General features: G+C 39.6%; 2 protein-coding genes across 5 annotated transcripts; one reads left to right on the top strand and one right to left on the bottom strand.

Moving 5' to 3' along the window:
- Window positions 1-27,862: 27,862 nt before the first annotated feature.
- LOC311303299 (ladderlectin-like) lies at window positions 27,863-30,517 on the bottom strand. 2 transcript variants are annotated; one of them, XM_084429719.1, is made up of 6 exons: window positions 30,441-30,517; window positions 30,239-30,306; window positions 29,931-30,037; window positions 29,363-29,485; window positions 29,078-29,189; window positions 27,863-28,056 (listed from the first exon to the last, which is right to left on the bottom strand). In XM_084429719.1, the coding sequence occupies exons 2-6, from the start codon at window positions 30,297-30,299 to the stop codon at window positions 27,971-27,973; spliced, it is 489 nt and encodes a 162-aa protein (XP_084285845.1). In that variant the 5' UTR covers window positions 30,300-30,306; window positions 30,441-30,517; the 3' UTR covers window positions 27,863-27,970. The 2 variants fall into 2 exon arrangements, with proteins under 2 accessions (XP_084285845.1, XP_084285844.1); XM_084429718.1 differs by having other exon boundaries at window positions 30,239-30,317.
- Window positions 30,518-34,596: 4,079 nt separating this feature from the next.
- reep2 (receptor accessory protein 2) lies at window positions 34,597-49,268 on the top strand. 3 transcript variants are annotated; one of them, XM_084430238.1, is made up of 8 exons: window positions 34,597-34,810; window positions 37,158-37,230; window positions 38,754-38,830; window positions 39,030-39,150; window positions 39,296-39,409; window positions 40,356-40,503; window positions 42,988-43,154; window positions 46,792-49,268. In XM_084430238.1, exons 1-8 carry the CDS (start codon window positions 34,779-34,781, stop codon window positions 46,867-46,869), a joined length of 810 nt encoding a protein of 269 aa, XP_084286364.1. In that variant the 5' UTR covers window positions 34,597-34,778; the 3' UTR covers window positions 46,870-49,268. The 3 variants fall into 3 exon arrangements, with proteins under 3 accessions (XP_084286364.1, XP_084286365.1, XP_084286366.1); XM_084430239.1 differs by having other exon boundaries at window positions 46,795-49,268; XM_084430240.1 differs by lacking the exon at window positions 34,597-34,810 and adding an exon at window positions 36,951-37,079.
- The last annotated feature ends 22,821 nt before the right edge of the window (window positions 49,269-72,089 follow it).

A 72,089-nucleotide genomic window follows, 5' to 3' on the forward strand; every position in this document is an offset into this window, starting at 1 on the left:
TACGCAGTTGTCTCCCCATTAGAAGTTGTGCTGGAGAGTACCCGTTCTCCAGAGGGGTAGAGCGATATATCAGCAAAGCTTTTGTTTTCTCATCTCCCCCTTTCCAGAGTCCTTTTACTGTAGCCACTGCACGCTCTGCCTACCCGTTTGCTTGCGGGTATCCCGGGCTGCTGGTGATGTGTGTGAACCCGTATTCACTGGGAAAGTTCTTAAAGAGTGCACAGCTGTATTGTGGTCCATTATCAGACATAACAGTCTCTGGAATTCCATGGCGACTAAACACATCCCTTAAAGCGGCAATGGCAGTGCTGGCCGTGGCTACATTGAGGCGTGCTACTTCAATGTAACGTGAAAAGTAGTCTACAACCAGAAGGTATGTATTTTTCTCCCAGAAAAATAAGTCTGTGCCCACCCGCTGCCAAGGTCTCTCCGGCACTGAAGTGGTTAACAGAGGCTCTCTATGCTCAGCCCTGTGCTGTGAGCATGTGCTGCAGTTTTCCACGAGCTGATTGATGTGCACAGACAGTCCCGGCCACCAGATGGCCTGGCGAGCTCTAGCTCGACACTTGACTATACCCTGGTGACCCTCGTGTATACTGTGGAGGATTTCTTGCCTCATGCTGCGAGGAATCACAATTCTTTGTCCCCGTAAGAGCAGCTCTCCAGCTACGGTAAGATTTTCTCTTTCAGGTCAGTATGGTCCCAGCTCTGGTGGAAGACCATATTTCTCCGGCCACCCAGTCTCACAGTATTGGATAAGTTTAGCGCAGATGGGATCGTCTTTCTGGTTCTTGATTATCGTCCTCAACCTTGTCTCTGTGGCTGGGAGGGTTTGTATTACAGAATCCACAAACACCTTAACATCACTCTCATTCTCCTTCTCTACCTCTGTGAATGTGTGTTTCACTGGAGCTCTTGATAATATGTCAGCGGTTATCAATTGCTTTCCTGGCACATGAACTATATCAAAAGTGAACTTCATCAACCTCAAACGGAACCGCAGTATTCGTGGTGGGAGTTCCTCTAGCGCTTTGGAGCTTAGCAGCGAGAGCAATGGTTTGTGATCTGTCTCCAGTCGAAACCTCAGGCCCAGGAGGTAAGATGACAGCCGTTCACATGCCCACGTGGCTGCTAAGGCCTCCTTTTCAATCTGGGCATAATGTTTTTCCGCCTCAGACAGGCTCCGTGAGATGAACACAACCGGTTTCCATGTTCCATCTGCCTGCTTTTGATTCAGTACGCCCCCCAACCCAAAGGAAGAGGCGTCAGCAGAAACACATGTCTCAAATTTTGGGGAGTATGATGCCAACACGTGCTGAGAACTCAGTTCTGACTTTAATTTTCCAAAAGCCTCTCGTTGTATTGATCCCCAGCACCATTCATTTTTCTCACTGAGAAGATCTTTGAGTGGGCGGGTGTAAGATGCAAGATGGGGTAAAAACTTACCCAGATAATTAGCTATTCCCATCACTCTCCTTACTCCATCCACTCCCGTTGGTTCCGGCATCTCCAAGATCGCCCTGACTTTGTCTGGATCTGGTGCCACACCATCTGCTCCGATTCTGTGCCCCAGAAACATCATTTTGTCCGTTGCAAACACACATTTCTCGTTAAGCGTCAAGCCTTCATCTCTCAGTCTCTTAAGGACCCGATGCAGTCGCTCATTGTGTTGCTGCATGTCCTCACCATAAACTAATATGTCATCTGCATGACACACAACTCCTTCACAATCTTCCAGCATTTGCGACATACGACGAAAATGGCTGAAAATGCTCTGGGGCCGACGAGATCCCAAATGGTAGACGGTTGAATGCATATCTGCCAAATGGGGTGATAAATGTGGTTAAAAGTGAACTCTCGTTGGACAATGGAATTTGCCAAAAGCCGGACGTAGCATCCAGCTTTGTAAATACTTTGGCCCCAGCAAGCATTGCAAGTGTCTGGTCAACGGCAGGGAGGATGTGACGTTCTCTCCGCACCCATTTATTTAGGTGCGTCAAATCCACACACAGTCGTATCTTCCCTTGGGCCTTGGGCACAACCACCATGCCCGCACACCATGGAGTGGGCTGAGACACTTTCGAAATCACTCCCATATCCTCCATGCGTTTTAATTCTGCATGCACTTTATCTCTCATTGGCAGGGGCACCCGGCGTGGAGAAGACAGAGCATATGGGACAGCAGCTGGCTCCAACTCAATTTTGTATGGCTCCTTTAATTTGCCTAAGCCAGAGAACACTGAGGGGTATTCGGCTATAATGTCCTCCTTTCGCTCTTGTACTGTGTGGAGACGCTGTATTAGAGTGAGGGCTTCAATTGCAGGGAGCCCTAATAAGGGCTTGGACAGTCCTACGACTACATAAACATCCTGTTCTGTAGTTTTCTCTTTTATGCTTAATCGCCCTTTAAACCGTCCCTTCACATCCAGCCTTTGATTTCCTGGCCCAAACAGCACTTTTTCCGGTGGGTGTAAAACCCCATATTTCTCCGTGGAGAAACTACTGCTTGGAATTGCTGTAACTGCTGCTCCTGTGTCTAATTTGAAAACCGTGTTTTCTCCATTCAGTACAATCAGTTCATTCCATCCATCAGTTTCTTGTTTATACACCTCACCAAGGAAAGCAAAATCCCCCTCCTCCTTACACTCTGACTGCCCCTCTGTTATGTTATGAACTCCTCCCGCTGACTTACATTTTTTTGCAAAATGTCCCTTGCGGTGACATCTCCTGCAGTCTGCATCTCTAGCTGGGCAGTCTTTCCAGAGGTGATTTTTAATGTTTCCACATCTACCACATCCACGTGAGTTTTCTACTTTCATTTTAGGTGGCTTTTGAGATCTCCTTTCCTTTTTATGTATTGCTTCAACGTGTCCAATCGGCTGCTCTGCTCCGCGCAGTATTGGCTGTTGTTTTTTCACCGCCGCACTTTGTCTCACCCTCGTTATCGCTTTCTCTAACGTCAAATCCGCGTCCAACTGCAAGCTTTCTGACAGTTTGGCATCACGTATGCCGACCACGATACGATCCCGTATCAGATCTTCTTTTAGAGCGCCGAAATCACATTGCTCCGCGAGTGAATGAACAGCTGTGATAAACGACTCAACGCTCTCTCCCGGCTCTTGATTTCGCTTGTTGAATCGCGCGCGTTCAAAGATAACATTCCTCTTGCTAACGCAGTGCTTGTTAAAAGCCTCTGTAACGGCAGCATACGATCTCTTCTGAGCATCAGACAATGGTAACACATACAGTATATCTTCGGCATCATCTCCCGCCGCATACATGAAAGTGTTCACCTGATATTCCTCTGTCTGTTTATCCAAACCGGATGCGATTCTGTAGCGCTCGAAACGCTTCGTCCATCGTGGCCATTCGCTTGTATTAGTAAAGTCGAACTTGCCGGGCATTGCTAGCTGTGAGGCTAACATCGGTGGGGCTGGCGCTTCTCCATCCATTTTCCCCTTATGTCACCGGTATTTCTCCCTTTTTAGGTTCAGTTCGCTTCTGACACCATGTTGTGTTAGATATTCACAATAACAGACCAGGACTCCACGTGATGCTCAGTATAACTCTTTACTCCAGAACTCACATCATAACCGTGTCCCCACTTATATGTCCCGGTACTACAACAGTTCCTTTAACTATTGTTCCCATTACAGAACAGTTACCGAATGAAACTTTACCATTATCGATATGCTAGCTTGATAGTGAGTACTAAAAGAAATCTTATTTGTTTGTATTCATAGTGATAAAGTTAGGTATTTTATTACATGTGATTCTGACATGATGTCACTGTATGTACTGCGCTCCTTCCTCTCCACTCGTCTCAGGTAATAAATGCGTCTTCCAGCTGAGCCTGAGCGTTTGGCGTCGCGCGTTCATGTGTTTTGGGGGCGTGGCTTTGGAAGGAGCTCAGAAGGGAGGGGGTGGGAGTGAATGGAAATAATGAACTGTGTTTATTGCAGATTAAAAGGTCTACAGTCACTCGATTTTTATATTTTCTTTTTCAGAGAAATAAAACAGTATAAAGACAGTTTAAACAAATTTGGAATGTTTTTTTTTTAGAAAACTTTAAGCTTTCTTAAAGTTACAGTCAATCATTGTTTGATCATGTCACAGTGCATTAACTAATGTTAAAGGTCCCGTATTATGCCCCTTTTCACAAGATGTAAAATAAGTCTCTGATGTCCCCAGAGTGTGTATGTGAAGTTTGAGCTCAAAATACCCAACAGATCATTTTTTACAGCATGTTTAAATTGACATTTTTTGGGGCTCAGAAAAACGAGCTGTTTCAGTGTGTGCCCTTTAAATGCAAATGAGCTGCTGCTGGACGACCCAGGGGGTGGAGCTTCATGAGCTCGCGCTCAGTCTGTCAGGACAATTTCATCTCACGGAATGATGATAATATCAGAAACTCTCAGTAACGGCGTTCATTTCGAGTCGGACAATAATGCCTACAGAGTCAGAGTGCTGTATAGAGATGAAACAGGTATGGTTTAGTAGTTTAATTACGGTTATTATAACGTATTTGTCATCTGCTTGTATGTATCCATTATTTATTAACAGCCTACAAGTCTGCTGTTTCGGACCAGGTCCGAATGATGGTCAAACATGTACTGATGAGTTTAATAAAGTTTATTGTACATCACACAAAAGATGAAGCGTCAGTTTTACTTCAGAAAATCACCATAAGAGCTGAGTTAACACAGTAGCCTAAGTTATAAGAAGTGCGCAAGTAGCCAGTAGAGTTGAGGGAGCATTCCTGTGGGCGGAGGTTAGTCTAAACACGGTTCTGGTGATGTCACTAATGAAGGAAGTAGAGGGGTGTAGTCCAATCGAGCCGTTTTATGTAGTCAACTTCTGTTAAATAAAATATCTCGCTTGGCATTGAACTTTGAGCTTTATAATTTTACAGATATTATTTATACTCTAACAACAACATTACACACTAACTAAAGTTTGAAACATGGGATCACGTAGAACGGGACCTTTAACAAATACAACTTTTGATTTTAGTAATGCATTAGTAAGCAGAACAATTAGCATTAATTACGATTAATAAATACTAGGGGTGAAACAGTACACAGAAGTCATGGTTCGGTTCATGCCTCGGTTCGGACATCACGGTTCGGTACGAGTTCTGTACAATGCAGGGAAAAGCAAAACAATTTTATTTTTTTTCTTGTGCATGTATGTAGGCTGTACCACCAAAGGAAAAAAAATGTCTTAAAGGAGAACTCCGGTCAATTTTAACATTGAGCTAATTTTTTAGTAAATTTGGAGTGCTGTCAGTACAGAGAACAACGACAAAAATCGGTGTTGCCTACACCGTGTTATCCTTTTTTGATTGTCGAATTCTTGATCACGCGCGTGAACTCGACAATCGACTACTGTAGACTTCGACCGAAAACAGGAAGTAAATACAGGTATGTGCGCTGGCTGAATTAACATCACTTTTATTCATATCTTTCACATCTACTGCTGTCAGATTCACCGTGTTCACTCTGAAGGAATCACTCACAGTAGAGGCTAAAAGCAGGTTTAAAACTTGCCCCATTGAAGTCAACAGGGTGCAATTTTTAAAGAGGATAACACGGTGTAGGCAACACCGATTTTTGTCGTTGTTCTCTGTACTGACAGCACTCCAAATTTACTAAAAAATTTGCTCAATGTTAAAATTGACCGGAGTTCTCCTTTAAGCCTTGTATTTTTACAAAAAGTTGTATTAATAAAGTAAAGGCATAGAACCAGTTTATTTGTAGTGCATTGACAATAGTTTTATATAATTAGTTTATTAATTAAATTAATAAAAATACAAAAAGACCTTGAGATGTGTTTTGTAATTGTACCTGAATGAATTTAAAATAAATTTTAATTAACACTAACTTTATTCTCATGTTAATTATACATAAAATAATACTACCATTAAAAACACATTTGATTTTCTTTTTTAATCAATGTAGAATGTGTAACTTAAAAATAAACAGATTAGTGCTCTGTTAATTTTTAGGACAAGAAATTAAAACCAATGCAATATGATGAATGTCCAAAAGATGGCACCCACAGACTGTTTTTAAATGGGGTTGGATAAATAGTTTTTGCTTTTAATAAACAGTGTGTGTGTGTGTGTGTGTGTGTGTGTGAGAGAGAGAGAGAGAGAGAGAGAGAGAGAGAGATTTTGGTTGGGTGACAGTAATAGGTTACAGTTTGACAAGAGTTGTCAAATTGTGTTTTATTGCGAGTGTACACAGAGTTTCCACTGTTCGATCGCGCCCGCGCCTCGATCTCTCTCTCACACACACACGCACACAACATATTCCAGCATTGCAATCTTGACATCGCAGCCTGTTCATTATAGCCACAGAGCTTCAGAGCTAAGGCGGGGCTACAGATTAGGTGTCCCTAAAGAACCTGCGTATTTAAAGCTGCATTATGCAGCTTTGCCGATTTCTTCGCTGTTTTCTCGCTTTTTGCTCGCGGGTTTCTCTATAGAGCTCCCCCTACAGCTTCGGAATAGATATTTGACAACACTGTCGTCAAAACTTGTTGGCTCGTCCCATCTTCTCCCGCTGGTCATGTGCATTTGTTTTCAAAGAACCCGGCGAACGCACGGAGCCATGTCCACTGAGGTATGTATAATACACAGAAGGCTAGCATATAAATGTTTAGATAGTGTGATATGTGTGCAGTTAGATATGTGTGCAGTGCCGTAAAGCAGTTTGTTACATTGCGAGACCTGATATCACACGATACTTCCTGATGCTGCGGCCGGCGGCCCGCCAGCCCAAAGTTGCAAGGGTGGTTTTTCGTCTCACAGGCGCTCGAGGGGTGCGAGAAGACCACCATTCAACCCGAAAACAGTCATATAACCATTCCAATGACTCCGAAGCTGTTCGATTAAGATAAAAAAGTTACTTAGTTCACCTTTAACAGTAGTTCCGCATTACATTAATTAATTTACACGCAAGTTTTATTTATTTTTACACCATGTATTCGCACCGAACCATGACGCCCGTACCGTTTCGGTTCAATACGAATACATGTACCGTTCCACCCCTAATACATACTGTAGAAGAATTGTTCATGCCACATGTTAACTAAAGTAGTTAACTAATGTTAACTTGTAAAGTGTTACAAATGGCTAGGCTACACCTTGCAGCCAATCAGAATAAAGTATTCAGACAGACCATGGTATTATACACATCTAGCAAAAACACAATGTAACTGACTTACTGGTGTCTTGGACCCTCCTCCGTTTCTCCTTCTCTTCTCCCTCCGTCTCGGTCACTTGCAAGATGAAGCCATTTTTTAATAAATGATTCGATCTCTTGATCGGTGGCCGCAGCTGTCAGTCTGTTGTTTCTGACAGTTCCTAAAAAAATATAACATTGTAAATGCAAGGATGGACTACACAACTTTTAAAATCTTAGGACCCAATTAGGTAACACAAGCATTAGCGCATAGTTAATGCATAGTTAGCCAGCGCCAATTTAAAGAACATTTTGGCCATGGCCAAGGACACTCTTTGCTTCCAGATGCCCAAAAGATGGACTGCGTCAAAAAATGGAAATCACATTATGAAATAAATGTTTATCTCCAAAACACATTGGCCACAATTATTGGCACTCTAGATTTTGTTTACGAGTAAAATATCTATAGAAGTATATTCCCATTAATATTGATATTTTTTAGCACACCAGGGTGACTAGGAACATGAAATTGTCCAGCTATGACTTCTTGTTTCACAGGAGTTTAAATATGAGGAAACACAAAGGCCAAATTCCCTGAATCATCCATCACAATGAGTAAAACCAAAGAATATAGTTCTAATGTGCAGCAAACGATTGTTGAACATCACAAAATAGAAAGTGCCTCAAAGAAAATAGCTAAAGAATTGAAAATCCCCATTTTGACCATCAGGGCAATAATTAAGAAGTTATAATCAACTAATGATGTTACGAATCTGCCTGGAAGAGGACGTGTGTCTATATTGTCTTAATGGACGGTGAGGAGGAGAGTTTGAGTGGCCAAAGACTCTCCAAGGATCACAGATGGAGAATTACAGAGTCTTGGGGTCAGAAAGCCTAAAAAAAAAAAAAAAAAATCAAACAACCCCTACATCCCCACATGTTGTTTGGGAGGGTTTCAAGAAAAATCCTCCTCGCTCCGCTAAAATTAAACTCCAGCATATTCAGTTGTCAGACACGACTGGAACTTCAAAAGGGACCAGATTCTATGGTCAGATGAAACAAAAAAAAAAGGGGCTTTTTGGCAGCAAACGCACTAGATGTGTTTAAAACTGTAGGCTATTTTATTCCCACCAGCAGTTTTCTGTAGCAAATCACATTGACACATGTTATTAAGGTGAAAACATCCTGACTCAAAAAAAAAAAAAAAGCAGGCCAACTAACTTTAATTTTATAATTACTAGGGTATAATAAAAAATTGAAATACATAGAGGAATAGCCTAATACCTGACCCAACTTTTAAATAGTCTACCTGAACCCAAAACATCTATTATTGTTACTTTGTAATCATCTCATAAAAGCTTTTATTGTAAGAAAAAGCATGTTTTTTTTTTTTTTGTGCATTATTCCTAGGTTGAAACATTGCTGTCACAAAGTAATACAACTAGTGCAGTATTATGTCCAATGTATATAAACATGAATGTCAAATTACACTATATTATATATTTATTTTTTCATTGTTGTGCCAAAATAAGACAGGAGTTAAATACTTTAACCGTGCAGAACTGACTAAAGGTTGGGAGAGTGATAGGGAGCAACATGAGCAAATCTAAATGTAACGTTAATGGCGCGCCGAGCAATTGATACTTGTTCATTTCGCATTCGTGACAACCATAATAGAGCTTAGAGTTGAACTGCCAAAATAATGTAACTTCGAATAGAAATTATTCCATCGACTCTATATAACACAACATGCAGACTCCAACTTCATATAACGAAGCAATCGCTAACAAAAAGAAACATTTATCGATTATGTCTTACCTTGACTTTTTGCAGTACCGGTAACCGTCCTCCGTCCTCCTGACAATTCTCTGATGGTTTGGTTTTGAGCGCCTTTTTCGCGCTTTCCGGTGTGGTGACCACTTTTGGCTCAAATCCAGATGAGCCAGTGCTCACTGAGCCACATCTTTGCCCAAACTGGCCCAGATATGTTTTAAGATAACTGGGCCACATTTGGATCATCATATGTGGGCCACTTTTGGCTCACATCCAGATGAGCCAGTGCTCACTGAGCCATATCATTGCCAAAACTGGCCCAGATGTGTTTTAAGATAACTGGGCCACATTTGGATCATCATATGTGGGCCACTTTTGGCTCACACCCAGATGAGCAAGTGCTCACTGAGCCATATCTTTGCCAAAACTGGCCCAGATGTGATTTAAGATAACTGGGCCACATTTGGATCATCATATGTGGGCCACTTTTGGCTCACACCCAGATGAGCCACTGCTCACTGAGCCATATCTTTGCCAAAACTGGCCCAGATATGTTTTAAGATAACTGGGCCACATTTGCAGCATCATATGTGGGCCACTTTTGATTCACACCCAGAGCAGCCAGAGCTCACTGAACCATATCATTGCCAAAACTGGCCCAGATGTGTTTTAAGATAACTGGACCACATTTGCAGCATTATATGTGGGCCACTTTTGGCTCACATCCAGATGAGACAGTGCCACTGAGCCATATCTTTGCCAAAACTGGCCCAGATGTGTTTTAAGATAACTGGGCCACATTTGCAGCATTATATGTGGGCCACTTTTGGCTCACATCCAGATGAGACAGTGCCACTGAGCCATATCATTGCCAAAACTGGCCCAGATGTGTTTTAAGATAACTGGGCCACATTTGCAGCATTATATGTGGGCCACTTTTGGCTCACATCCAGATGAGCCAGTGCTCACTGAGCCATATCTTTGCCAAAACTGGCCCAGATGTGTTTTAAGATAACTGGGCCACATTTGCAGCATTATATGTGGGCCACTTTTGGCTCACACCCAGATGAGCCAGTGCTCACTGAGCCGTATCTTTGCCCAAACTGGCCCAGATGTGTTTTAAGATAACTGGGCCACATTTGGAGCATCAAATGTGGGCCACTTTTGGCTCACACCCAGATGAGCCAGTGCTCACTAAGCCATATCAATGCCAAAACTGGCCCAGATATGGTTTAAGATAACTGGGCCACATTTGAAGCATCATATGTGGGCCACTTTTGGCTCACATCCAGATGAGACACTGCCACTGTGCCATATCTTTGCCAAAACTGGCCCAGATATGTTTTAAGAAAACTGGGCCACATTTGCTGAAACATATGTGGGCCATTTTTGGTTTACATCCAGATTAGTCATTGTCGATTGTGCCACGTTTTTGCCATAGGTGGCCCACATTTGGTTTGTGATATTTGGGCCATATTCATTATTTATCATATGGGCCACTTTAGGCTCACATTCAGATTACACATTGCCATGAGTGCCGCATCTTTGCCTAAAAAGGCCCACATGTGATTTAAAATATTTGGGCCATATTTGCATTTTACATGTGGGCCACTTCAGGCTCAGACACATTTGGTCCGGACCATAAGTACGCCTGAAGTGCTGCATCATTGCCTGAAGTGGCCCACATCTGTCTGCTATTTGGGAGAGAGGATGGGCCAAGAGCAGTACAAACTCTTTGTTACAGAGATGCAGGGCACGAAACCCATCACCACCCCTTTGAAAAGGAACAATCTCTCTCTTATTAAAACAGCTCCAATAAGAGGACAGTCCAAGACAAAACTCACTGAAAAATGACTGTTTTCCACACTCTACATCACCTGTCAGACCCGTGATGGGAACCTAGAAAACTTCTTCAACCTCAAAAATCAGGCCTACCTTCCATCACTCTCTCATGGTGGACTACGCTCTGGAAACAAGGCTGATCTGTTAAGTTGCCTAGAAAACAGTATAAGCAGTGCCTAGGGCTCCAGACAGGGCCTAGGGCTTTTTTTTAAAGTGTCCCTATTATGGTTTTTCAAATATTTTTTTCCCCTTCATGCAGTGTGTAATATAGCTGTTTGTGAATGTAAACATTCTGCAAAGTTGTAAAGTCGAAAGTGCACGATAAATAAAGTTATTGTCTCCCAAAAGAAAGAATCGACTCTGAACCGACTAAACAAGTTGTTTGTATTTCGACTCCTACTGCTTTACGGTTCTACTGTACGTCACTAGAAAAAACATTTGCATAATTACCATTGCATAATAGAATTGCATTCTATGTTGTATGTCGTCCGCCCACGAACAACTTGACCAGCCCTCAAACTTCATTTTACTGAATTCAACGTGGGATTTGCAAAACGCTTGCTCTTGAAATATGGGTCAGTACCAAGTTTATTTGGACCAGCTTGCTCTTCAGAATCACAACCTGTAAGTATGAATAATTATTGATGTATATATTTTCTACCAGATGTTCAAAATACGTAGTTTAGTGTTTTACATTGTGTAAGTTTCTGGCTAACCGGCTAACTCACGTTATTACTGTCTTACTGAAATGCTTCTGCTAATCAGTCGTGATTAGGTATCACAATTACCTAAAACTGTGTTTATTAAAGGGCACCCATTAATTACTCTTTTCACAAGATGTAAAATAAATCTCTGATGTCCCCAGAGTATGTATGTGAAGTTTTAGCTCAAAATACCCAACAGATCATTTTTTACAGCATGTTTAAATTGTCATTTTTGGGGGGCTCAGAAAAACGCACTGTTTTAGTGTGTGCCCTTTAAATGCAAATTAACTGCTGCTGCACGGCCCAGGGGGCGGAGCCTCACGAGCTCGCGCTTCAGTCAGGACAATTTAATCTGATCATATCAAAACAGAAACTCTCAGTTGCGGTGTTCATTTCGACTCGGAGTCTGACAATAATGCCCACAGAGCCAGAGAATATATGCTGTATGAGATAGAACTGGTATAGTGTAGTTTAATTATGGTTATAACTTATTTGTCATCTGCTTTTATCCACTATTAGCCTGCTGTAGCAAACCCCGTCCAAATGATGACCAAAATAACATTATACTGATGAGTTCAGTGAAGTTTATTGTACATCACACAAAAGATGAGCGTTAGTTTTACTCCAGAGAATCACAGTAAGAGCTGAATAAACACAGTATAAGAAGTGCGTATTAAAGTCTTATCCATAAACTCTCGCTCTCTCTCCCTTTCATTATCAACAACATACACAGCGAAGTACACAAAACACTCGTTACAACTAACAGTAAACAAATATATACACACCTTTTCAGTGGGTGCTAAATAAACTGGTAAACCTTATATCCGTAAAATGACTCGATGAGCTGTCATAAAGTGCGCGCTCTCACTTTCATTTCTGCCGTGGTCAGTAACGTTAGTCCTGTCGCTCTGGAGACTGTAAGCTGGATCACAAACAGTACAGATCCATCCTCGAGTAACAACGAGAGTAAATGAAGACTGCTATGTTCATTCTTACATCCAACAACAGCACACCTCAATCGCTTAGGAGACATTCTTGTCTACAGCTGCTCCAGATTCGAACAATGGCAGACTCTGTGTCCAGCTCACTCAGGGCGGGTCTAGGCTCAAACAGCAGTGTCAATCAAGGAGTCGTGGGTGGGGCTTACGCAATTCTACGTCACATTGCACCGAATCTGAGAACAGCTCATTCTGAGACAGCGCTTATGATTTATTGAGATTGTAAAAAAACCACTGGGTGGATTTTTATCATTCTAGGGTGGTTTTGCTCACACACTGCCAACACACATTTATGTTCAAACACCATGTAAAAGTGAATTTTGCATAATAGGTGCCCTTTAATGCAGATTGTCTGTCGTTCTTACTTCTCTGAGTAAAGATGGAGCAAGATTCACATTAGTGCTGGGCACCGTTATTGATACAGTTCCCGCATATGCACTGCAATAAATTAGAAATATATACATGGGTTTGTTGATGGACATACACTTGTTAATGCTGATGGTGAGGAATTACAGCTGCAACATCTCATAATGTTCCATAACTGAGCAGCGTATCACTGAGAAACGTCCTGCTCAAGTTGTCCTTGCAATGGAGGTTCGGGTTGAATAACTCGTTCCTCCAATGTATCATCATCGGACTTGCGCTCGGACTGATATGGTAAAATTGACGTCATCTCTATGGTCTTTATAGTGTGTACAATCGCTGAGCTTTAGGAAGCCTTTGGGCGGAGCTATAATCCAGCTATGGCAATGGGCATTTAGCTTCCGACACACGCTGTAAGCAGTAGACCAATCACCACAGACTGAGCCATCTGGCCAATCAGAGCAGAGTAAGCTCATGGAAACGAGGGATTAAGAGAGACTGATTAATCTGATGAGTCGTTTGGGAATCATTGAAAAATGTGGGGATGTGCAATGAATATTTTGAGAAAATTCAAGTGTTTTCTGACCTTTGATTCGTGTAAACCTGTTGTAGGAGACTAAGACAAAATGAGGAGATACGCTACAAATAATGTGAAGTTCAGGCAATAACAGAAAACAGCAAAGATTAAAAGATTGAGAATAAGAATCCAAATCAGTATCACTTAAGAACGAGAATTGTTAACAATTATTTCACGTCCACACAGCTGACATATTTACCTGTTGTAGTTTATCCACGTTGTGTACACGAAATAGACACTGCCTTCCTGCACTTTTACAGTACTTGCATGTTCATTCATTGACACGTCTCCGTTGTTTTCTATCTTTCTCATGCTGGCACAGCCGTCAGCGTAGTTGATAGAGATGAGGTGCTTTGAAAAAGCCTTTGACGTGTTTCTGACGCGGAAAGCTGATCCTCGCTGTCCCTGTGCATATTTTGGCGCTCGAACTGAGTGAGGTTTTTTTCCACTATAACTTTTCTGCGTGTTGTCACATTTTATTATCGTCAACACAACAAAAGATTTGATGGGCTACTCATCACAGAACATGCAGGTAAAAAAGGCACGGAATTTTTAATCATAACATGTAAATTTATATTGTTGCCAGTGGAGATCTCAGCAAAAATATCACTCGCAAATTAATATTTTTGGTTGCAAATGTGACCGGTTTAGTCGACGTCTGGAGCCCTGGTGCCTCACGAAACAGTGCCCCAGACAGTGAGTTCCAAATACTAGATGGGTCAGCGGTCATCAACATGCTGAAACAAGGCGTAGCTAAAACTTTCAATGACTTTTCCAGCAAGAACTTCATAAATAATATCGATTACCCCTTTTCCACCAAAAAAGAACTGGTTCGGAACTGGTGCTGGTTCAAAGTTGGTTCAACTTGCGGTTGATGCTACTCCATGTGGCGGATGCTGCAAAAAAAAAAGGATTTAAAAAGATTACCCTGCGCACTGTGGACACAGATGTTGGGCGTCCTAGCCATTGCAAATGTGTCAGAGCTGGACGATACCTGGCCATGAGATTGCCAAGTCTCTGGGTCCTGACAAATCAAAGGCCCTTCCTGTGTTCGATACCTTCACTGGCTGTGACACAGTATCTGCATTTGCAACCAGGGGCAGGAAAACAGCATGGGATACCTGGAATCCAGATGACATGGCAACAGTGTGGAGCTTCACAATTCTCCTCTACGATCACACCAGCAGCCAACTCAACACTGATCAAGCTCATCTTGAATTGTTCATAAAGAAAGAAAGAGGAACTAAGGACTCACTGGTGCAGCACCTCAAAAGAGCAGTGTACCAAGGAGGACACCGTTGGGGACAAGCACTTGAGGTGGCACCAAATATGCCATCTCCAACAGACTGGGGTTGGATGGACCCAAGCTATTGGAGACCATTATGGTCAACTCTTTCACAGACAAGCCAGTCCATCCTTGAACTCTGACGTTGTGGCTGCAAGAAAGGCTGCCGAGGGCATTGCAAATGCAAATGCAAAAAAAAAGCCTCCTTAAGCATCCACAGCTGTGTCAATGTGGAGGAGACTGTGAAGGAGACAGTAAAGAATAGGTTCAACAACAACAACAAAATAGTTTTTTTTTTTAAGTAAATATTTGTGTTTGACACATTCTTTTGAAGCTATGTTGCTAGGTCATATTGAATATTCTACTCTTTACAGTCACTGTATTGACAGGGTTAATGAACAAATGTATTAAGATTTTTAAACTCTACACAACATGACTTTTTTGCTGAAGGTTAAACGTATAACTGACCATTTACTAATGAATTAATATCTGACAATTATGCCTAATGTGTGTCTGTGTTTATTCATATACAGTAGCAGCCTAGTCATAACTCATAAACTCCTATTCAGCTATATATGATTTATATTAATGGTACCTTTAAACTTAAATCTGTATTTTTTAAAACTGAATATTTGCAGTCTAAGAATTCAGAACAAAAAAATTGCTGTTTGAAAATACATGTCTATAAAATTCAGCCATGAAAACATTTCAATTCGTTAAATTTCAAATGTTCAATATTCGTTTAAAGAAATCAAATTCAGAACTATTTAAAATACCACATAAAATTCAATTTTGTTAGATTACACTTGTAAATAATTCAAATTTACACAATTTAAATTCAAATCATATTGTCATATTATAAGCTCCATAGATAAGTCAGACACAAGTATTTGTTATAGTTTAACAAATAATAATGAACAAATGAAATGAACAAAAGAACTCACTCTGGGATCTGTGGCCCCATCCCCCCAAACAGGACAAGAAGGTCTTATTTACCATGACCACAATCAGATAAGTTGGTTTTATGACTCTTAGCAATGTGAACAGGGCCCTGCTACAAAACCTACAGATATTAGAACAGACTCTCCTGCATTAATTTATCGATGAACTGATTAACATGAAATTAACATGCATTCCAGAACATTTTGTGAATGATTTACTGTCTTGTGTTGTGTCTTTTAATACTATTATCTGTTGATACTATTATCTCTTTGATACTATGTATTTTATTATAGAACCAACAGTCAACGTAACCTCACGCATACCATGCTTGGTCTCTATAAATTGGTACTTTGAAGATCGAAATGATTGTATACATGATATGGCGATAGCTGTGCAACATATTAGTATTACGAGAATCTTTCTTAGTTACGTCATCGGACACCAATCCACCGTGCCATTGCAAATGAGCACGCTTAGAACAAAGACTCATGAATCCTCCCCGCAGAGGAAACTCCCGCTCAGAAATTTCCCCTTTCTTATTGGTTGAGCCAGCCCTGCAAGGTGTGACCTTTGTCAAGCTTTAAAAGGCCTCTTCGCTAGCCCTAACCTCTCTTCTCTTCTGGCCTCAACTGCTGCTCCTTCAAGTTGATACTGTGGGGGGCCCCAGCAGGCCGTGAGCACTGCCTGCCATGCTTTCACGCTCTCAAAGGGAGTCAGACTGCTATTTTCTTCAATCCAGAAAACTGCAACCTTACCATCACTGAATGGGCAACGATCAACTCTTGGCCTTCTCGATACGTTCGGGACGCCGGGCTGTCCAGCGTGGCCTCAGCAGGCCCCCGGGCTGCAGGCTTTGACTCACAACAGCCATGTGCTCACTCAGGAGAAAACTCTCTCAACCACAACAGCGTCGAAACCACCATGCAAGTTCATCATATCTTCTCCATCCAGCAGAGAAGAAAACGATTACAACTTGTACAGTGACATTTGACACTCACAGACCCATCAACGAACTCAATTTTCAACCACTTCAAGAATTGTCCCACTGCACAGACCATGCAAGTATCAATTTAATGAGGTGCTCTGAAAATGATAAGCTGATGGTTCTTTTCATAGTTAAATAGATCTTTTCCATAGTTCCATTTCCTGCTTCCGGTTCTATATCACTCACCATTTTACCTATGCATGTATGTATGTATGTATGAATGTATGTATGTTTGTTTGTTTAGTTTAGTTATGTTTGTGATTTAGTTAATAAAACCTGTGCACAACATGTATTTGGTTCTGATTCTCTGCTTGCAGCAAAGTCCCTTTTACGATCTTGATCTTGTTACATGCTCTAAGCGCTGTACATGCTAGGAAATAATTATCTTTCGGTGGCCATGAAAGATACGCTTTTCTTAGAATAAATGAATAATCAAAAGAGTTCGTTGGAACAGATTAATTGATTGTAATATTAATTTAGCTACGCTCATCACTGCGTCACGGGCGGATCTACAGGGGGGCAAGGGGGGCAAGGGGAAGATCTATTTGGATCTTTGATGATCCAAAAACTGTACTTGTAAAAACAACCCGCCACTATGTCCACAAGCTTCTCAAAACAGTGAACTAAACAATACATTTACCAAAAGTGAACAATTTAATTTTTTTTTTTAGATGTATTATTAGCCCCTCCCCCCTGCCCCTCAAATACTTAGCTACCTCCCCTGATTCAAACGTGCAGAGCGGCGTTCGCTCAGTCTGGCTCACACACAGCGAGTCTGCTGCGGTGCGGTGGCCCTGCAACCTGACTGGAGAGACTGAGCTGCCCCAGAGCCTCTGAAGGTGAAGTCAGTTTCCCCAGGTGTAGTTTAAACACACGTTTAACTTAAAGTTACATTTGTAATGAATGTATTGTATGCTAAAGACGATTCTATGGAGCGAATTATGTGCCATAATTTAACAAACAAATCCAGCATTTTGCAAACAAACTCAATCTACTTCGCAAAGGAAAACTCGACTCGCAAACAAACTCAATCTACTTCGCAAAGGAAAACTCGACTCGCAAACAAACTCGATCCGCTTTGCAAAGGAAATCTCGACTCGCAAACAAAAAGAAACCAATGTGCAAGCACAAAGGTCACAAATGCGTCCAGGCAGATTTTCTCACAAATGCGTGCAGGCAGATTTTCTCACAAATGCGTGCAGGCAGATTTTCTCACAAATGTGTCCTGGCAGATTTTCTCACAAATGCGTCCAGGCAGATTTTCTCACAAATGCAGTTGAGCAACTTCCTCTTCTAAAACAGTAGATGGCGCTAAACTATAGGCTAATTTAGTGCTAGTCTCCCAGGAGAAGCACTGATTTGAAACTTGCCTTTGCCTACAGCTGAGGAAAATGACCGCTGAACGGGTGTGTTTCTGTCTTATTTGATCTATAATTAACCTTTTTGAGGTTTTCTCTTGCCAAACGTTTATTGCATATCTAGACAGAAATCCACATTAGCACTTAGTAGCACTTCACTCTAGGATCGGGGAATCTATAAGCTGAAAGCTCTGCCATCTTGTTGCTTTTTGTCATTTTTTTCTGCATCGGACTCATGCGAAATTACTAAATTAGTGATTATGTCTACACTTGAATGAATCTATTTCTTTCGTTCTCCATAAATTAATGAGAACATTTAATTTAATTGAAAGGAGGCTCCCACTTATTTATTTATTTAGCCTAGTTGGAATTCAGTCAGCTTAACAATTAATGTAATAAAATAATTAATGCAAAAAAAAAAAAAAAAAAAAAAAAAACAATATACAATTGTTTCTTATCTTGCCTGTGACGTAGCCTATGCAGTGCCCAAATTATTATTTTGGACACACAAATGAAACCCGCCGCTCAATTAAATGAAATGTTCTCATTCATTTATGGAGAACGAAAGAAATAGATTCGTTCAAGTGTAGACATAATCACTAATTTATGGTGCTAATGTGGATTTCTGTCTAGATATGCAATAAACGTTTGGCAAGAGAAAACCTCAAAAAGGTTAATTATAGATCAAATAAGACAGAAACACACCCGTTCACCGGTCATTTTCCTCAGCTGTAGGCAAAGGCAAGTTTCAAATCAGTGCTTCTCCTGGGAGACTAGCGCTAAATTAGCCTATAGTTTAGCGCCATCTACTGTTTTAGAGGAGGAAGTTGCTCAACTGCATTTATGAGAAAATCTGCCTGGACGCATTTGTGAGAAAATCTGCCAGGACGCATTTGTGAGAAAATCTGCCTGCACGCATTTGTGAGAAAATCTGCCTGCACGCATTTGTGAGAAAATCTGCCTGCACGCATTTGTGACCTTTGTGCTTGCACATTGCTTTCTGTTTGTTTGCGATGATTTCCTTTGCAAAGCGGATCGAGTTTGTTTGCGAGTCGAGTTTTCCTTTGCGAAGTAGATTGAGTTTGTTTGCGAGTCTAGTTTTCCTTTGCAAAGTAGATTGAGTTTGTTTGCAAAATGCTGGATTTGTTTGTTAAATTATGGCACATATTTCGCTCCATACGATTCAGCATCAGCAAAAACAGCGAGTCTATTACGTTAGCCAAAATCAGCGGTCAAATCGCTCCCTCGTGATTTGATTGTTGGAAAATGTAGTCTATGCTGTTGCTAAACTGCGGGACGCGTTTGATAATAAAAGGCTATTAAAAGTACCAAAGTTGACGCAATAGAAGCTGTTCCAAATGCGGCGCGCGAGACACACCGCAACGAGACAAGCAACGTATATTTTGGGCTTCGTGTGCACATCTAAACGGTTAGATTCACTTAAATACAGTTTATGTCTTAAATGGGCGTTAACAGTTGGGAGAAAATATGATGCGTAATAATGATTAGATCTGCATTTGGTCTTAAAGAGGCAGCAGTCTAATAAACCTGCTGACAATTGCTCCATTAATGTGAATCAAACAACAAAGGCAAAGAGAAAATCAGTCACAGCCCTTGAATGAATAATTTTGGCTTTTATAAGCTTTAACCTATCTATGGTTAAATCTTTAAATCTTACTTTATTAGATGTCTTTTTAGCCCATATTACTCCTGAACAGTAATGTCAGACATTACTGAAATTAAAGCACTGGGTCTATATTTTGTAAATTTGTTTAATTGTATACTTTTTTTGTTTGACCATGTGTTTGTACTTTGTTTTTGGTGTCCTATGTCTTCTGTATATAAAACACAAAAGCCTGCACCCTTCTGCATAACATAGCCTACATGTTTTATTTGTGTTGTTAAAGCCTTGCTTTTTATTTTGCTATAGAAATTTATTTTATAAAGCAATATTAATTTTGTTCTAAATCATTTTTTCCCATTTTTTTAATATAACAAAAAGAACCGATAAGAATACCGTTAAAGTACCGGATCGATAAGGAGTATCGGTAAGAGTAGTAATACGTAATACCCTTAAAGGGATAGTTCACCCAAAAATGAAAATGCTGTCCTCATTTACTCACCCTCATGTTGTTCCAAACCTGTATGACTTTCTTTCTTCTGCTGAACACACAAAAAAATATATTTTGAAGAAAGTCGGTAACCAAACGACTGATGGACCCCATTGACTTCCATAGTAGGAAAAAAAAAAATACTAATACTAATAAGTCAATGGGGACCAGCAACTGTTTAATTACCAACCTTCTTTAAAATATCTTCTTTTGTGTTCAGCAGAAGAAAGGAAATCATACAGGTTTGGAACAACATGAGGGTGAGTAAATGAGGACAGCATTTTCATTTTTGGGTGAACTATCCCTTTAACGACACCCATCCCTATTGGCAGCAACGAATTAAAAGTTATGGCCAATTTAACTGTGATTAAATTCAGTATATATACGTCTGCCATATGTTGCCACCCCTCAAAAATTCCTGCCCCCCTCTCGCCACCCCATAAATATTTTTCTAGATCCTCCCCTGCACTCCGTCATCCTAGGTCTCTAGGGTCAGATCACTCAATGGGACACCACCTGCCAAAACCGCTGTCTATCCAGAGTCGCTCGTGTTTCCTCTCAAAATCCGGATACCCCCACGTCAGACCCAGAAGAACCGAAAATACTACCCGATTATGCAGACCTCATCGAAGCCTCCAGTAAGAAAAAAGCCAACTCCCTAAACATCGCCCAAGTGACTGTGCCATAGACCTCCTTCCCGGTGCTTCTCCTCAGGGCCGGAGTGGGGCCACTTTTCAGCCCGGGAGTTTCAAGACCGGCCCACTTTTTCCATGGTGGAATTCCAAATTATCACTTTTTCCAAATTGGATAAATGAAGCAACAGTTCAGCTCTTACTATTGTGTAGTTTGTATTAATACCATGGTTCAACAAATAATGTAAAGGTTAAATAATAATTCACTTAGACTTTATAAGCAGCAATTGCGACTTTATTTCATGCAATTCTGACTTTATATCTCGCAATTCTGAGAAATAAAGTCAGAATTGTGAGATGTAAACTCGCAATTGTGAGATAAAAAGTCGCAATTATCTTTTAAAATGTTTTATTCTGTGGCAGAAACAAGCTTCCATATCTCCTGGCCTCTTCCTCCCATCCAGCCTCCCTGACGCGTACCATTTACAGTAGGGCCGGCCCAGCTATCGGTAGGCGGTGCCGCGGTAGCCTACCTGAGAAAACGTTTTGGAATAGACGGGCTATGGACCCAACCAACTCTATAGGAGGGGAGGTGAGAACTCCCTCACATGGTACAACCCATGCAGAGGCTGCGTGCTGCGGTGTCAGGATGCGGAACGTGTGTAGCCTAATGTAACTAACGTGACAAATGTGAAAAAAAAGAAAGAAAAACAAATCCTCGACCGGCCCAAAAGTGAAGCAGCCCACCGGGAATTCTCCCGATTCTCCCGATTACCAACCCCGGGCCTGCTTCTCCTCCTCGGGGAAGGATATTTCTTCTGTCCTGGCCTCAATCCGAAGCCATGAAACGCTACATTGACGAGGAGCTAGCCAAAGGTTTCATCAGACCCACAACCTGAAGTGCCTCAACCTCACCGGCAGCCGCCGGATTCTTCTTCGTGAAGAAGAAGAACGGGGGGTTACGACCCTGTATCGACTACCGAGGGTTGAACGACAACACCGTGAAGTTCAGGTATCCCTTGCCTCTTGTTCCTCCCGCCCTAGAACAGCTCCGCCAAGCCAAGTATTTTACCAAGCTAGATCTGCGCAACGCTTATAATCTGATTCGCATCCGTGAGGGGGATTGAGTGGAAGACTGCCTTCTCCACCACTAGTGGGCACTATGAGTACTTGGTCATGCCATTCGGTCTGTCAAACAGTCCTTCAGTGTTCCAGTCTTTCATGAACGACATCTTTTGGGACATGCTGGATAAATGGGTGATTGTATACATCGATGACATCCTAATTTACTCAAACTCTATGGAGGAGCACATCCAACAGGTCAGGTTGGTCTTGGAACGTCTGATTTAATACCAACTCAACGCCAAAGCTGAAAAATGCGAGTTTCATCAAACAAGCACATCATTTCTAGGATACATCATCAGCCAGGAGGGTGTAGCCATGGATGAGAAGAAGGTCAAGGGGGTTCTGGATTGGCCCTTACCCCAAACCGTCAAGGAACTTCAACGGTTCTTGGGCTTCGCCAACTTCTACATGAGGTTTATAAGACATTTCAGCATTACTGCCGCTCCATTAACCGCTATGACCAAGCGTCACACTGCTCGTCTGAATTGGTCAACAGAAGCACATCAAACTGAAGACTCGTTTCACGTCCGCACCAATTCTCCGTCATCCAGATCCAGAACGTCCATTCATGAGAAAGTAGATGCCTCCAACACAGGGGTCGGGCAGTATTATCTCAACGACAAGGCAATCCAGCAAAAATGTACCCTTGTGCTTACTTCTCCCGCAAACTCACCCCGGCCGAACGTAACTACGATGTGGGTAATCGTGAATTGCTAGCCATGAAGTTAGCACTGGAGGAATGGCGCCACTGGCTGGAGGGAGCAGGTCAACCCTTCATAATTCTCACTCGAATATCTCCGCTCAGCCAAACGTCTGAATCCCCGGCAAGCTAGGTGGGCCCTATTCTTCACCAGATTTCATTTCACTGTGACGTATCGACCTGGCACCAAGAACACCAAAGCCGATGCTCTCTCACGTCAAACAGAAGAGACAGTTCAAACCCCTACTCACGAGAATATCATTCACGCTAACCTGCTAGTAGCCCCAGTTCAATGGAATATTATCACGGAGATCCGACAAGCCAACCTTCAATTAAGACCACCTCCTGAATGCCCAGCTAATCTCCTCTTCGTTCCAGATTCTCTTCGACCTCGAATCCTCGATCAAGTTCACTCCACACCAAGTTCTGGTCACCCTGGGATCACCGCTACCACCCACTTGCTCCAAAATGAAGAGATGTCTTATCGATCACAAGTTCAGTATGGCGTACCACAAGGCTCAGTACTAGGACCGTTGCTGTTCACTCTGTACATGCTACCATTAGGAGATATCATTAGGAAGCATGGCATTAGTTTTCACTGCTATGCTGATGATACTCAGCTCTATATTTCTTCACGCCCCGACGAAACTTACCAATTCACAAAATTAATGGGAATGCATAGCTGATATAAAAAAACTGGATGACTAGTAATTTCCTACTACTAAATTCTGAAAAAACATAGATTATAATTATTGGACAAAAAACTTCCACACGTAATAATCTAGAATACTGTCTATAAGTCTTCGTCGTCCGTTAGGAACCTGGGTGTGCTCTTTGATACCAATCTTTCTTTATTTGAAAGTCACGTGTCTAGAATCTGTAAAACCGCATTTTTCTATCTTAAAAATATATCTAAATTACGCCATATGCTCTCAATGACAAATGCGGAACAATTAGTTAATGCGTTCATGACCTCAAGGCTAGATTATTGTAATGCTGTACTGGGTGGTTGCCCTGCACGCTTAATAAACAAACTACAGCTGGTTCAAAACGCAGCAGCTCGAGTTCTTACCAGAACCAGGAAGTATGACCATATTAGCCCGGCTCTGTCAACACTGCATTGGCTCCCTATTAAACATCGCATAAATTTTAAAATATTGCTGATTACTTACAAAGCACTAAATGGTTTAGCTCCGCAGTACTTGAGCGAGGTCTTAACGCATTAAAGTCCTTCATGTCTATTGCGATCTCAAAATTCCGGCCAGTTAATAATACCTAGAATATCAAAATCGACTGCTGGCGGTAGATCCTTCTCCTGCTTAGCACCAAAACTTTGGAACAGTCTTCCTACCATTGTCTGGGAAGCAGACACACTCTGTCAGTTCAAAGCTAGACTAAAAACACATCTCTTTGACCTAGCATGCACATAACACATTATAGACTTCTATAATTCCATATTAGGCTGCATAGATTAGGTCAGCCGGAACCGGGAACACTTCCCATAAATCCTGATGTACTCGTTACATTATAAGAAGAATGGCATCTACGCTAATTTTAGTGTCTTTGTTTATCCCGAGGTTTTCCCGCAGCCTGCCGGATCCAGGCCGTATCCAGATCTGACGAAGGACCTTCGCCTGGACCCGATGTCAACGCAGTGCTGAAGTGCCAACTAGTCTCTCCCTATGGAGGATCCCTTTACCACTCTACAGATAAAGCGTTGTCGGGAAAATTCGTTTCGCGTTCCTACCCCGAAGTGACAAAATTAAATTAAATTCTGTATCAAAATTTATAAGGAAAGACCAGTACTTTGTTTAGGCTTGGTTTGTAGGGAATTCCAAACCTGCGCACATATATTCAAACGCACATAACTATAGAACCAATTCTTAATGCGCATGTGAACGCCATCAGCGTTTATCACAGGTTCGCGTTTAAAGTCTATGTAGAGAGAATGGTGTCGTCTTAGCGGCCCCTAATTTAATAACAAATGATCGTTGCGATGGAAGCTAGTCAATCAAAACTAACTTTAGCTGGAAAATAACTTTATTAAAGAACCACTATAAAGCCAAAACAATCTCTATTACCTTAAATTATACGTTTGTCTCTGTAAAGCTGCTTTGAAACAATCTACATTGTTAAAAGCGCTATATAAATGAGGATGACTTGACTTGACTTGACTCTGCGAAGGAGTTCCCATTTCCTCAATCACGTCAAACAATTTTTGGCCTATTCATGATGTCTGTTTTCAGAGAAACTCCATGGCATTTTCAAACTCATCAATTAGACGAGACACTTCTGGTCCAGCACAGTCTAGCAACAGAGGGAATCCTGCTCTTGCATCAGACCAACTGCTCCTCAATCTCCCTTCATTGTAGCACTGTTTTGCTCATGCGCTTGTGATTGTTAATTAAGAGTACATGAAAAGTGCATAATTTCATTCTGTATCTTCTCAGATACTGTGATTTCATTGTAATCCTTCTCACAATGTCACTGAATTAACCAGTAACTATTCACCTGAACGGTTTATGATGCTGTATATGGTATCATTGTAATCATTCACCATCAAAACATAGGGGTAGACATCACATTTTACATGTTATCATGTTTGAATCGGGAGATATGATACAAAATACTAAATTTGGTCAAGGCGTAAAGTAAAATGGCCGCCACAACACGTTTTTGTGATGGCTCCATTTGTGAAAATGCTCAGGGCCACAAACTGTACAAGTGTACCAAGATTCATGCTTTTATGAAAAAGTGAACATCATTTTCACATATCACCTGGACTAAAATACAAATGTACCATTTTGAGCTGATATAGGCTATTTATTAAAAAGTGTGGTTGTAGTTTTACTTCTAAAAACATTGAACATCTATCTATAAATTACAGAAACGTCTGTGTCTGTCTGTCTGTCTGTCTGTGTGTCTGTTATTCACATATCTCTCGAACCGTTAGTCCGATGGATTTCAAACTTGACAGGTGTCTTGCTACGGGCACGAGTAAGTGCAGTGCCAAGTTTGACATTGTTTGGATGAGAAATGCAAAAGATATCGTTAAAAATACCAGTAAAAGAAGCACTTAGAAGGTTGTGGTTTAAAAATAAACATTCTGATAAACACTGTCAGCTACACTGTTTACTTCTGAATATTATATTCACGGCCATCATTTGTAGTAACCTGTTCACAAACTGTTTGCTCAAGCGTAGCATTTTTTCGGAGTTCACTGTGTAGCCTGCTCCCTGAAATCTGTAAGTCACCTACGCCGTTTACTTCTGTATATTATATCTATCTATAAATTACGGGAACGTTTTTCTGTCTGTGTGTGTGTTATTCGCATATCTCTCGAACCGTTAGTCCGATGTATTTCAAACTTGACAGGTGTCTTGCTACGGGCATGAGTAAGTGCAGTGCCAAGTTTGACATTGTTTGGATTAGAAATGCAAAAAATTTCGGTAAATATATATCGGTAAAAGAAGCACACACTGGCTTTTGCCGCTCTAGCCGCTCTTTCTACCATGCACAAATAAAAATGTCACTGAACTTTTGCTGTGCAATTGTAACAATGAGTATTTTGCACTAGTTAGTTTAAACAACAGTTAAATTTGTATTTTCAATACTGTCTTGTTTTTAAGACAGTTTTTTATATCCTTTGCTGTAGTGTCAGTAGGAAATATCAGTTTACATTCATCAAGTCCATCTGGGATTACATGAAGAAACAGAAAAAAACTACTAAGTCCAGAAGAACTGTGGCAACGTCTCCAAGACGCTTGAAACTTTCCTACAAAGCTACATGAAAAGCGATGTGCAACATGTGACCTGGACAACAGCTGTTTTAAACGCAAAGGGTGGTCACACCAAATATTGATTTGATTCAGTTAATAGAAGCTAATTGATAAATCAAATCTATTTATGACATTATTTTGGAAAGCATCCTTACTTTACAGCATTTTTACACAAGTGCCTAAAATGTCTCACAGTGCTTTAGCTTTGCAGGAAGGTTTCTTCAAGCATCTTGGAGACATTGCTGTAGTTCTTCTGGATTTAGTTGGTCTCAGTTTTTTTTCTGTTTCTTGATGTCAATGATGGTGAGATCAGATCATACCGGCTCTTGTCACTCCTTGAGCATACAAAAATCTCACTGGATTATTACAATTAAATGGCAAAATGAATGTTTGGAACGTAAGCTGACACACTACAGCAAGATATATAAATAACTGGCTTAAAACTTTTTGGGGGTGAAAAATACTAAAGTGCCTTAGACTTTTGCACAGTAGTGTATAAATACAGACTTTTTCATGCCCTCGAGAAACTTCACATACACACAGGAATTTTTTTGCATGCTTACAATTTACAACTACGATTTACAATTTCTAGTTTTATATACTATAATCTATGTCCTTTGTGCATCCCTGCCAGCTTACTAAGAAGAAAAAGTATGCAAATAAGCACATTAATTAATAGAAATCTAGGCCCATTTGCTCAAATTTGGGCTTTCCTTAGGGTAGTACCTCTAATATCAAGGCCTAATGTCCAATTTAATGTATCCTCTGTGGCGGAGGAGAAACCATGGCACAATATGGTTGTGCATTGTCTTATTTGCCAAATTTAAGGGTCTATCAAAAGACTGTTTTAACAGACTCTATGGCAGCCAAGAAACCACACCATGAAATGGGCTCAGTGTGCATTGTCTATGCTAAGTTTAATGTTTTCTCATGTGCATTTTTATTTTGCAAAGATCCTTTTAGTGGCTCTGTAATACAGTGCAAAGAATATAAGAAACCCATGCATTTCATTTTTGCATAATGAAAAAGTGCACCTTGAATTCTCATTTTATAATTTTCTATAGAACACTAAATAGGGACAATAGTCTAGAAATGTAAATATTTTTCTATACCTAAAAATTACTCAAATCCCATACTTTTCTAAAGTGCGTAGGAACCCTGTAGATTGCAACCAATATTTTCTTTCCAAGAAGATTCACATATGCCTACATTTACATTATACACACGTGACATTCGACAAATCAAAGAGTAACATGGTATTACCATGGGGTTTTGGACTTGAGCCAGAATACTACGTGAAGATCATGATGCATATTTTAAGACAAAACAAAGAATTACTTACAATCCATTGTAGAAAACAAATGTCTTCTAGTGTTTGTCAATGAAGCCACTGTGTACGCTTGCTTAAACCCCTTCCCTGATATCATTAAATGCCATACTAACCATATCCTCAAACCTTGCTATACAATATACACATTTATTTGATTGTCCACAATTCACATGCCTTGATTCAATGCTTTATTAATTTGAGGAGTGTTTCAGAGAAAATTTGAGATTGAATTTCAGAACACTTTTGTAAAGATAAGATCAGAAAATGTAGTACAAACAGTCAATATGGATCAGGACGACGGAATGGGATCTCACAAATATAGGTCTTTGAGATTGAACAGGATGCATCGTTCCAGCAACGGTTAGCTGTATGGTGGAATTAAATCAGTTGATCATTACAGTGGTGTTCAACTTAAGGCATAGTGAAATCCAAACGAGTCATTTAATGTTACTGTATGATATGAAGTTATAGGATTGCAAATTAGTTAAAGGACAAGTTAGGTATTTTACACTTAAAGCCCTGGTTTCAGATCGTTTCTGATGAAATAGAACGGTTAAGATTGAAATTTGGACATGCTGCTGGGCCGAGAATTTTCGGTTTCTGTGGTAGCACCCCCCCACCTCCACAATGGCTGCATAGGTGCACTGGAACAATCCTTCCTAAAACGCATTAAACTTCTGTTTACAAAGACGTGAAACTCACCGAGTGGTCAGGGGTGTTCACTGATATGCTCACACAAAAAAAAAGCTGCAAAAGATGCTTTCCAACAGGTTTTATCGTAGTTTTTGTCCAACTCCATTGACTTGTATTGGATATGCTGTGAGGTACGGTATTACTCCGCCGGAAACGGAAATGGGGTTGTTTGTATTCTTTCTGTAGTCTTATGCAGTCGCGGTATCATAGGCTACGCTATCCAAACATTAAGACAGCAATCTTCTGCTTCTGTGTATTCAATGAAATGCCAGTGGTTTGCTTGCAATTGGCAAAGGTGCATTATCGCCACCAACTGGGCTGGAGTGTCAATTCAAGCTCTCAACGGAAGAATGTACAGGTCTGAGGCGTTTGGAAAACAATAGGTCCACAGTTTTACAAGGAATGGTAAGACACCTGTTGGAAAGCATCTTTTGCAGCGATTTTTGTGTGAGCATATCAGTGAACACCCCTGGCCACTCGGTGAGTTTCACGTCTTTGTAAACGAAAGTTTAATACGTTTTAGGAAGGATCGTTCCAGTGCACCTATACAGCCATTGTGGAGGTGCTACCACAGAAACAGAAAATTCTCATGCCAGCAGCATGTGTCCAAATTTCAATCTTAACCATTCTATTTCATCAGAAACAATCTGAAAACAGGGCTTTAAGTGTAAAATGCCAAAAAAGTGCACTCACAGGTCCAGTTGATCTCCAAACAGTTCTCAGGACCACCTGCATTGTTAGGTTCTCCAGAGCACCAGTTGGTATAGTCATACACAGTTCCATCACTCCACAACCACTCTCCGTCCTAATAAGTGAAGAGAATGAATACAAAAAGTGCACTACTGTAGTCAGACGCAAGCCAATTAAGTTCAGCTTTGAAGTCAAACCATCTTCATTAGAAACTTTGCCTTTGATTAAAATAGAAATTTCAGTTTAGACAAACAGATAGGTTTCTTTAGGGCACACAATTTAACTTACTTGTACACCATCATGAGCACCAACCCAAGTTTTTCTGGAAGAAGGCAACAGACTCAGTAGGAAATTATTCTCTGGTTGATCATGCACAGATGCGAGATTCGCACCAAAAGATTGACAGTTTCTCTGAAAAGACAGATTTGTCATTACAAAATCTTATCTTTTTAGTAGAAAGCAGAAATGACTTTAAACATTTTAGTAATTTGCAAACAAAGAAACATTCCCACTTATATTAAGAGTATTTAATCTGTACTAACATTTAAATTAATCATTAGATTCAGTAAACTTACATTGTACTTCCAATTATTTTTTTTTATTTTTTTTTTTTTTAAATGCAAGCAATTAATACAGCTGTAATTAGATCTACTGTAGGATTACTCTGACCCAGTGTTAACCCACCCTTAAACCTAACCATACCATCAAACCTGTCCTTAACCTTACCCATATCCCAACTCAGTAGCAGCAAGTGTGTTTTACATCAACACAATACATTGTACCAAACTATTTAGATGTAGTTAAAGACACCTAATATAAGGTGTTGTCTAGATAACTTTGTTGTATAATACACTACCTCTGCTGTGATCCAGGGAACCGATTGAGAGAAGTACTTGTAGCACCGGCGTCCAAAATTTCTCCATCCACGTGGACATCTTCCTAAATCACGTGTGGATTCACTACCTAAAATGGGGATTTTGTAATATTTAGCATTTTATTTTTTGTTAATTTCAAGTTTGTGTGATTCCGCCCCAAAAAAAAAATAGTGTACTTAAACACTGAAAATCCTTCATTAATCATGCAAATATCAGTAAATGGAATCTTCTACATTCCCATAATGCACTTAAACTGGCAAGGGTTTTTACAGTTAAATGTTTTGGTTACCATCTGCATTCCCCATGGAGAAAACAACAAAAAGAAGCAGAAGACTACTCAGCATTGCCATGATGAACCTGAAATTAAACTAAAAATGAATAAAGCAGGTAAAGTTAAATGTCTGCACTCAAATGCTGCACACTGTGGAATTTCAATGTATTTTAAAGACAAAGCAAATGTTATTCAGTAGGTTTCAGTTCCAAAAACTCACCTTGCTTTTCAGATTGTTGCCTTCAGAATCTCAGAGAAAGTGTTTAAGTTCCAGAAAGAGCCCTGCTTTTATAGCCTACTTTACTAATTGGGACTCATTTATCAATCTAACGTAGATCCGAGCGCAGAAATCATCTTAAGACAGGGTTCAGGTGTGATTCATGAAACACTCGAATACAGCCAATCGAATGATCGGACGTTGATAAATGTGGCGCTGAAAACGTCATTTGAATATCACGGCCCTAACGCCCGTTTCACACATACTCCGTTTGCAGTGCGTATGCGGTGCGTATTTTTTTCCGTACCCATGTTAACAGGTTACGCCCGTTTCACACATACTCCGTTTGCAGTGCGTATGCGGTGCGTATTTTTTTCCGTACCCATGTTAACAGGTTAGAGCTTTCACACTGCACGCGGTTGCAGTCCGTCGATCCGTTCCAGTTGCGGTGCGTATACAGCAGTGCAGAGATCGTTTCCGCACCGAGTCTATTTTTGCTGTGCTGCAAACGCTGAATTAAAGTGACAGCACATGGTTCGTGGTCAAAATGAACACAGATTGACCTGAAAATGTAGAAATTTCACCATAAATGCGATTAATGAAATAAAATGTAGTAATCTCACCATAAATGTATTTAATTAAATACTACTTTTTCCACAAGACCGGGGTAAAGCAAAGGAAAGCTACAATTTACCTCAACAAGGCGACATACAACACTTGTCTCATTCGTGGAGGTAAAAAAAAAACAAGTTCTTTGTGACATGCAAGATTTATTGTATTAAAATTTAAATGAAAAAGAAAAGGCATGCAAGTGGGCTGTTTTTGTCAATTTTAAGTTTTAATTTAAAATGTTTGCGATTTAATATGTAGGCTACATGGTTAAATTTTATCACTTGCTTGAGCAACTTAATATAAGTAGAAGTAGGCTATGCATTGAATAATAGGCTGCCGTTGTTTAAATTGTGTTTAAACGTGCATACGTCTATTAAAGAGTGTATGTACAAAGAGAATCGCAATGCTGAGACGTTAAGACCGGGGTAAATCAATGGAAAATACAATTTACCTCAACAAGGCGACATAATGAACAACACTCGTCTCATTCGTGGAGGTGGAAAAGTTCTTTGTGACATGCAAGATTTATTATATAAAGATTTAAATTATGCAAGGAAAGGGTATGAGTCTGCTGTTTTTGTCAATTTTACGTTTTAATTTAAAATGTAGGCTTTGCGATTTCAAGTAGGCTACATGGTAAAATATTTTACCACTTGCTTGAGCAACTTAATATATAATTATATAGAAGTAATGCATTTAATATGTTGTTTAAATTGTGTTTAAACGTGAATACGTCTATTAAAGAGTGTAGGCTATATGTGTACAAAGAGAATCGCAATGCTGACAAAAAAAAAAACATTTTTTAAATAAAAGTTGCTGATAACTTCTTGATTTGAAATACAAGAGAGAGTAGCCTATGTATTTGTGGTATAGCCAGCAGCGGATCAGTTACGCACTGCAAACGCAGCATATGTGAAAGCACTATTGCGCGTGCTGCTCCTGCACTGCATACGCACTGCAACACGCACCGCACACGCACTGCACACGGAGTATGTGTGAAACGGGCGTAAAAATTCACGGTTTAGAAACCCTAGCTTCCTCATTATCTTCACCTGGGATGTTCCCATGACAACTCAGCACGGTGTCCATCAGCTGTTCTTAAAACAGAAATGTCTTAACACAACTGTTGCAAATAAATATAGCCATTATTTTATATATATATGCGTTATATATGTGTGTGTGTTTGTGTTTGTGTGTGTGTGAGAAACTAGACTTCTTAGTAATTCTGAAGATATTACTAGATTACAGCAACACTTTCCCCTTTTCCTTTCAGGTGAGGCTTATAACAGTAATCTTTTTTCTTGTAATTCTGTCAAACACAGCACATTAGGTTCTAATCTGTAATCATATCATTAACAATAAGTGCTTTTGAAGTAAGGGATTGAATATTCAGCAACCCAGTCATTTGTTCATCTGTATTATATCTATTTTTTATTTGTTGAACATCAATTACATTTTTACCCTTAAATGGGTTTTGGGAGTTCTGTGATAGTTCGGGGAACAGACACAGATGATATCTAGGTGAAAGATCTGACCTCTGTGACGTGAGACAGCTAGCAGACGGTCGGTTTAGCCATAGCAATAAACACAGACACACATTAGGCATAATTGTCAGATATTAATTAATTAGAAAATTGTCAGTTTAACCTTCAGCAAAAAAGTTATTTGTACTTAATAAAATGTTTGAAGTGGTTCTTTAAAAATGGTTATTTAGAAAAATATTATTAATACAGGGGTCCAAGCAGCACCGAAGGTCTTGGATTTTGCAGGCTTTACCAACCAACATCATCTTGTTTTTGTATAAGCCTACACCAGAAAGTAGTCATGTACAATTTAACAAATACAAATATACCATTTTGAGCTGATGATATAGGCTATTTATTAAAAAGTGTGGTTAGTTTCACTTCTAAAAACATTGATCATTAGTTTAAACACACCAGTTCATGCAAATGCTTGATTTACTTATATTAAGTAGGGTGAATACTGGTAAAGTGGGACACTTTCTGATAATTTACCTTCTGCATAATGTTTTATTATGATCCAAATGTCTTAGCCCCTCATATGATACTATTCTAAATAGCTTAAGTGCTCTACTATACAGAATAAAAAAGAAAGAAACATTAAACACAGGATGGATGACTCTTCCTCAAACACACATGGACCCCAAACCACATTTTTCCAGGCGCTACTGTCAAACTGGGACACCTTTATTGGCAAACTGGGACACTTCAAAAACATTAAATTGTTATTCAAATGTAGTCCCAATGAATTAAATACACAATAACAATATAAACAACTACAACAAAAATAATCAAAATCACTTTTTTTTTAAGGAGGGGTGCAGGTACAGCAGATTCTTTCCACCCCTCCCTCCCTCACCTGTCCACAATATTGGGTTTAGTTTATTTCATATAAATTAAAAAAATAGAAATCTTCATAAACATTTCTTCTTATAGGCTAATATTATTCCACACAGGCTAAGTTTAATTTCTTTTTGTTGAAAAGTTTTTTGCAAATATTGCAAATGTCCCAGCCATCCAAGCTTGTATCCTCCATGTTTCTTTTTTTTTTTTTTTTTTTTTTTGGAATTGGCATTGTTTTTTAAAATCAGTTTACAATCTTTGTTGAAATATCTAGCTAGCTAACTAAATTTATGGGGGGCATACAAAAAGGGAACTCAATTCCCCCATTAGAATGACTTAAATGGCTGTCCCAGTTTGCCAATAGCATTGGCAAACTGGGACAGTGTCAAAATCACATAAAAAACAAACAAAAAGATTCATATGAATGTGATTTGTACAAATTCTGATTCACCATTACATCCTAAAACAAAATATTTAACAATTAAAAATGATCCATGAGTGTTTTAATTTTTATAATCTTAACATTATTCACCTCAGAATGCTATGTCATTTTACTTTACCGTCTCGGTTCACTGTAAGGTTGTTGAATATGGTGTGCCACACCCCCGGAAGTGATGTCATAGCCACAGAATCTATATATTTTTTTATCACATACTTGCTTATGATGAGCTCAGTGTTGATTTTTAGTAATGGAATCATTTACATGTAAAGATAGAAATTAAGAAGCTTAACTGTCCCACTTTACCCATTGTCCCACGTTACCACTATTCACCCTATTTATTTTATATTTTAAGGTTTAAAGGTCAGAATGGCAAATAATAAATAAATAAAATAAAAATGGCCTAGTTATGGACTTTTTAGCTGCAAATTATGACATTTGAAATTTATCTATGACGTCCTACATGGTTAAAATGAGTCCACATACAACACCGACCTATATGACAGTAAAATGTACAGTAATTTTTCTTCTTCTGTTTTAACCCTTGTGACTGCAGCGTCTGGCAATGTTAGATCAATATGGTTGGTTTTGCAGTACTAGCAATAACCATGTACTAGTACCTTTCTGACGGAAACTATGGATACCATGTCAAATATTTGTCAGGGCAGCAATGAAACAGATACATTAATATTTGTTTTTTAATAAACTGAGCAGGTGTAAAGATGTCACTGTCCCTTTAAGAGACACGGGCTGACAGACTGAGCGCATATGCAGCGGCTCCCCGTCATCATAACGGCTGTACTGAGACACAGACACACAACATCCGTTGAGATCCCTCCTGATATTAACCATCACTCGTGTCGTGTGGTCGGAATGGAGATGTTGAATAATCGACTAAAATAAGAAAAAGTCCTCGCAGAGATCAAGATGGTGTCGTGGATCATTTCGCGAATGGTGGTGTGAGTGTATATGCGGCGCGCGCGTGTTTGTGTTGCGTGTTGCTGCGGAAACATGAGGCTTTTCAATGGAAATTTAAATATTTCGGCTTATTTTTTTCTGGGAAATGCTTTAATAGTAACAGTTATAGGGATCTAAAGATATTCAGCTACTCATATAAATTGCATATAGGGTTAAATTAATAAAACAAAGCGATGACTTCATCCAGACGAGGAGGGTTCACCATTTGTGTTGCTTGTTGTGTGATTTTCACCGGGAGCTAAATGCCCTAGTATTAAATTGGGTCTTAATGTACCAAACACTTCAGTATAGAATGTGAAATATAGAAATGTTAAAAAACAAAGCATATGGGCAGGTTTTAGGCGTCCCAGATGTTATGTACTGTATTACACCCATCACATCATCTCGTTTGTATTCTGATGTCATCATACTTTAAAATGCATATTTTTTTAATCACAAACTGTGATCAAAGACTTCTGAGATGGGTTTTTCACTAGGAAGGCCTAACGTTACCTGCACAGCTGATTTGTCCCGGCTGGTAATGTTACATAATCTGTTCCATATGACTCACATTTATGATGTTTGGGTCTCTGGTGGGTTCCTTAGTGGGATTTACAGTCAGGTGATTTTGATTCTCATTGGATCATACTCCGATTACTAACTCCATGATTAATCGATTACATCAAACACTTGATGGCTAGGCCATACGTGCATGTGCCGAACAAATTGTCTCAAAGACTGGCAGAGGTTGAATTCATTGTTTGTTGGTCTGGATCGAGGCCATTAGAAACAAACATCAGGCATCATTATCGTGGTTTTGCTGAATCTCATGGAATGCTCTTTGCTGTGGCTTTAACTGTGGTGAGCAGATGCATTATGGGAGTCAGGCTAGTTGTGATGGGACAGAGGGCATGTGGTCTGCCACGCGCCAGACTGCCTCATTGTCCTCATGCTTCATTATGCATTACACATGGTGCACGGTCTAAATGTACACATTTACAGAATATAATGCATCATATGCACAACCATAAGTTAAAGGGATAGTTCACCTAAAATTGAAAATTTTGAAGTTGTTCCAAACCTGTACGAGTTTGCTTCTTCTGTAACCAGACAGCTGACGGTAGCACTTGACTTCCATGGTGCCGTCAACTCTCCGGTTACCAACATTCTTCAAAATATCTTCTTTTGTGTTCAACAGAAGAAAGAAACTCATACAGGTTTGGAACAATATGAGGTTGAGTAAATGACAAAAGTTTCATTTTTGGCTGAACTATCCCTTTAAAGCATGTTTTTGAAGTCAGCATGAAACAGAAGTTACGATACTTTTCTTCTCTATTGTGATGTTTAGGCTATCTGTGTGAAACGGCTTCTCGAACAAGATAAAATGTAGGGTGGGACTTGATTTTGTCCATGGGGAATTGATCGGATGGGTGTGGTTTGCTATTGGTCGATCCCGTGTGAGTTACAGGCTGCCCCGCCCTCACGCCAGTAAACGCATCATCAGGGAAGAGATGACACTGCAAGAGGGAGCGGAAGTTATTTTGATTAAAGATTTCAAGGGCATGTGATTTAAAAAAAAAATAAATAATAATATGCGCATAGATAAATCATTGATAATAAACACTGCAATATTCCATTAAAAAATAAGAATTGCCAATTTTGATTTCATGGTGACTTTAAGCCACAGAACACAGTGATCCGGATGCACTCATGCCAGCTGCTGTGGTTAGGTGTGGTCTGTCCTGTATCCTGACATCCTCTTCTGGATCTGCTAGTGCAGAACGTTCAGATTTTGTCGCCTCAGCACAAAATGGCATGTTTGTGTGTGTAGGAGCGCGCGAGGGCACGTGTCTGAGTTCATGCTGTACATGCAGGGCATCTGTGTGGAATCTGGTCCTTTTGTGTGTAGATCTGTCTTCACGCGCTCATAAATGATTTACTTTTAATGGCTCTCAGTCAGATTCAGAGTGTTTGCTTCCAATAGCGTCATGAAACATGCTGGTGTGTGTACAGTAGGGTTAGTATTGACTGGGATACGATTTATGAGCTTGCTTTTCACTGAAGTGCAGAGCCTCTGAATAATTTGATCAGTCACCAGAATTGGTTGTGATTCATAAACTTGTTTATTTCTGTTCTGGATAGATTTGAATGAACTGGAGATAGCCATCCTCTAACACTTAAAATAGGCAGCCTCTTAAGTGCTGTAATTGTGTCCTGTAATTGTGTCCTGTAACTCGAGGCAATGGTGCAAGTGAAATTGTAGCTGCTGAAGTGAGTTGGTGTAATGGTAAGATGAGCTCGCCTGTTTCTGCTGGGAGTGTGTTCAATAAGGGTCTTTTCTCTCTGCAGCCTGGCCTTCGGGACTCTCTACCCAGCCTATTCCTCTTATAAGGCTGTGAAGACGAAAAACGTCAAGGAGTATGTGAGTATTTCAGTACGGCTTCGATTAGGATATTTGTTCTTATTTTTTACTCTTTTGTAATGTTATAGGTATATTCAATTATATTGCTATTAATTGGACAAGATTTTATTTTAGGTGGGTCGCTTTTGCAGAAAATGATGAATCTACTATATATGAAGCTAGTATATTGTATATAATATTTTATATACTATATATTTGATATACTAGCCTATGCTATATATAGGCCTACTACTATATTTTACAGTACTATATTGTATATTTTACTGTATTTTACTATACTATATTTTATACATATATATTTGACAAAAATATACTATATTCGTTTTATATACTATGCTATATATAGGCCTACTATATTTTACAATATTTTATTTTATACATATATATATATATATATATATATATATATATATATGTGTGTGTGTGTATATATGCTATATATTAGCCTACTATATTTTACAATACTATATATATATATATATATATATATGTATATATATATGTGTGTGTATATATATATATATATATATATATATATATATATATATATATACACATATGTACTAAATATATTTTAAATATTATGCTATATATATATTTTACTATAGGCCTACTATATTTTATATATATATATATATATATATATATATATATATATTTGACAAATATATATTTTTAATACTATGGCTATATTTGATTTACTTTACAAAATTCCAGAATGTGTATTCCTGAAAGGGTTGCAGATTTAGAGTCTTGCTAGCTAGTTTGGCAACAAATGTTGGTTGTTGTTAGTTATTTATACTATATATTTGATACCGAGGTTGAAAGGTTGAGCCTGATAAATTCACTGACTAAACATTTTGTGTAAATGGAATATTTATTGCAGAAATATTTAGATGCAGAAAGAAAATGATCATATTTACATTTATTAACTAAATGCATTACTAAATTGTATTAAAAAAAGCATTGTGCCTTTATTGCTTCAAGTACACTATTCATGTAAAATGGCAAAAAATATGATAACTTTAAAAAGAGATAATGACCTTTTGTTATTCCCTACGATTTGAGGATTAAATTATGTTTTGGGGTAAATATATTCATGCATCATACTATTTTTGGAAACGATTTATCTTGGAGTCTCAGGTTACTAGTTGCTATGGAAACCACTAGGGCAGCAGTTTGCTCCCACGGACACCATTTTTAGTCTCATCTGTATTACAAATACAGTTTAGTAAAAGGTTTGGACATTTCGTAACGTTTTATTCTTCTGTTTTCTTGTGGACCTGGATTTATAAATGTAATAAACATAGTGATGTGTCATTTGATAATTTTTTAATTGGCTGTTAATCTTATTGGCAGTTCAGATAGAGACAAATCCATTGGCAATGGCGACTGTTTTTTTCATAAGCAAGCAGTCATGCATAATACACAAGGCTGTATTCAGCAAGAGCATGTGACCTGATGTGTGCTGATGTCATGTGCACACGTGCTTGATTATAACATCTGTGTTTCTCTTTCCTCAGGTGAAATGGATGATGTACTGGATAGTGTTTGCGATATTTACGACGGCAGAGACGATCACAGATATGCTTCTCTCTTGGTCAGTCAACTGATTTTTTTAGATGTATTTATTATGCTAAATACATTTTTATTTAAAAAAATGTTATAAGCTACAAAATTTGTTTTATAGTGATATAATATTATGGTCATCTTTATCCCCGTCATTATTATTAATGATTATTCATTTATCTTTACTTTTGTTGCATTAATCGTTAATATGTTGACCTCCCATTTGCCAGGTTTCCATTTTATTTTGAGCTTAAGATTGCCTTTGTTGTCTGGCTGTTGTCCCCGTACACCAAGGGCTCCAGCGTGCTGTACCGCAAGTTTGTGCACCCCACGCTCTCCAATAAAGAAAAGGTACAAATGAACTTGCTTTATGAATATAATCAAACTATTGTTAAAGGTGGTTGCTTTCAAAAAGGTTTCCTGAGCACTCCACCAATCAGGGAATTAGGGCAGAGTAATGAGTTTGTGTTGCATGACGTATGTGTGTGTGTTACAGGAAATTGATGAGTACATAACCCAGGCTAAAGACCGCAGTTATGAGACCATGATGCGGTTTGGGAAGAGAGGACTCAACATTGCAGCTACTGCAGCCGTCACAGCCGCCTCAAAGGTGAAATTAAAGTATTCATTTCTTTAAAAGAGACCACAAACTTTTGATCAGTAGCATATAATAATATTTATTTCTGAAATAAAAATATAATATACTTTTTTTGTGGTTGAGCCAATGAAAATATAGGCAAGTAAAATCCAGCATATAAAAGTTCTTATTGTTGTGACCTGTAGGTGCAGATGTTTGTTGCATATAAAGTTAAAGGGTTAGTTCACCCAAAAATGAAAAATCTGTCATCATTTACTCACCCTCATGTCCTTCCAAACCCATAAGACTTTAGTTTATCTTCAGAACACAAATTAAGTTATTTTTAATTGAATCTGAGAGCTTTCTGTCCCTCCATTGACAGCTACGCAACTACCACTTTGACGCTTCAAAAAGAGATTGTAAAATTAATCCATATGATTTGAGCGGTTTAGTCCCAATTTTCTGAAGAGACGCGATCGCTTTATATGATGAACAGATTGAATTTAGGCTTTTATTTACATATAAACATTCATCAACTCACACATCAGTGGTAAAAGTTAAATTATACATTTATCTCTGTAAAGCTGCTTTGAGACAATCTACATTGTTAAAAGCGCTATATAAATGAAAATGACTTGACTTGACTTGGTAAACGGAAGCTCAAGCATGTTCGCTTGACGTGTGAGAACCAGTGAGGTTCATGGTTCTATGGAGGGACAGAAAGCTCTCAGATTTCATTAAAAAGATCTTCATTTGTGTTCCAAAGATGAATGAAAGTTGGAACAACATGACAGTAAATGACAACATATTTTTCATTTTTGGGTGAAAGAAATGTATCAGTGTCAAGTTCACTGTTCAATACGCATTTGTCTTTTATTCAAACTCTGTTCAGCAAAGAACAAGTACGTACAGTAATAAATATGCATCTTGAATAAGAATATGCAATTGTAATGTTTGTCTTTTGTGTATTGAACTGCAGGGTCAGGGTGTGTTATCAGAGAAGCTGCGCAGTTTCAGCATGCAGGATCTGACTCTGATTCAGAACGAAGACGAGCTGCTGCTGGACAGCACAGACGACACCCACACCGCAGCCACGCTACCTCGTGCTAAAACTGTCACGCGCTCAGGTAACACACAAAACAACAGTCCTAACTAGGGATGCTACCCATTAACCAACTGTTGATTAAAGCCAGGTAGGGTAGGCAATTTTATTGTTTTAGAAACTTTTTGTTATACTGGTTGAAACTCTCTTCACATCCCGATCGCAATCAATAATAGAAATGGTCTAAATATTAAAACATGTACTTATATCTTCTTATATCTTCTTATATAGTGCAGTCACCAAGCACCACAAACAAACAGCAGCCACCTTTAAAAGTTCCTCCTGAACCAAAGCAATGAGCTAATGCTGCGTTCACCCCGTGTCTTAACTGTAATTATGAGATTGCAACCAGTGACGTTCTACCCGGAGCTGTTCACGACCTCAGACTTGGATTTATGCGTTTCTATGTCAGCACTATCAACGCCGAAATGAATCTGCAGCAGTCAGGTGGTTCAAGTAAGAGCTCTGTGAGTTGTTTACGTTCATTATTATTGTAATGTTATGTGCTTTGAGACAGGAGGTCATTTAACCCCGTCTCTCGTGACGCTTTGCAGACTCTGGTAAATGCAGACCTGTCTATCTGGGGTGCGTTTCCCGAAGCCAACCATGGTCACTAATAGAGTTCAATGGAAATTGCGATCATAGTCGGCCAACAATGCTTTTGGTAAACGCACCCCTGAACGATCGATCCAATCCAAGCGCGATCCTGATGTCCGATTGGTACACATCATCCCTACCCACTATCCCCACCCACCGCATCCGAGATCCAGATCCGGAAGGTTTGGCAAGCTGTTTTGAACTCCCAAAACTAACTCCAAATGAACTTTGTTTAGGCCTAATGTTGTTTGAAATTATGTCACACCAGTTCGTTCCTCAATTTAGCTTGAAGTGTATCTAGGACATAACTTTATGGAACTAAACTATAATAGGCCATGTTCACACAGTCAGTGTTTGGTTGCAAAACTGTAACAGGTGTGACTCCCTAAATGTAATCCTGTACATACAGGAGCAGACAGGTGCGGATTGAAAAATGTTGGTATGTAACCACAGTAAATCCTCTTCTTTGATGTCTGTACATGACAAATAACTAGTAAATATCCCTCTGTTTCAATACCATTTCAATATAACTCCTATTTATAATGTCCTGTTCAAACACACACAGGCAGGTCAGTGAGGTGTGTATGTGTGTGTTTGCTGACTCACTGAAAGCCGCTTTGCAGGCAGCCATTGTCTCAGCCTGTTTATAATGCTGATGCTGATGTGACCAGCATGTGATTCAGCTGCCTACTGGATGAGAGAGACGAGGGGTCAGTCTGCTGGAGTTTGTTCATGCTCAGCTTGGATGAGTTTCAGCACTCATTCAAGCAGATCAAGACCATGAAGTTTAGTCTCTCTTCACACACAATGACGTCATTAAACTGGCAAGTTGCTGAAGGTCATGACCCCCATGTGAGGCTTTACAGCAAACACGAACAAAGCCTGTGGTTGAATTATCCAGAGTTTCACAGAGGTGATGATTTCAATAATGAAATTCTATTAGCACACAGAGCTCCTTCTTTGAATTACAGAGCGTCAAACATATATTGTGAATAGACAAGTAAAAGGCTCTTCTTTGTTTCCGGCTTTGAATGAGGTCTGGCAAGCTTTAAATGCCAAAGAGAGTCCGTTTCCACCACAATGCCTGAGAGCTTCGATTCATGTGACCTCTTAAATGTGGCTCATTTTAGGTACTTGTCTGTAACAGATACTTAACAGGCAACAGACTTGACTTAGCTTTTTATCGTATCATAACGTAGTCAACAAATTTCATATCACTTAATTGATATTTTTTTTTAAATATACATATCAAAACACATTTCCAGTGTATTTTCACATATGAAAGTGGCCCCAATCTAAACTGAAAATGTCAGATTCACCATTTGAGCAACATTCAACTGGGTTGTGAATGTAGCCTGTTAGGGGTTCTGTGAAAAGTGCAGAAAAAATTAAAGTTTGCAAATAAATGAATAAAAACAAATTATTATGATATTTATTTATAAATAAATTATATAAAAATATCATTACATTTACAGAATTTGACATTACTGTTTTATTCTGTTTTCTTAAGACTGGTCTGTAATCAGGAGATTAATGACAGTTACTTTGCTATATTTTATGTACATACATGCATACATATTTCCAGATAATGTACACACTTCTAACATGTTTTACTAAACAAATTAAACATGATTATGTAGCCTATATGAATTAAGAAAAGGGTTTCTTTGTAAGAGAACCTCATATTAAGGGATCCTTGGCATTAAAAAGTTTGAAAACCCCTGGCCTGAGAGACCTACTCAAAATCTAGTTCTTCGAATAATTTGCCTCGGACTAATAAAAAGCAAATGGCAACATGTCACATTCATGGCAGCTGCTCATCTAGAAAAAAAACAAAACAAAACAGTATACTGCACATGCTGCAGAGTATGAATTCTGTCTAAACTGTATCCATCATTATGGTTTTCCCCAGTTCGTGCCACACCCATGCCGGCTGACACTGAATCACAGCACAGCTCTCGCTCGGATGAGCAGTCAGATAGCAGGACTGAGCATTCAGATGAAGATGCAGCTGATAAGGCCCCCAAACGCACTGCAAGCGTCAGAGCAGCCAAGAAACCAGCCGCTGCCAAGACAGAGGTTTGTGCTCTACCACCCTCTTTTTTTTCTTGTTTCTATTACTCAGGGCCTAAAACTAACTTTTTGCCACTCCTGCCAATGGTGGATGACTTAATTTACCAGCCATAAAAATATTTTACTGGCCTTGAAACTGTTTTTTTTTTTGCATCCTTTTCGTATCCTCTTGCACTTGAATGTTTAAATTGGCGAGGCTTAAACTTTGGGGACGATGCAGCACTGGCCCGTCAACCGTCCCGAGTGTCGTTCATGTTCTCACAACACTGTATTGTTAGAATTCATAAAATGGCCAACTGGCGATTGACACCTTTCATATACTCGCCAACGCCGTTTTTTACTCGCATTTGGCGCTTAGTGAGTGTTAATTTTAAGCCCTGCTCATAGACACAAGCTGATTCTAATTAGAAAATGGATGCAAATGTCTTGACAGTGTCCTGTACTTCTGTTTTCACAAACTGTATTATTTACAGCACATGGTTTTGTTGGGGCTATTTCAGCATTTGTCAATTGTGTCTGGAATATTCAGTATTCAGGAAAGCTTCTTAAAGGGGTTCACCTAAAAATATTCCATGGACACAAAAGTTATGTTTAGCAGAATGTTCATGCTGTTCTTCTTTAAAACTCTATGAAAACTCAATTGAAGTGGCTCGTACATCTTGTGCACTATATTTCAAGTCTTCAGTTCTGAAGAAATATGAAAACTACTGGAATGAGAAAATAAATGTTCCTGGCTTAGCTGTTTTATTTGCCATACCCACATTTCAGAGCTTACTTCACTAGTAGTTTGTAATGTGTTTTCCACTTACAGTTCTCTGAAATACAGTGCATTCAGACCAGTTCATTTAAATAGTCACATTTTATGTTGCAACCTTGTGCTAAAATGCCCCACATGCCATAATGACAAAGCAAAATCATATTTGTGATGAGCTTATCTCAAGTGCATCCCATTCCCAAATCTTTGAGATGTTTCTACCCTTTGATTGACGTAAATGTGGCAAAGTCAATTAACTGGAAATGATTTGGAAAGGCACAAACCTGACTAGGCTTAACTCATCGAGGCACAGATCTGGGGAAGGCTAGAGACAAATTCTGCTGCATTGGCGGCTCACAAGAGCACAGTGGCCTCCATATTCCTTAAATTGAAGAGGTTTGGAATAATCAAGACTCTTTCTAGAGCTGGCTGCCCAGACACACTGAGCAATTGAGGGAGAAGGGCACCTGGTAAAAGAGGTGACCAACTTGATGGTCGATCTGGTTGAGTTCAGAGATCGTGTGGAAATGGGAAGAGTAATCAGAGCAGAAGGACAACAATTACTGCAAAACTTCACCAGTCTGAACTTCATTACAGAGTGGGCAGCTGGAAGCCTTTCCTCATTGAAGGCATGTGGAAGCATTCTTCAAAAAAAAAAGAAGAAAAAAACACCTAAAGGACTGTGAGAAACAAGATTATCTTGTCTGGTGAACTTCAATTCCCACGGTCATGGAGGAAACCGCACAGTACCATCACCCCAACGGTGAAGCATGGTGGTGGTAGCATCAAGCATTAGGGGTGTTTTTTCTTTTTCTTTTTTTTGGCAGGGTCTTGGGAACTGGTCTGGGTTGAAGGAGGGCTGAATGCAACAAAATACAGAGATATCCTTAATGAAAACCTGGTCTAGAGCACTCAGGAGCTAGGTCTCTCAGAGGTCTCCCAGACCCCAGACTTTAACCCAATCAAACATCTCAGGAGAGACCTGAAAATGGCTGTCATTCAACCTTACCCATCTAATCTGACAGAGCTTGAGATGATCTGCAGAAAAGACCAGAGAATTGACCAAATCCAGATGTGCACAGCTTACTTGCATCATACCCAAAAAGACTTGAGGCTGTAATCACGACCAAAGGTGCTTCAACTAAGTGCTGAGTTAAATTGCCTTACTGTCTCTTACAACAGGTTTACATGCAAGGTCAAAATATACTTTAATTTTCTCATAATATACAGTGTCACAGTGTATGAAACGGTTCAGTAAAAGATTTAGTCTCTCTAAACTCCTCCTTTTCGAGAGCCTACCCCACTCTGATAGGTTAGATGTGCCAGTCTGTTGTAATTGATCGACCGAACCGAAGCGGTCATTGCCATATCTGAATTTCAGCTCTGGATCTTCCTCAGCACTTGATACACAGTAGAGATGCGCGGATGGGCTATTATTTCATCCGCAACCGCATCACAAAACTCATCATCCGTCCGCCATCCATCCGCACCACGTTTTTGACCAATTTTCAAAACCGCTCCCGCCCGCCATCCGCTGAATGTATACATATATTTTTCATTTGATTGGTTCATTTGATTGGTTCAACCGCCCGCCACCCGTCCGAATTTAATTAAAATATTATTTTTCATCACGTCATCCGCCCGATCCGCGGTTTATCCGCGGAGTCCGCGGCTGTAACTGCCAACCGCGCATCTCTAATACACAGTGATACGAACAGTAACTATGGGCGTCGGTTTTACCATATCAGTTCCAGCGAGTCCTCATCCTTTAGAAGTTCATGCGAAGAGGATTTGCTTTCACAGAGCAAAAAACAGCGTCTTTTTGACATGCCAACAACACGAACCAAACTCTTCCAGGCCTCAGCCACAACTACAGTGTTTGAGGATCAAAGTACATTGTTCACGGACAGCCAGTGAAGACCATAGGCTGGCATTATGCAAACAAACCTACATAGTTTTGAGCAGGAAGTAAGACTGGAATTACTGACAACTTGTTTCAGGGACTTCAAAATTGGTTCTTTCTTTTGGGAGACAATTGATCTTTGAAACTTTGCAGACCTTTTACATTCACAAACAACCATATTACACACTACATGAAAGGTAATCTCTGAAAAAGCATAATGAATACTTATGCGAATGTGATATTTCAGTTTTTAATACATTTGCAAATCCATTTTTTTCTTTAACATTTTGTCATTATGCGTTATGAAAAACAAACAAACATTTAAAGGTGGTCACATTTAACATTTTTGAGCTTTTATGCATACATTTTCCCAGGTAAAATCCAGTCATTTCAGTAGGAATCCACATGATCTGAAATTTTGCGTGGGGGCAAATGATTTTGCAACAGGTTCAAGTTTAACAGAATTACCAGAAAACTGCGTGGTTTGAAAGTGACTTCATACATCGCTACACTATTGACAGACACTATTGACCTTTTTGCCTGCAAAATTCTGCCGACATTTTGATAATGTGATCGCACCTTAAGGCTGCATCAAAGCAAAATAAAGGGGTCTGAACACACATCTGTGTTCACATCTGCCTGCTTGAATGTAAACCAGAATAAGACAACTGGTTATTTTCTGTATACACATTTTACATGCCTTTGTGTGTGTGAGCTGTCATTAGCACATGCCTTCACTAAATTGTTTATCCAGTTGGTCTTGTTATAAATGTAAAAAAAAGGAAGTGTGTGAGTCTACCATTACATTTGTCACATTTTTGGAGCCATGGTGTGCTGACTTTTCCCCTTTTTTTTCTTGAGCACCCAATTTGAGCAACATTTTGCTTGGATGTGCGTGCTTTGGATCTGATTTTCTTGTTATAAATGTAAAATTGTATTAATGCTCTTTTTTTTCTTTTACCACCATTTCTTGCTGTCATCCCCAGCAGACCACCAAGACATTGAAGAAACCGCCAAAGAAGAAAGCCACAACCACGACCAACAACATTGCCGAATCACCATGAGTCACACTGCGTTTATCCATCCCTGGGCCACACACAAACATCACATGCTTCCTCATACTAACAACCAAATATTAGTGCTCTTTGCTATAGATACGTACTGATACACACATACACATCGCCCGGGGCTGTTTTTGTGTAATAGGTTTAATGCGGTGAATATATTTAGAGATCAGGCTTCATGCGTTTATTTTCCACGTTATCACTCCTGTGCGTGTGTTAAGTAAGGATGGGTCTTGTCTTATTCTCTGTAGGCCTTTAATACTAGAGAGCATCTTTGTAAAGCATAAGACCAGAAAGCAGTGCCTGCACATGATCGCACATCAACACTTTTTGTCCCTTATAACCACAGATTCCATGCCAGAAGTGTTTTCCATAATGGAGGCTGGTTCCCTTTTTTTTTTCTTTAGCATGTAGGCCACACGCTATGGGACGAACAAGAATTGGGAACAGAAAAATTGGGCTGTTAAATGAATAGAAACAGACTTGATTTACACGAGTACAGCGTCCGTGGAGAGTTCTGGAGGCGCCCAGAGCAGTTCTGTTCTCATTCCGGGTCACAGAACATCCAAAGTCTTGAGGTTTGTTGTGAATATTCATGATCAAAGAGGTCAGATGTCTCCTGGAAGCTGCAGGCTCTGAAACGCTCCTGCCATTAATAGCGCTTTTGTCAGCTGGGGCTGGAGGCGTTCATCTCGCATAAGCAGTCCCTTGTGTTAATTTTACATTCGTGTAGCGTGATGTTACACATTCTGAAAGTATTGTAAGACATTTATGTTAACTGGTAGATCAGATAGGAGGTGTCATCTGGTGTTTTGGTAGGGTGCAAGATGAAACAATCACATGTTGGCCACAGAAAAGGGCAAGATCCCTCCGTCTTGAGTAATCTGCGTTTCAATGCTGGAATTTTTGTTGTGGCTTGCTTTGGAAACTTAAATACTCCATATCAGTTTGTAATTATAGTTAGCAGATTCGGTTGGCGCAGCGCAAAGCATGGCATCACCCGAGAGTTAACAGGTGGTTAAGTTTGGTGAAATGATCAGCCGTCGTTGTTGAAAATCATAGGTGCTTTTATAGAAAATGCTCCAATTTTTTTTTTTTTTAAGACATCTATTGATTTGTTTTTGTTGTATTGGACCCTGTGAACCAAGTTCATTTGAAATTGCATGTAACCCAAAATCCAAATGTGGGCAGTTGTGTTTCCCAGCACAGCTGTTCAGAACTGAAGGATTTGGTGTGTGGTACTGATCTTGAGTTCAACGCAGTTTGAATTACAGTTTTGCAAAGATAATACAACTTGCAGTCCCACTGAGAACTGGTAGGGGGCGCTGTTGTACAGGGAAAGAGCACAGTGCCCTGCCTGTCAAGATTAAATGATTATACACGCCTTTTGAATCAGTCGGTTATTTAGCTGAAATTTACCTGGAAATGTTTATTTGTATAATACTATTGACTGTACAAAATATCTGCCGTACTCTGATAGGCTTTTTAAGTTATTTTTTTTTTCTTTCTTTCTTTGTTTACATTTAATTTGTCACTTTAGTAGTGTAGGATGTACAGAAACATGTTAATTTCTTGTTAAGTGCTACTTGTTTAGTGTATATCTGTGTGGTGTTTTAATTTAAAGTGTTTTGTCTTCTCTCTGCCTTATTTTGTAGAGAAATGAAACATGGGGGCAGTTGCGTTTGAGAAGGACTGATGTCTTTTTTTTCTTTTTTTTACAGTTTCTTTTAACAGTGCAAAACATATGTCAGTCTCACATTAGACACTCAAACATGTAGTTAATAGCAGATAGATGTTTCTGTAGAAACACGGTTTAGAAATAACATGCGGTAATACAGATCTGTTGTCATGACACACTGCTGTCTTAACGTCTTTAATTCATTGTTGCTGATTGGCAACTTGACATTCTCTGTCTCAGTCTCTTGAGTAATTCAGTTTTTAAAAAAAGAAACTTGAGTTTTTCTTTTTCTTTTAATTAAACGCTAGTGTGGTTGGCTCTCACCAACCCACACAAAAATGACAAGTCAGTCTCACTCTTTTCTTTGTTCCTGTTTTTCGCTTCTTTTCCCCCTTTGTTCAGTATGTCTTATTTGCATAATCAAAAATGACTAACTTGTTTTTATTTCACCGATGCCTGCACTGAGTGAGATGTGACAAATTGAACATATTCAGTTTTTCTTTTATATTTTTCTGTGATGTGTTGGAAATTTGTGTTCTTGCATACAGATTTGATCTGTGAGAGAATAGTCAACATTAATATACTGTTTGTGCCAATTCTCAATGCTCTTAATATATTAAAAGAATGAAAAAGAAAGAGATTGCTGCTAAGTGTGTACTAACTGACCTTGAATTATTATTCAATAAAAATGCAGTTGCATCCCTAATGGATTATTCATTTAGTATGTAGTTTTTCGTCTTCTTTTAAAAAAAACTTTGTTCATCATACAGTAGGTGAAATGTACTAGGCATTTGTATCTGGCAAACCTGTAGCAGTTCTGGAGAGCTTCTTTCTTGTTTTATTTGTTACTTTTGAGGCACAAGAGTAATAACTGTACCACCTTTATCTGCATTAACAACAACCATTCCTGTAATTTAATATCTACCTTTAGTTTTTCATAAAGAACTCTGTTTTGTTTTGGTTTATGAGCTGTAAATTCTCAAGCTTAAAGGGTTAGTTAACCCAAAAATGAAAATTCTGTCATTAAAGGTATAGCGGAGGATTTTCTTTTTCCGGGTGGATCATCAAGACTATTGGTCCTCCTAAGTGTCAATCATTCTGGTGATATGTTTACGTAAGGCCGTCGTACGTGCTCATGCACATGATTCACACGATGGCGTGCACTCAAAACACAGGTTGGGCTTCCCACTGATGCCTCAGTCGCGAAGTTTCTACTCGACAGGTAAAGTTTGGCATGCTGTTTGGAGAAATCCATTTAAAATCACTGCTAGTAAAAGTTAATGCAAGCTCGTGCATGCTCTCTCGTGCACACGTTTAATAGGCGTTCCCTCTCGGGAGCAGGTAGAGTGTTGCGCATGTGCATTTTTTCAAAAAGTGGAGAGGGCGGTTCTTTTCTAAGATTCGGGAAAATCCTCCGCTATACCTTTAATTTATCACCCTCATGTTGTTCCAGACCCAATAGACTCTCGTTCATGTTCGGAACACAAATGAAGATCTTTTTAATGAAATCGGAGAGTTTTCTGACTCTCCATTGACAGCTACGCAACTACCACTTTGACTCTTCAAAAAGTTCATAAAGAGATCGTAATAGTAATCCATGTGAATTGAGCAGTTTCCAAATTAAAAATTTTCTAAAGAGACACAATCACTTTATATGATTATATGTGTCTTTTATTCACATATAAACACTGATCAGCAAAAATAAACAGAGGCTCAACTGAACCTGCTTGATGCACAAGAACAAACCTCTTAATGAAACTCAAACGTGCTGCGTAACACAAGAATGAACCTCATTGGTTCTCACACATCAAGTGAAAATGCTTGAGCTTCTGTTTACCACAACTGATGTGTGAGTTGATGAATGTTTACATGCCTAAATTCAACCTGTTCATTATAAAAAGTGACCGAGTCTCTTCAGAAAATTTGGATTCATGTGGATTAGTTTTACGATCTCTCTCTCTATGAACGTTTTGACGTGGTAGTTGCGTAGCTGTTGAGGCAGGGACATAAATCTCTCAGATTTAATAAAAAAAAAAAAAAGTTCAATATTTGCATTGAACGACATGAGGGTGAGTAATTCATGACAGAATCTTCATTTTTGGGTAAACTAACACTTTAAACTGCTAATTTCAGTTGATGCTGCATTTCTGTTAGGTTCTGATATTACATTTTTGTTGATGTAAAAAGCATTCTGTCAAAAAGCTGTAATTACATAGGAGGTTTGGCAAGATTTCGAGGAAGATGGGGGAAGATGCCCTTCTTAAGAAATGTGCTTTTACTTTTAAATTGTAACCTATTTAGAAGTTTAACATGTGCAGGATGATGATGATGCATCAGCCAATGTGCTAAGGAAAAGAAATAGAAACATTTGCTAATTTAGTTGTCATAGCACAAAATGTTAAGTTATTCAAAGAGACCTTGCATACCTGGGGCAAGAAGCCCCCCTGCCTAAACTTTTACAGAATGTATAAATGACTTTAGATATCATTCCTATAGGCCTACAAATATATTTTTTTAATGTGTCATGCCAGCAGCCATATCACCCTGTAGCCCAAGACTGGTTGCCCACTGAAGCTAAGCAGGGTTGAGCCTGGTTAGTACCTGGATGGGAGACCTTCTGGGAAAACCAGGTTGCTGCTGGAAGAGGTGTTAGTGAGTCCAGCAGGGGGCGCTCACCCTGTGGTCCGTGTGGGTCCAGTATAGTGATGGGGACATTATACTTTCAAAGATCACCGTCCTTCTGATGAGACGTTAAACTGAGGTCCTGACTCTCTGTGGTCACAAAATATCTGAAAGATGTCTTTCGAAGAGTAGGGGTGTAATCCCGCCATCCTGGCCAAATTCTGGCCATCATGGCCTCTTAATCATCCCCATATATACATAGTAATTGGCTTCATCACTCTGTCTCCTCTCCACCAGTAAGCTGGTGTGTGGTGGGCGTTCTGGCGCAATATGGCTGCCGTAGCATCGTCCAGGTGATGCTGCACATTGGTGGTGGTTGAGGAGATTCCCCCCTTCTATGTAAAGCGCTTTGAGTGCCGAGAAAAGCGCTATATAAATGTAATGAATTATGAATAAATTGATATAAAATACTAAATCAGCTTCGGCAATTTAGAATAATTGAATAAGTAATGACAGACAAAGCATAAAAAAAGAGAATCATTTAATCTGACTATAACAATACATATTTATTTGCCCCTTATTTTAATCATAATAGCAACACTGAATTCAAATGGAATGATAGATTGAATCGTGCCCAGGGAGCATCTTCCCAGCTAACAAAAATATGTTCTAAGGCAATTTTGCTAATATTCCCATTAAGTTATAAACTTTTTTCTAAATGTTCTCTGATCTTTAAAAATGTCCAGGTTTAAATGTTTATGTCTCTTTGGTTATGCAAATGTTAAGGGAATATTTCGCTTACTGATACACATACTATAACTTTATTTGGTGTACTTCTTTTTTACTAAGCCTAAAATGTGTTTTAATATCACTATTAGTAAGGATAGTTTGATCTCTGTATAATATTAGTCTTTAAATGCAAGATATTTAAAGTGTACCTAAAGTATACTTGCAATAGTTCCACTTTAGCGCAATCAAATATACTTAAGTATATCTTTAGTTGGACCTCAGCATTATTTCCGGATAACAAGTGCATTAAGTACAAAATTAGTTCCAATTTAAGTATATCAGTTTAGTATACCAACAGTACAATTGCAGGGTATTTATATTAAGTACATAAATATGTAAATGCGTTTGTAGTACTTAGCATAAAATAAATGTATTTCAAATATTTGGTATATTTATTTTTCGCTATAGGGAAGAGCTTTGTAACTTTGCAGATCATATACATGCAAAAAGAGATGCATTGCACTCTAAAGGAAAAGTAAAACAATAAAAAGCATCATATGCATAATGACAAAAACCCTAAAGTTTTTTTTATGAAATATTTGTAATGTGTAAATCTGTATATAGCTGATGACAGCAGGCTATTTACATTTTGACAAGTACAAAATAATGGAAATAGTGCTTCCAGCGTACTATTGCTATGGTTTTCTCCTCAGGCAAGCTCACTTGTATGGCGTGCAGGTTTCATAACTCCAGGTTTGGGTGCCAAATTGAGAGAGCACCCCAGATCGCTTGAGAGAGGAGATCCCTCCTCAACGGAACGGGCCATGTGGGACCTCATAGCATCTCGAGCAGGTCCGTTTCGGCGCAACTAACAGAACTGACTCCCTCTCCTCCCTGATCTTGCACAGTAGTTGGTACACAGTACAAGAAGTGCTCAAAATATGAAGTTCAGGCATTGTTCAGAGTAGCATAAGCCCGATAAGGGAGGATTAAAGGGAAAAGGAAATAATTTTTTTTTTATGAGGTTAAGTGCTCACGGAAGAGATGGGTTTTCAGTTGTCATTTGAATGTTGTCAGGGATTCTGCATTCCGGATGAGGGTGGGGAGAGCATTCCACCAGCACGGAACCGTGAATAAGAATGTTCTGGAAAGTGATTTTGTGGCTCTCTGTGATGGAAACACGAGACGTCACTTGTTGACCGATCGTAGGCTTCTGGTTGGGATGTAGACTCGTAGGAGTGAGTGAAAGTAGGAGGGAGCTGAGCCTGTACTTGATGCGAGCAGCGAGTGGTAGCCAGTGCAGAGAGATGACTAGAAGAGTGACGTGGGCCCTTTTTGGCTTGTTGAAGACAAGACGAGCTGCAGCATTCTGAATACAGTACAGAGTACATGTTCACCGAGGGGAACGCGTATTTGCACGCTTCAAGGCAGGGGTGTGGAGCGCTCCACTAGGGAGCGGGAAGTGAGTATTCTCTGCTGACGCAATGAGATCTTAGGGTGTCTGTGGGTGTAGTCTCCATTTTCCTTAGGTTACCCCGTGTCTCAACAGCATGTCCGCCCCATAGTTCAGATGGATGGGGACATGGACAGCTCAAATAGATAGGAGATGTTGATCTTCCCATAACAACAGGCTCGTCGCAAGAGTAAGGAGAGAGCGAGAACGGATTCCTCCTTAGCGATTTATGTACACCACTGCCATGTTGTCTGTGCGAACGAGAACATGTTTGTGATGGACTTGAGAGTAAAAACACTTGAGATCCAGGTGAACTGCTCTGAGCTCCAGACAGTTTATGTACCCCATTCTCTCTGTGTCTGTCCAGACACCGAAGACCAGACCACCATCGCAACGGTCCCAGCCCCAGCCCATGCCTGAGCTTCATGACTACCTTAGGTCTGCAAACCTGTCCCATAGGAGCGCCCCGATCGTTAAACTCTGTGCTCATCCAGGGGGCTAGTGTCTTTAAGCATTTGCAAGTAATTAAGACGTGCATTGAGTCCGAGTGCCAAGCGTGCATGGCGATGCGTGCTTTCAAGCAGTCCCGAGCAACATACCGCTGAAGACCTGTCTTCTTTGAACATCACAAGTGAGTTCATGATAGCCTGTGAATGCTCTGGTAACAGGTGGCCTCGCATAGAAATAGAGTTCAGACTTAGGCCCAGAAATGGAATACATTGCATGGGCTGGAGTTGGCTTTTCTGTAGGTTGATCGTAAGCCCCAAACACTGAAGGAGGTTGATAAGCCGATCTCTGTGGCTGCACAGCTGGTTCGTTAGAGGAGCCATAAGCAGCCATTCGTCCAAATAATTCACAACACATACTGCGCTCAGATGAAGAGGAGAGAGAACGGTGTTCATGCACTTGGTGAATGTGTGCAGAGGCTAAAGACAGACCAAGTGGGAGGACCGTAAACTGGTAGGCCACGATTTTGAAGGAAAATCTTACAAAGTGCCTGTGTCGAGGGTATATCTGAATATGGAAATAATCATCCTTTAGGTCCATAGACATTAAGTTAAATGGGGACATTTAAGTCCCCAAGCCGAGGATCTGAAAGAATGCTGTGAGGGCGCAGTTTAGCCGACGTAGGTCTAGTATAGGGCGAAGTCCGCCGTCTTTCTTGGGGACCAGAAAATAGAGTCCCGTGCTCCTCGAGAGGCACAACCTCCACGGTTCCCTTGGGGAGGAGGTTGTGAATCTCTACCCTCAAAACTGGGGCGTTTTGAGCTTAAATTTCTGAAGCCACCGTCGCATTATATCGGGGTGATCTGTGGGTTGGCACCTGGATACGCCTGGAAGCGATTGCCAGGGCTCCGTGAACTGCCTGAGAGGTTTCAATGTGGCTCGGTCTGACAGTTCGCTGCTGAGTGGCGGGGAACTGTGTAAGACCTAAGTGCGAGAATGAGAGGGAAGAGGAGAAAAGCTCTTTTTGTAAAATTTTTTGGATTTTATTACACATGTTGAACAATCACATATTTCACATTCTTTGTTCTCATTGTCTGCAACAGACAGGGAGGCGAGGGGAACAGGTGGAGCAGCCTCCGAATGAGCAGCCTTTGCTGCCGGACTGTCTCTGGTGTCGAGCTTCAGACTGGATTACTCATATGGACTCCTTACTTTTGGGCATGACGCAGAGGCCAAGAGTCCTTGGGCTGCACCGAAGGCTCTGGCTGAGAACGAGGTTTTGGAGTCAGTCAGACACAGAAAGAGTGACGAACCCGAAATGTGGGCATGAGCCGAATATGAGAGCCACATCTTGGAGAACTTGTCCTGCACCTCAGGAAAGAATGGGGTGGGCCTTTGGCTGAAGAAACCACTCATCCAATCTGCTTTGTTCTGGCTCAGTGAGGGGAGACCATTCCAGCTCGTGATCCACATGTTCGGAGGGCTCATCAGCAACACAGTGGTGGGAATGGAAGTACTCAGAATGGCTAGCCGTCCAAACCTCCCGCTCAGACCTCACAAAGCTTGAGATCTCACCGGAGTGCTTAAGGGAATTCTTTTCATGAAATAATCCACTTTTATGTGATTCTGAGGAGTGCCGCCTCGTATAGGTTGCGTTCCCGCCTCCTTTTCACATGCTTAAGCGCCATTGCAATGGCGTTAAGCAAATCAGGCTTCAGTATTTCTAGGAGAAAGGTGTTTCCCCATAGCATCAGCTAGCTGTACACAACGTTGAAAGACCATCTCAAAAGGGAATGTTCAGTTTTTAAGATAAAAATTTAAAAGCATTCTTTTAAGAAGTAAAATTTCCTTTTGGGGCTTTTCAAGCTGGTTAATTCACACACTGAACGTGTCCGTCGCTGGTGAGGCGAAAGGTGACGATTCTAAGATCCTGGCTGTTACGGATCCATGACCGTAACTATCATCATAATAAATTAAATTAAATAAAGCTGCAATTATGAAGGTCGTCAGAAATGGGCAATTACTTTTCATAACATTAGATGCTGCCATAGACCCCTGAGAGAGTAATTGTTAAAGGAAGAATAGTCATGTTTTTTTGTCATAACATCTATTTGAAGGTTGTATTAGAGATAGTTTTAATAAAAACATGATCACAGACCAATTCTAAGCAGTGTCACTAGGTGGAGCAAGTTATCCAATACTATCAGTTTGTAAACTGGGGGAGTTAATAGATAGAAAATGACAAACAACTAGAGCTTGATTGAGCAGTTATGAATATTATTGATGGTATGTATCTCAGATCTCTGTAATGAGAAAGCTAATTATCTTTACCAATTAAAACCAGTTTAACTGTGCAAATAAACAATGAAGCTAAATGAAAGTGGAATAATTATACTCTGTCAGTCACATTTCAAGTCATGTCTATCATGTCTAAGTGGACACATTAGCTTCAAATGCCACATTACATGCTACACTAATCACAGCACTTTTCTGTGTGCAAGATAGCAGCTTATTTTACAGAATAATAAGGGCTATAGCCTAAATTCCGCATTATTTCTAGCAATAACTTTTATGCCTACATAAAACATACATAATGCCTTTTATGCCTTCCTCTGACTATATCCACTAACTCTACTTTCAGCAAAAGTGCTTGTTGTTTCACTGTATTAGTCATGGATTTGCGTGAAGTTGGTGACACTGGTGAAAGTAAGTTAGCTGGTTACATAAGGCTCCGCAGTAATTGAATCTCATTACCGCTGAAGTCCCGTGGTGTGTGGGGGTGATTCCTGGGACGTGGGCTGGTGTGAACCCCAGATCAGGGAATCCCTGAGTTTGCCTGGTGCTTGCATCACCCCCCTCTCTCCTATAGGTTTGTCTCCTCCGCTCTCTGCCCATCTCTCCATGGCAGCAGGACGAGGGGTTGCTAGGTGGCCAGCTCTCCCACTGTTCTCTCGCTGGTTTTCATTCTCTCTGTTCGCTTCCCCAGAGACTGCGGAGTTTGCACGGACTGTTCTGACGTCAGCGGGAGAAACCCTGTTACACTGCATCAGCTGAGATACGAAGAGGCCCACATAACAGTTCTCACCCACTGCAATGAAAAAGCACATTTCTGGCTTTATATTAACCAGCTCACGGTTCCTGTTTTTCTCTTCCATCCACCCTGTACATTCATTGCTATAAATGTATATATATTTTTGAGGCGGTGTGTGCATGTACATTTAAGTCTATTTTGACTGCTATCACGGTGTGCGACATGGCCATAGCTACCTGTCAACTGACTGTGGGAACAAGGTCAGTGCAAAAATATTCAGTCCCCCTGTGGTGAAAATCAAGCTTTTAATGTTGTTTAGATGTCTATGTGGTGTTTTTAATATGCTTTAAGACAAACCATGTGCAAATTCATCAGTCAACACCATTGCTGAGTATGTTCTCCATAAAACTGCAGTGAACCAAAGACAGTCTCAAAAACACGGTTTGAAATCGCTGGTGTTTCTGACATCACAAACTACCTTGTAACCAATCAGGTCAATGTGTGATCGTCAACGAGTGGATCTCTGAGCTGGTGCGAGTGAGTGTAGGCGGGGCTAATTTGCATATTCATAGAACCACCTATACTAAATTAGGCAAGGGTGTACAATAACATTCAAGCTATTTTAAGACACAAAGACATGTTTTTCAAGGACAAAACTTTAAAATGTGTCATTTTGGTGATCAAAGAAGAGTTTTAAGGGGTAAAACTATGGACTACAGGGGGATTTTCAGTTTTGGTTTAGAAGTGTGTTTACTGTTGTAGAGAAACTTTTAAATGTTTTTAATAGTCCTTCCATCTCAAAGCTAAAATGCTAAAATACATTTTAGATGCATGCAGTGCCTCTAGAAAGTATCTGAATGCTTAAGCTACAATAAAAAAGAATGTCTCCATTATAAAAATATTCCAAGCGTCATTTATCGGTCAAATGTTTTGCTCAGCAAGTTTTTTTTTTTTTTTTTTTTTGTAAAGAAATTAATAATTTTATTTAGCAAGGGTGCATTAAATGAATCAAAAGTGACAGTAAAGACATTTATAATGTTACAAAAGCTTTCTATTAATCAAATAATCGGTAAAAAAAAAAAAAAAAATGCATCACATTTTCCCACAAAAATATTAAGCAGCACAACTGTTTTCAACATTGATAATAATAAGAAATGTTTCTTGAGCAGCAAATCAGAATATTATAATTATTTCTGAAGGATCATGCGACACTGAAGACTGGAGTAATGATGCTGAAAATTCAGCTTTGCATCACAGGAATAAATTACATTTTAAAATATATTTACATTTTAATATATATATATTTAATAATATTTACATTTTAAATAAGTGTCTAGATTTTTGGCGATCAAAAAGTATAAATGGATTGAATGATCCTGTATGACCAGCAGAGGGCCTTGTTTGATCAAGAAAGACAGTGATGGCAGTCTCTAGTTCAGCTCCCAAGACACTGTTTTCAGCTCATTTATTCAGCAGCTCCTCTCATTTTCATACTCTAAAAACTTGAAAGTTGTGATCAGGTACGAGAACAAAAAGTATTTTCCCTCCCACTAGTTTTGATATTTTGGTTTTCATAGTTTTTACAAAAACAAATGATATATCATTGGTAAATTTGTCGAGGCAGTTAAGGAACAATGTGTCATTTATTATATGTAGAACTGAAAGAAACACCACTGTAGTTCTGCACTGATGCATACATAGTTCTTGTGTACTCAATAGGTTTAGACTATACACTTTTATTCATGAGTGGATACAGTATATAGATATGCATCAAACTTTATACTTTCTCAATTTAAAATTAATTATTATAAATCCTGCCTAACATTGTTATACAACATTCAAAATCTAACAGATGTTATTGTATAGTGGCTACAGTCTTTGCATACTCTTGTTGATTGATATTTCTTTAACCCTCTATAACAAGACACGTACTGAGTGACATAAAACCAATGTATTTCAGTTACACAGAACCAAAACCTAAAATCTAAACTTACCTTAAACTTTAACTCTATTCTTCCCCACACAGACTCTTAGACCTTGCACATTTTTTTGAAGTGATTATTGAAAAATTCAGAGCTATTCACGGAAGTTAGTTGCCATGTGCATCAAAAGATGATGTTCGGAATTCTGTGCTGCAATTGTGTCATTCCTGAATCATAAAATGTCAAACACACTTCATCAAGCATCAGTAAAGCATCACTTGCAAATGTAGTTTATGATGTGCACCTTTATTTTGTTTATTAGTTTACTGGCCTTTCATGCATGAGTGATTTTTATGTCATTTATCCTTAGCATTTCGTCGCAATGGACTTTCTCACAGGAAAACAAACCTTCACCCGTGTCCCTGTCGCATGCTGTTTTTGTTTGGATCATGTCGAATGTTGTGGCTTTCTCTCTCTTTCTCTCTTCCTCTCCTCTAGCTTTCTTTCCTCCGCCCCTCCATTCTTGTCCTCCGGTAGCCATAGCAACATGTGCTGCGATGGTGCAGGGCCTCTGGCAGGTGACACAATGCGTCTAATTACTGGCACTTAGCTCAGCGCTAATTAAAGCGAGCTCAGCTAATCGGGGGGTCAAGTGGACCCGCTGATCCATCCATCCTTCCATTGCTCCATCCATCCTTTATCTTTACCTTTAGCCTAAACGTCCCCAGCCCCTCCAAGAGGATCTATCTCTCTCTTTCTCTCTCTTTCTCTCTCTCTCTCTCTCTCTGTGTCTGTCTGTGTCGCTCTATCAGACAGCTGGCATCCACACAGGGGTTGAGGGTTTGACCTTCCTGCTCTCCAGGCTCTCTCAGCATCCGAGTAAACAGACAAATGAATCTCTACAAAGGTGAGGGTCAATTTATCTAATTTGGTCGAGGTTGGTCAGCCAAGATTACCTCGTCTCTGCTGGGAGGAACACTTCTCTCTCTCTCTCTCTCTCGTTCTGTCTCTTGCTCTCTCTTTTTATTTCTCGCACGTTTTTGGTCTCATGTTCTACATGTCTCCAGCATCACACGTTCATTCTCCTCTGCAGCAACTCTGCTTACACTGCTCACCTCTTCTGTTCCCTGAAAAAAAAAAGAAAAAAAAAAGTATTGTGTCAGTACTATGGTACAGCGATGCTATCATGTCCAAATGTCTATGGTATTACCATGATATATGTATGGAAACCATGTTATGACCATGGTACCAGAATAATAATAATACATTTCCATGCTACATGTGTAGTACAGATCCAAAAAAACAGGCTTTAACATGCTACCATGTCCCAAATATACCATATCATATCATATCCCAAAAAACATGGTATACCATGGTATCATGTCCGATTTATTCTATATTTTATAGCTTTATAAAAAAATTAACTATATTTAAACTATTATATACAGTACATATATGTTTGAAAACAGTTGTGCTGCTTAATATTTGAACTGTGATAAATTTGTTTCAAGATTCTGTGATAAAATTTGATTTCAAAACAGCATTTATTTGAAATAGAAATCTTTTATAACATTTTACTGTCACTTTTGTTCAATTTAATGAATTCTTCCTGAAAAAAAGTTAATTAAAAAAAAAAAGTTTTACATGCTATAAAAAAAAGTACTTGTTATATAATATTTAAAACATTTGGGATTTGAATTTCCAGCAGAAATAGCTAACTAAATAACTACATTTTATTAAATATAATACAAAACTCTCTCCTCAGATGCTTACAGGTCTTTCTTTCTCATTCACTCATTCATTTTGCTCCATCATTTCTGATTTTCATTCTGCCATAGAACACACACACACACACACACACACACACACGTTTCCTCTCCTCTGCATAAAGATTCATCCTACCTTTGACAAATGAGGGCAGATGAATATTAGAGTTGCCCTGCAGAGGAGAGACAGATGTGGAGCATACATGCATACAGGGAGATGGAGGGATGGAGGGATGGATGGAGTTTAGAGGAGTGGATAAGGTCAGAGCTCGTCAGCAGGTCCGCTGTTTACTGATGTTTACCTTGGAGCCCCTGCTGAGGGGACACCTGGTGTGCTGTCATCATCCACCACACACACTCGGACATGCAAACACACTGAGATACACGCATAAACTGTCGGATATACACTCAGTCATACACTAACACACTATGTGCAAAAAATGCACGCACACATACAAAGACAGGTGATCGTTGGAAACGCCTCTCATAATCAGATGCCGCTCTCATTTCTTTGTGGCTTCTAGAGCTCTCCATGGTGCTGAAACCTCTCTGTAATCCACAAGCACTTTTAAAGAGAGAGAGAGAGAGAGAGAGAGAGAGAGAAATGAAGTGCTATATTTAAAACAGGCTTCATTTTTTTGTTAATACGTGCTTGTTTAGACAGATCCAAAGTGTATGATGACAAGTGTCCGTTGGGCATTTCTAAATTTTTCTTCTAAATACGCTTTCAGTATATATCTGCAAACTTTTGTCTCCTTTCTCACCATCGAGATCCTTTTTGCGGTTGTGGCACAGTCTCCCGTTACAGCTCCGCAGTGGAGCTGCTCCTTCTGTCTAGTTTTAAATCAGCTCTTAAACGTACTATTATTCTTTAGCATTTAATCGTGTCTAGGGTCATGAATTTTGACATTGATTGATGTTTAAGGCAAATGCCTTATTAAAATAACTTGTACACACCTGTGGAATTTGCATTGTCTAGCAACATTCAGAAATTTGAATATTCAAACAAGACCTGAACTCAAGTAAGAAACTTTAGCAGGGGTGGCCACAGTCCGGCAGTGTTTAGCGTCAACCTTATTTAAACACACCTGATCCAGCTAATCAAGTCCTTCAGGCTTATTTGAAAACTACAGGTATTTGTGTAGGAGCAAACTAACCAGCAAACCATTGTGTAGGGTTGGAACCAAACTCTGTAGGACTGTGGGTGGCCCTCCAAGAAGTTTAAAACCCCCTGCCTTATGCCCGCTACACATTGTATGATTTTGGGCTGTCCCAGACCAGACGAAAGATGACCAATTGAGGCGATTTCTGTGCTCGAGGCTCCTAAACCGGGGTCCGTACAGTGTGAGAGGTTCAAAGACGGCCATTGTCACAGTCTTCCAACCAAAGATAGCCTGCGATCACTTTACAAAACATTGTTTTTGTGACGATTTATGTGAGAATGGTTTTGTAAATGATTTACAAATTTGATCTGTTGTTCTGTTTCATAATTGATGTCCAAGGGTTTGGTTAATTGCAGATCGATGACTGCTTGAATTAAATCTGCATAGTACGTGCTCATCCGAACTGAACAAAATTATTGTTAATACATTGTTAATGACTAATTAGAAGCCCTATACTATATTTTTTCCTAACCCTAATATGATACATTTAATGTCCAGAGAATGAATGCTAACAATTGTCAAATTATAATTTGTCACTAGTTGCTAATTGTCACAGTTGCACCACAGTTGCACAGTACGCTCCCTCACCTTCCTCGTTTTGAAGGCTGCTTCCTCTGAAGGTTGCATGTGTCAGCAGCATACGTCATCAAGGATGTCTCTATTCAGAGAAAAAAACATTATAATATTGACCTGTACTCATTGTGAATTGTAAATTGTTGTAATTTCTTAATGACTTTTGAATGTAACGGTTGCTTTACCTACTGAAATGAGGCATGAATTACGTATGTGGCCTGCAAATGTGACCTCCGGTGGACGCAGCCTTCAAAATGAGACAGACTACAGTTAGTCACCAACATAGGGTGCGTCTCAATCAGCACCCTAGTTCAGAACTCAGGGGACTGATTAGGGAGTTTTAGGGCTGTCTCAATCGCAGAATGCTTCCAGTGAACTGAAAATTTAGCTAAAAAGTCCCAAAATGCACAGTGAAAACAAGGGAGGGTCGCTGCTCACTATGTTCTCTTAACAGAAGTTCTAAAGCACGAAACATAAATCACGTGAGTCAACTCACTACACTTAATGATACGCGATAGATGTTTTTTTCCCCAAATACAAACCATTATTAATTATATGTCATCATATATCTCACTAGATAAGTAATGAACACAATCTAGCTAAGATTTGTAATTTATTTACGGCTGAAATTAAGCAAATATATCCAGCAAGTACAATATTTATCATAATGCACTTTAAGTAACATTAAAAAATACTATAATATAAATACCAGAAGTGATGTTGTACAATGTGAACATTGTCATGTCGCAGGAAATAGAGCCATCAGTGTCCCAATGTGTATAGTGAGCCAGGGTCCTTACTATCCTAACTAGTGCCTGAATTTGTGTAAACTATAGACTTGTTCACGACCTAGAAAGCTAGGGAGTTGTCCTGAGATGCGCAAAGTCAGCTCACAGTATTCTGATCACACACACCTGACATTGTTACGCTGCTAATCAAGGACAGCATTTATACTCAGCACTCACACTCACTCTTTGTCTGGTCTCGTCTGTGTTACCCACAAAGACTGTTTAAACTCCTGTGTATCTTACCTGTGGATTACTTACCCGTCTGTTCTCCATTGTTTGTTCTTCAGTGTAGTTTCTTCTTCGTCAGTTTTTCAGTGTTGATCTCCATTGACTGTCTATTGTATTTCTGTTGTCCTCCTCCCTTGTGGCATCTGCATGTCCGTCAGCATCTGCAATAAAAAGACTGTCACAACTCTGAGTTAAGTGCATGCTTAATTCTATATTCACCTGTTTACTCACTCCTCTCACTCACATAATTCGGCCTCATCAACCTCGCCAAGGACAATCGTTCCCTCAAGAAATGTGTTTGTGAGATTTTACATTTGGCTAATGCAGTAAATTGAGAGGATGAGATTCTCATTTGTTTCTTCAGAGCTAGCATTAAAGAACCCCTCAGATTGCTGCTGCCTGCCAATGGTCCCTGAGGGATGCTCTGCCAGTTTCTGGTTCTGGCCCTTCAATTGATTGTATTCCCCTTAACCATGGGAGAAGTGGAGGAGGGCCTCAGCCAGGGCCAACACACTGCAGCGCTCTGGGCAAAATAGGAATATGCCGGCTATATATATAAATGAACTAAATTAATAACTTTTTTACAACAAAAATGAAACATCACTGAGCCTTGTGCTCATCATGGTGCGGCGCCCTCTAGTGTTTGGCGCCCTGGGCATTTGCCCAGTTTGCCCAGTGCTTCCGCCAGCCTTGGCCTTAGCCACGCCAATCCAGTTTCTGTAGGGCCTCCACAGTCCACTCCAATCATCACAGAACCTCCAGAGTCTGCTCCAGATTTCCCTCTTGTACCCCTTTTCCACCAAGGCAGTGCTGGTGCCGGTTCGGAGCCGGTGCCTACTCGCGAACTAGTTCTTTGTGTTTCGACAGCCAAAGAACCGGTTCTCGGCCAGGAAAATTGGTTCCAAAGCGGCACCAACTCTTTGCTGGACTAGAACCGTTCTTTTACCACGTCATGCTTACGTCAGGGGATGGGGGCGGGGTTATTGTCGAACTTCTTCTCAAACGTAACCTGTGTCTATAGTAATCCAGACGAGACACAAATGTGTTCTAAACGTCTTCTTCTGACCCCAATATAGGATCGCAATGCCAGGAGAAACATTTGCAGAAAGACGATGTAGTCCAACATTGTAATTGTTATGCTTGAAGTTGGTGCAAGCGTTTCTAGGAAAGCTAGATGCCTATGGCAACGTACACAATGACGTAACGACGTCGTTCGCTGGGCTCTCTAGTCAGTGGAAAACCAAACAGGTTCTGAGAAGGTTCGCAAGTTAAACCAACTTTGAACCAGCACCAGTTCCGAACCAGTTCTTTTTTGGTGGAAAAGGGGTATTGTTGAAGCGTACCTTACCTGTGGATTACACGTCTGTTCTCCATCGTTTATTCTTCAGTGTAGTTTCTTCTTCGTCAGTTTTCAAGTGTTGATCTCCATTGACTGTCTATTGGATCTCTGTTGTCATCTTCCCGTGTGGTCTCTGCATAGCTTTCCATCCTCCAGTCCTGTGGTCCCAGAGCTCCCATGTGGTGCCAGTTCTCTCAAGTCCGGTGATCCCTAATCTTGGCCACAGAGGCCGCCATTCTCTCCTTTGTCTCGGCCACGGAGGCCACTTCTTGATCCCTCGTCTGGGCCACGTGGCTGCTCCCTGCTTCCTCCCTTGTATCGGCTATGAGGGCACTCCTCGCTCCCTAGTCTCGGCCTCTCTGGCTGCTCCTCGCTCACTCCCTCATCTTGGCAATGGAGACCACTCCTTGTTCACACCCTTGTATTGGCAATGGAGGCCGCCCTTCTCTCCTTTGTTTCCACCATGGTGGCCGTTTCTTTCTCCATTGTCTCAGCCATAGAGGCCACTTCTCGCTCCCTTGACTCCCTCATTTAAGCCACAGAGGCTGCCCCACACTCCCTCCTCTGTCTTGGCCACTTCTTGATCCCTCGTCTTGGCCACATGGCTGCTCCCCGCTTACTCCCTTGTATCGGCCACGAAGACTGCTCCTCACTTTCTCGACTCGGTCATGGAGGTTGGGAGGGACACCACGGCTTTATCAAGGCCATAATAATCATAATAATAATAATTTGTTACATTTATAAAGCGTTTTTCTTGGCACTCAAAGCGCTTTACATATGGAAGGGGGAAATCTCCTCGACCACCACCAGGTGCAGCATCACCTGGATAAACGCCCACCACACACGAGTTTATTGGTGGAGAGGAGACAGTGATGAAGCCAATCAGTATATATGGGCATGATTAGGATGCCATGATGATGGACAGAGGCCAATGTGCAAATTTGGCCAGGATGCCGGAGTTACACCCCTACTCCTTTTCAAAGGACATCTTGGAATTTTTAATGACCACAGAGAGTCAGGACCTCGGTTTAACGTCTCATCTGAAGGACATTGCATTTTGACAGTATAATGTCCCAATCACTAAGCGTTAGGATCTATCTACTGTATATATATATATATATAGATAGATATCTAAGTAATAGTAGTCATAGTCCCTCCTCTTCTGGTTTCATTTACTCCACCCTGGTCCTCAATTCTCTCAATTCTCTCAATACTCTGCTCTTCCAAGGGGATTCAAGCGATTTGCACCAAACTTTGCCTACATGTTAAATGATTACAGATGCTAAAATTTTAAATCATTTTTTGATATCACAAAGGGTGATATCGTTGTGAGGGATTAATTCAATGACAAAAAAGGGAAACAAGAAAAGGCTCATATCTTCTAAGTGCATTGTCTGCTTTAGATCAGACTTGAGCTGTATGTTTTTTTTATGGGGGCTGATGCCATGGGTGTGTCACAGTCATAGCGCCACCTACTGACAACAGGAACTGCCACAATCAATACTGCTTGCAGATTTAATATTTATTTTATTTTATTCAGTTATATTATTTATATATATTATATTTACTATATTATAATGATATCTATTATATTTATAAAAATGTTAAAACATTACTTAAAATCTCAGTAAGTTATTCAGTTAATAATTTAGGTTAAATGGGTTCAGCAGTGGTTCAGCAAAAGTTGGTAACCCCTGATTTAGAGGATTAACCTACGCAACAAGAGGCTTGTGTGTACATGCTCATAGAGGGAGTGATACTAGAGCCACAGTGAGAGTGAAAACTGAATAAATAGATGATGAGCGAGAATTTTGTTTCACATGCCATTTCTGAGAAGTAAACAAATGTCAGAGCAGTTTGTATTATGTGGTTGTGCAGCAATGCAACATTTGTCTGTAACTCCCTATGCAGTCACCTCATAGCGCTGCTCATTACGGATCTAATTCAAAGTGTTTCACTTACCACACACACACACACACACACACACACACACACACACACACACACACACACACACACACACACACACACACACACACACACACTAAGCCATACAGAGACATGACAAAATTCATTGTCTCTCCCTCATGAACAATTCACACATGAGAACATGCACTTGGAAACATGTCAACGTACACACACACATATACCCGTGTGTTTGCTTAAGGGGGCATGAATGACACAGGAGTGTTCTGACAGTCGCCTGGAAGATCTCAGAGGGCAGGAGGGAGATCAGTAAAAAAAAACACAATTTGTTTCTCCATTCTAGATTGATGAGCACGCACGCACGCACGCGCATGCACACACACACACACACACACACACAAACACACACACACACACACACACACACACACACACACACACACACACACACACACACACACAGTGAGTCACCATGGCTCATTGAGGCCATGCTTTACCAAACTGACAGCAGCAGGTCTGTGGGCAAGCACAGAAAAGAAGGAGAGTGGTATGCTAGAAAAATGAAAGAGAGAAAGAAAACGGGGAACAGGAAACAATGAGGAGGAGAGAAGTTAACGTAGGAAAACACAGACAGCAGGAGAGAGAGAGAAAGTCCCTGTGGCACATTGTTATATGGCGTGTTGTGGTGTCACTACAATACAGCAGCAATTCTCGTCTCCCCTCTAGCGATGTTATGATGGAACTTGCTGGATGGATCCAAACTTTATAAATATACAAATCCGTATCTGTAGAGTTTCTCACCAACATCCTGGTCATGTAGCAGAAAGGGATCTGGAGAGGTTAGGAAGCTGTTGTGCTTGTGTTGTTCATGTTCATTTACTATCTCATTACATGTGAGGGGTCAGTTACATGTGAATGAACCAAACAGAGAACATTCTGCATGGCAACACAAACATCCTACTGAAAATCATTTGTTAAAGGAGACAAAAATTATTCAATAAATGTGGCACTTGGGTTTATTATTATTTGTGTCCATGGCTGCTGGAACCCCTGTCGACGGCATTTTAATTGCATTGGAAAATGTTCAACAAAGTTCTGTTATTCAGAGTGTTTTTTCATTTTCCATTAATTAAATTCAAGGTTATTTCATTTTTATATGTTGTTTTTGACTTTGAGGGATAAATATAATTCAAAAGCAGATTGACAGCTAAATTAGGATATTCAAAAGTCAAAATTTAATCAAGTAACAACAGCTTACTAAATGAAAATGTCATCTGACACTTGAAAAGCTGAATGTAGATGACATGGTCTAACTTTTTTCATTTTTACTTAAGGTTAATTCTCATCAAGAACAATAACTGTATCCATAAAGTTTGAAAAAGTTATGTTTTAGGCTGCATTTAACTCCACTTTTAGACATTCATTTTCCCTCAGGGAACTTCATCAAGTGGGTGGATGGATGGATGGATGGATGGATGGATGGATGGATGGATGGATGGATGGATGGATGGATGGATGGATGGATGGATGGATGGATGGATGGATGGATGGATGGATGGATGGATGGATGGATGGATGGATGGATGGATGGATGGATGGATGGATGGATGGATGGATAGATAGATAGATAGATAGATAGATAGACAGACAGACAGACAGACAGACAGACAGACAGACAGACAGACAGACAGACAGACAGATAGATAGATAGATAGATAGATAGATAGATAGATAGATAGATAGATAGATAGATAGATAGATAGATAGATAGATAGATTGTTTTATTTAATGCCATGTCAGCATCTGAGGCTATTTTCATGGCAAAAATTCAATTACAAAAATACAAATAACATATAAGTGGATGAGTACACAATATGTACACTTCAGAAAGATCCATAGTACATGATTGTGACATCACAACTGCAGGCCACTGTGTTCACACTTAATTTACCCACAAGTGATCTAGGGCTTAGGGGAGGGGTGTCCAATCCTGCTCCTGGAGGGCCACTGTCCTGGAAAGTTTAGCGCCAACCCCAATTAAACACACCTGACCCAGCAAATCAAGGTCTCACTAGGCACACTAGGACCGAGACTCTCGCGGTGGCTTGTGGGATTGTGGATCAGCACTGAGAGCGTCCAAGAGTTGAAAAGTTCAGAAAATGGTCAACTTTATGAAAATTAGAAGTGTAAAACGTTAGCCGGCAGCAAAAAGCTGTGAGGTTAAGGTAGTGATGTCTGTCTTGAGTATTTAAAAATATGCACATTGTGCTGGGGTTTAATGGGAAAAGCATGTTGCATCTTTCCATAGATATAGACGATTATATAGGCCTTGTGCTAAAAAAACAACAACAACCCAAGATACATACATAAGTGTGTACTTGATAGCTTGGTCACATTGTGGACTGTGGAAAGTGTGTGTGTGTGTGTTTATGTAAGCCGTGCGTCAGTAATACCGGGGAAGCCCTTTTCCACCCACCTGCAGTTTGGCGCATGAAGTCTTTTAACACCAGCCGTTTGTTTCCTCCTCCACTCCTTGCTCCCTCCATCGCTCTAAATAATGGAACAACAGCCTCCTGATATTACTTCATAAATATTACATCAATAATCTGACGCTAATGTTTTTCCCAAGTTATAGTTTCCTAAACCGCATGCGCATTCGCTCCTCATAGTCACCAAACCAACCTGTCCTCTGAAACAAGTTAGAAACTAATGTTCTATGTATGTGTGTTTGAAAATGCATGTAAACGTGCATTTACAAGAAATAAATCCAGATCTATGATGAAAAGTCCTAAGGCATTGTGGTTGCATGCAATTTAATGTAATGTTTATGAGTTAAATTATTTATTGAGGTGCTTATTAGAATATTTCAGGTGCAATGTATATGGCATGATGACAAAAGAGCTGCTGAAAGAAAATAATTTCAACTTGTCCCTCAATTAGGAAAAACAAGTGAGAGAGAGAGAGAGAGAGAGAGAGAGAGAGAGAGAGAGAGAGAGAGAGAGAGAGAGAGAGAGAGAGAGAGATTAATAATAATAACAATAATTATTATGGTAGATGAAAGCATTGAATAGACAAAAAGTCTCTTAAGAAGTTAATGCATTGCAATGCATTATTAGATTTCAATGCATTTGCTTTATTTATGCAGATTAATGTCTTTGGCCGTTGTATTGCATCACACCATGAGAGCCATGTTTTTATGAAAAGCAATTATCACATTTTTTTATATAATGAGTTGTTTTATATAATTAGTTTTTAATTAATTAAAGTGTCCCCATCTGTATTAAAAGCCCTAAAAATGTGTACACAGAAATATGCTCACAATGGACTTCCATTAAAGGGATAGTTCACCCAAAAATGAAAATGCTGTCATCATTTACTCACCCTCATGTTGTTACAAACCTGTATGACTTTCTTTCTTCTGCTGAACACAAAAGAAGATATTTTGAAGAAAGTCGGTAACCAAACGACTGATGGACCCCATTGACTTCCATAGTAGGAAAAAAATATACTATGGAAGTCAATGGGGACCAGCAACTGTTTAATTACCAACCTTCTTTAAAATATCTTCTTTTGTGTTCAGCAGAAGAAAGGAAATCATACAGGTTTGGAACAACATGAGGGTGAGTAAATGATGACAGCATTTTCATTTTGTCATCTGTCTCTTTAAAAGGAACTTCTCTCCCGTAAAGGAGTGTGAAATGCAGGTTCCTAGCTCAACACTGGACATTGTCAATCCCCAACACACATCTACTGTAGCTTTAAGGGCTACCTTCATGTATTATGTTGTAATTTAGTAAATAATTGATGTTTTTCCTCTAGTGTGTATTTTGTTTTAAGAAGAATAGCATGCACAGTTGAGTAGCGGGTGGGTGTTTCATTCGGTTTGTTTGCTTTTTTTAATTGTGCCGCTGGTTGCCGTGGAGAGCCTGAAGGCTATAACTCCTCCCACTCAGCGTTGTCATGGACGACAGAGCTACAGCACTCATGGAATTGTTTATATACCTTAATAGTCTTCCATTACTTAGAACAGGCCGGTTATGGTGCAGTGGAACACGATTTGGACTCTAACTTTTTTTATATTATAGAGTTAGGGCCCTATGAAATACGTTTTATTTTTTCCCAAATTCGTTTTTTTTTTTAATTAACATTTTTCTGGATTCAGTTTTTTCCTGTTTTATTTTTGTTGGCCTCCATTTTAATGGTTAAATTAAATGTTAGTAATCAAAAAGCATGTCTAATTAATTGAAATCATGAAACATACAATTTCACAACAATTTATTAAAAGTTTAACAAAAATGACAAGTTTATGAAATATTTTTTTTCCCTTGCAAATTCAGTTTATTATTATTAGTATTATGTAACAAATTCTGTGTTTTCTGTTTTAAGTTTTCTGGATTCCATTTTAACGGTTTAATTAAATAAATAAAATAAAAAAATTCTTTTTTTTTCTTCCAGAAATTCTGTGTTGTGTATTTAAATTTCTCTGGCAATCAAATGAAGGCATAAAACAATAATTTATCTTTTAACCATTTTAAATAAAATAAAAGTTTTTGTCAAACAAAGTGCTGCACAACAGAGCTTTAACTGTTCAAATGAAAACATGGAAGAAAAATTGTGATTATTCCTTAAAAAATTGTTTTAATAATAATTGATTATTATTATTAATGTTATAGACTAGTTTTATTACATTGAGACGTATATATTCTACTGTACAACAGTAGGCTAACCGAACTTTTATTTTGACGGGTTGCCGTGAAGACCTTTGAGTTTTTAGTGCGTTTATGATATGACGATAGATTTTCTCAAATTAAACGGTGAAAAGCTCATGAAGTGACTCTGGAGATAAAGTTGTGTTCATGTCCTCATATAGTGAGACTGCAGAGATTGAAAACTTTTTTCAGAGATTGAAAGCGTTACGTGCGCTTCGTGTGTGTGTGTGTTAAAACCGTGCATCTGCGCCTCTGTGTTACATTCACACAGAGACACGCATAACATGCAAGATTGATATTCAAATTGGTCCAATTGTGCCCTTTAGAAGTCTTGATTTTGTTTTTGGGGTGTACTAGAATATGTTTTAATGCTTGATTGTTTAAAAAACTCATTATTTTCTACATATTTTACATTAATTATTATTATTAGATATATTTTTTTACATTATTACAGCTCACCTCACGGTTGAACGTGTAGTTTTCGATTAAGCCCCTCCTTCCGATACACGAAACTTGCTGTGATTGGTTAGCTGGACCAGTGTGTTAGTGATTGGCAGCGCTTAGCGCATGTTCGGGATATGTCACAATCCCTTCATAACCCCGCGAGCTCTACTCAGATGTAATTACCAATGGCGTCAATTTCAAACCATTTCGAGCCCAATTCAGACCCTGACAATGTTAACGAACAAGAGGATTGTGCTGAACGGATTGCAAGCACGGACTTCACAGGATGTTTCAGAATGGTAGGCTATGTTTTGTTGTTGTTGTTGTTGTTGTTGTTGTTGTAATTTTCTTATAGATACGATGCTATACGACCATTTAATCATATTTGTTGGAAAACTATGG

The sequence above is a fragment of the Rutilus rutilus genome (assembly GCF_951802725.1).
Source record: "Rutilus rutilus genome assembly, chromosome: 14".
NCBI classification, from domain to species: domain Eukaryota; kingdom Metazoa; phylum Chordata; class Actinopteri; order Cypriniformes; family Leuciscidae; genus Rutilus; species Rutilus rutilus.

What these genes read in the sequence shown, in the direction of transcription:
- LOC311303299 (XM_084429719.1), bottom strand. Translation starts at nt 30,299, where the DNA reads ATGGCAATGCTGAGTAGTCTTCTGCTTCTTTTTGTTGTTTTCTCCATG. An exon ending in TTCCCTGGATCACAGCAGAG is followed by an intron (nt 29,486 to 29,930) that starts GTAGTGTATTAT and finishes CTGTCTTTTCAG; the next exon opens with AGAAACTGTCAATCTTTTGG. An exon ending in TTTGGAGATCAACTGGACCT is followed by an intron (nt 28,057 to 29,077) that starts GTGAGTGCACTT and finishes TCCACCATACAG; the next exon opens with CTAACCGTTGCTGGAACGAT.
- reep2 (XM_084430238.1), top strand. Translation starts at nt 34,779, where the DNA reads ATGGTGTCGTGGATCATTTCGCGAATGGTGGT. An exon ending in ATCATTTCGCGAATGGTGGT is followed by an intron (nt 34,811 to 37,157) that starts GTGAGTGTATAT and finishes TTCTCTCTGCAG; the next exon opens with CCTGGCCTTCGGGACTCTCT. An exon ending in CAGCCGCTGCCAAGACAGAG is followed by an intron (nt 43,155 to 46,791) that starts GTTTGTGCTCTA and finishes TGTCATCCCCAG; the next exon opens with CAGACCACCAAGACATTGAA.